We start from the raw sequence: 72089 nt of genomic DNA on the forward strand, positions 1-72089 counted from the left end.
GCTGTGGCTACCTCTGTGTCGGCACACGGCAGGCAGTCCGTCCGACCAGAATTGTATTATTTATTATTATATACCTACCACCTAACCGTGGTTTTTTTTTCATTCTTTATACCGTCATAGTGTCATCCTAATTGTTACGAGTATACTACTATCTCTTTATCAACCAGTGTACAGTGCGGTAGTTCACGGCTGTGGCTACCTCTGTGTCGGCACACGGCAGGCAGTCCGTCCGACCAGAATTGTATTATTTATTATTATATACCTACCACCTAACCGTGGTTTTTTTTTCATTCTTTATACCGTCATAGTGTCATCCTAATTGTTACGAGTATACTACTATCTCTTTATCAACCAGTGTACAGTGCGGTAGTTCACGGCTGTGGCTACCTCTGTGTCGGCACACGGCAGGCAGTCCGTCCGACCAGAATTGTATTATTTATTATTATATACCTACCACCTAACCGTGGTTTTTTTTTCATTCTTTATACCGTCATAGTGTCATCCTAATTGTTACGAGTATACTACTATCTCTTTATCAACCAGTGTACAGTGCGGTAGTTCACGGCTGTGGCTACCTCTGTGTCGGCACACGGCAGGCAGTCCGTCCGACCAGAATTGTATTATTTATTATTATATACCTACCACCTAACCGTGGTTTTTTTTTCATTCTTTATACCGTCATAGTGTCATCCTAATTGTTACGAGTATACTACTATCTCTTTATCAACCAGTGTACAGTGCGGTAGTTCACGGCTGTGGCTACCTCTGTGTCGGCACACGGCAGGCAGTCCGTCCGACCAGAATTGTATTATTTATTATTATATACCTACCACCTAACCGTGGTTTTTTTTTCATTCTTTATACCGTCATAGTGTCATCCTAATTGTTACGAGTATACTACTATCTCTTTATCAACCAGTGTACAGTGCGGTAGTTCACGGCTGTGGCTACCTCTGTGTCGGCACACGGCAGGCAGTCCGTCCGACCAGAATTGTATTATTTATTATTATATACCTACCACCTAACCGTGGTTTTTTTTTCATTCTTTATACCGTCATAGTGTCATCCTAATTGTTACGAGTATACTACTATCTCTTTATCAACCAGTGTACAGTGCGGTAGTTCACGGCTGTGGCTACCTCTGTGTCGGCACACGGCAGGCAGTCCGTCCGACCAGAATTGTATTATTTATTATTATATACCTACCACCTAACCGTGGTTTTTTTTTCATTCTTTATACCGTCATAGTGTCATCCTAATTGTTACGAGTATACTACTATCTCTTTATCAACCAGTGTACAGTGCGGTAGTTCACGGCTGTGGCTACCTCTGTGTCGGCACACGGCAGGCAGTCCGTCCTTCCAGAATTGTATTATTTATTATTATATACCTACCACCTAACCGTGGTTTTTTTTTCATTCTTTATACCGTCATAGTGTCATCCTAATTGTTACGAGTATACTACTATCTCTTTATCAACCAGTGTACAGTGCGGTAGTTCACGGCTGTGGCTACCTCTGTGTCGGCAGTCGGCAGGCAGTCCGTCCATCCATAATTGTATTATTATTATAATATATACCACCTAACCGTGGTTTTTTTTTCATTCTTTATACCGTCATAGTGTCATACTAGTTGTTACGAGTATACTACTATCTCTTTATCAACCAGTGTACAGTGCGGTAGTTCACGGCTGTGGCTACCTCTGTGTCGGCAGTCGGCAGGCAGTCCGTCCATCCATAATTGTATTATTATTATAATATATACCACCTAACCGTGGTTTTTTTATACCACCTAACCGTGGCAGTCCGTCCATAATTGTATACTAGTATCCAATCCATCCATCTCCATTGTTTACCTGAGGTGCCTTTTAGTTCTGCCTATAAAATATGGAGAACAAAAAAGTTGAGGTTCCAAAATTAGGGAAAGATCAAGATCCACTTCCACCTCGTGCTGAAGCTGCTGCCACTAGTCATGGCCGAGACGATGAAATGCCAGCAACGTCGTCTGCCAAGGCCGATGCCCAATGTCATAGTACAGAGCATGTCAAATCCAAAACACCAAATATCAGAAAAAAAAGGACTCCAAAACCTAAAATAAAATTGTCGGAGGAGAAGCGTAAACTTGCCAATATGCCATTTACCACACGGAGTGGCAAGGAACGGCTGAGGCCCTGGCCTATGTTCATGGCTAGTGGTTCAGCTTCACATGAGGATGGAAGCACTCAGCCTCTCGCTAGAAAACTGAAAAGACTCAAGCTGGCAAAAGCACCGCAAAGAACTGTGCGTTCTTTGAAATCCCAAATCCACAAGGAGAGTCCAATTGTGTCGTTTGCGATGCCTGACCTTCCCAACACTGGACGTGAAGAGCATGCGCCTTCCACTATTTGCATGCCCCCTGCAAGTGCTGGAAGGAGCACCCGCAGTCCAGTTCCTGATAGTCAGATTGAAGATGTCAGTGTTGAAGTACACCAGGATGAGGAGGATATGGGTGTTGCTGGCGCTGGGGAGGAAATTGACCAGGAGGATTCTGATGGTGAGGTGGTTTGTTTAAGTCAGGCACCCGGGGAGACACCTGTTGTCCGTGGGAGGAATATGGCCGTTGACATGCCAGGTGAAAATACCAAAAAAATCAGCTCTTCGGTGTGGAGGTATTTCACCAGAAATGCGGACAACAGGTGTCAAGCCGTGTGTTCCCTTTGTCAAGCTGTAATAAGTAGGGGTAAGGACGTTAACCACCTCGGAACATCCTCCCTTATACGTCACCTGCAGCGCATTCATAATAAGTCAGTGACAAGTTCAAAAACTTTGGGTGACAGCGGAAGCAGTCCACTGACCAGTAAATCCCTTCCTCTTGTAACCAAGCTCACGCAAACCACCCCACCAACTCCCTCAGTGTCAATTTCCTCCTTCCCCAGGAATGCCAATAGTCCTGCAGGCCATGTCACTGGCAAGTCTGACGAGTCCTCTCCTGCCTGGGATTCCTCCGATGCATCCTTGCGTGTAACGCCTACTGCTGCTGGCGCTGCTGTTGTTGCCGCTGGGAGTCGATGGTCATCCCAGAGGGGAAGTCGTAAGCCCACTTGTACTACTTCCAGTAAGCAATTGACTGTTCAACAGTCCTTTGCGAGGAAGATGAAATATCACAGCAGTCATCCTACTGCAAAGCGGATAACTGAGGCCTTGGCATCCTGGGTGGTGAGAAACGTGGTTCCGGTATCCATCATTACTGCAGAGCCAACTAGAGACTTGTTGGAGGTACTGTGTCCCCGGTACCAAATACCATCTAGGTTCCATTTCTCTAGGCAGGCGATACCGAAAATGTACACAGACCTCAGAAAAAGAGTCACCAGTGTCCTAAAAAATGCAGCTGTACCCAATGTCCACTTAACCACGGACATGTGGACAAGTGGAGCAGGGCAGGGTCAGGACTATATGACTGTGACAGCCCACTGGGTAGATGTATGGACTCCCGCCGCAAGAACAGCAGCGGCGGCACCAGTAGCAGCATCTCGCAAACGCCAACTCTTTCCTAGGCAGGCTACGCTTTGTATCACCGCTTTCCAGAATACGCACACAGCTGAAAACCTCTTACGGCAACTGAGGAAGATCATCGCGGAATGGCTTACCCCAATTGGACTCTCCTGTGGATTTGTGGCATCGGACAACGCCAGCAATATTGTGTGTGCATTAAATCTGGGCCAATTCCAGCACGTCCCATGTTTTGCACATACCTTGAATTTGGTGGTGCAGAATTTTTTAAAAAACGACAGGGGCGTGCAAGAGATGCTGTCGGTGGCCAGAAGAATTGCGGGACACTTTCGGCGTACAGGCACCACGTACAGAAAACTGGAGCACCACCAAAAACTACTGAACCTGCCCTGCCATCATCTGAAGCAAGAAGTGGTAACGAGGTGGAATTCAACCCTCTATATGCTTCAGAGGTTGGAGGAGCAGCAAAAGGCCATTCAAGCCTATACAATTGAGCACGATATAGTAGGTGGAATGCACCTGTCTCAAGTGCAGTGGAGAATGATTTCAACGTTGTGCAAGGTTCTGATGCCCTTTGAACTTGCCACACGTGAAGTCAGTTCAGACACTGCCAGCCTGAGTCAGGTCATTCCCCTCATCAGGCTTTTGCAGAAGAAGCTGGAGGCATTGAAGGAGGAGCTAACACGGAGCGATTCCGCTAGGCATGTGGGACTTGTGGATGCAGCCCTTAATTCGCTTAACAAGGATTCACGGGTGGTCAATCTGTTGAAATCAGAGCACTACATTTTGGCCACCGTGCTCGATCCTAGATTTAAAGCCTACCTTGGATCTCTCTTTCCGGCAGACACAGGTCTGCTGGGGTTGAAAGACCTGCTGGTGACAAAATTGTCAAGTCAAGCGGAACGCGACCTGTCAACATCTCCTCCTTCACATTCTCCCGCAACTGGGGGTGCGAGGAAAAGGCTCAGAATTCCGAGCCCACCCGCTGGCGGTGATGCAGGGCAGTCTGGAGCGACTGCTGATGCTGACATCTGGTCCGGACTGAAGGACCTGACAACGATTACGGACATGTCGTCTACTGTCACTGCATATGATTCTCTCAACATTGATAGAATGGTGGAGGATTATATGAGTGACCGCATCCAAGTAGGCACGTCACACAGTCCGTACTTATACTGGCAGGAAAAAGAGGCAATTTGGAGGCCCTTGCACAAACTGGCTTTATTCTACCTAAGTTGCCCTCCCACAAGTGTGTACTCCGAAAGAGTGTTTAGTGCCGCCGCTCACCTTGTCAGCAATCGGCGTACGAGGTTACATCCAGAAAATGTGGAGAAGATGATGTTCATTAAAATGAATTATAATCAATTCCTCCGCGGAGACATTGACCAGCAGCAATTGCCTCCACAAAGTACACAGGGAGCTGAGATGGTGGATTCCAGTGGGGACGAATTGATAATCTGTGAGGAGGGGGATGTACACGGTGATATATCGGAGGGTGAAGATGAGGTGGACATCTTGCCTCTGTAGAGCCAGTTTGTGCAAGGAGAGATTAATTGCTTCTTTTTTGGGGGGGGTCCAAACCAACCCGTCATATCAGTCACAGTCGTGTGGCAGACCCTGTCACTGAAATGATGGGTTGGTTAAAGTGTGCATGTCCTGTTTTGTTTATACAACATAAGGGTGGGTGGGAGGGCCCAAGGATAATTCCATCTTGCACCTCTTTTTTCTTTTCTTTTTCTTTGCATCATGTGCTGATTGGGGAGGGTTTTTTGGAAGGGACATCCTGCGTGACACTGCAGTGCCACTCCTAGATGGGCCCGGTGTTTGTGTCGGCCACTAGGGTCGCTAATCTTACTCACACAGCTACCTCATTGCGCCTCTTTTTTTCTTTGCGTCATGTGCTGTTTGGGGAGGGTTTTTTGGAAGGGACATCCTGCGTGACACTGCAGTGCCACTCCTAGATGTGCCCGGTGTTTGTGTCGGCCACTAGGGTCGCTAATCTTACTCACACAGTCAGCTACCTCATTGCGCCTCTTTTTTTCTTTGCGTCATGTGCTGTTTGGGGAGGGTTTTTTGGAAGGGCCATCCTGCGTGACACTGCAGTGCCACTCCTAGATGGGCCCGGTGTTTGTGTCGGCCACTAGGGTCGCTTATCTTACTCACACAGCGACCTCGGTGCAAATTTTAGGACTAAAAATAATATTGTGAGGTGTGATGTGTTCAGAATAGGCTGAAAATGAGTGTAAATTATGTTTTTTGAGGTTAATAATACTTTGGGATCAAAATTACCCCCAAATTCTATGATTTAAGCTGTTTTTTAGGGTTTTTTTAAAAAAAACACCCGAATCCAAAACACACCCGAATCCGACAAAAAAAATTCGGTGAGGTTTTGCCAAAACGCGGTCGAACCCAAAACACGGCCGCGGAACCGAACCCAAAACCAAAACACAAAACCCGAAAAATTTCCGGCGCTCATCTCTAGTACTACTATTTCTATTTCACTATGATGCAAAGATCCAGTATGAGATGCACCCTAAGATAAATGTTGGAAACATGCTCAAGCAATGCATGCTCTGCAGACAAGCACCTGGTATGTGTTGCTGTGGAGGCATTGAGACTGATGGCCATGCTGACATTGGGCAGCCATTTATTTTGCCATTTTTATTCACTGGTGGCTACATACAGTAGGTCCTTTTCAACTGCACATGTATTTTAAGGTCCATTATTAGGGCAATTCTGGATATCTCCGCTAGTATGTGTGTGTATATATGTGTGTACAATTATATATATATATATATATATATATATATATATATAGATAGAATCCTCGTCAGTGGCACACAGGACACGATCACAGGGACATTGAATGATAGTTGACTATCATTCAATGTCTCTGTGATTGTGTCCTGTGTGCCGCTGACGAGGATTCTATATTTACTGCTGCAATGCAGTTATGAGGGCACCGGACCAAGCTCTGTTTGCTTATGGGAGTGCCGAGTCTGTGCTGGACTATATATATATATATATATATATATATATATATATATATATATATATATGTGTGTATATATATATATATATATATATGTGTATATATATATATGTGTATATTGTCAAAGTCAGAAAAATATCACTATGCACACTGCCATATTTGCACCTCATACATGTCCGCTCTGCGCATGCATACACTCTCCCGTGCGTGCGCATACACGCAGTCGCGTGCACCCGCAGGCGCACGATATGCGGATTTACGGTAGAGTTTATGTGTTCGTAGCGAGCGACTCGTTCGTTACATATTTTCACTATATAATGTATTTTGTAGATTATGGTCCCTTTGATAGATTCTGAAAGTTTAGTTAATGTAGCATGCTCATGGACAGAGAGATCCCTCTTTGTTTGATACGAAGGGTCAGACATGGGTCATACAGTGGTGTTTAGTATCCATCGGAAGAGTATTTAATTAGCAATATTCCGGTGTTGGTTTGAAGCGAATTAATCGCTCGTGCGAATAGTTATGGACATAAGAAGTTTATGTCCATTTACTATTATTTGCACTTACTTATCCACGCGGCGGGAAACCTAGTTTCCCACCCACCTGAGCAGTTGGAAATTGTCACAGCCCACCTGTATGAATCAACCTATGACCTTTTGTTGTAGTGCGAAGACGAATTCCTGTGTCCAATGAACAATGAGATTGTAGGGACCATTGAATTGTATTGTGTGTGGGGCATAAATAGACAAGCCGATCACATCCAGCTCACTCTTCAACGGTTCTCATTGCTGATAATCGGGAGCTGGATGTCCAGAGGCGCATGCGATCGTTCCCCTTTGTGCGTAAGTTTTCCTCCGCAATCATATTGTTTTTCTTGTTATTGTGAGCCATATCTCTCTATATCTCTCTCTCTCTCTCTCTCTCTCTCTTCTCCTCTTTCTCTCGTATTCCCTTAAACGTAATAGTATTGTATTTCCTGTGTAGTTATCTGGTTAGTTAGTCTATGTTATATTGTAGTGTATAATTTGTATTGTATTATTCTTTTAACTTGCAAGTATAACATTTATATAAGGCGTTAGACCCTAAGCCCAGTAGTGGTGTATTTCTTATAGTGTTAAGTATTCTCAGAGCGTCGGTGACGCTCGAACAGCTTTAAAGTTAACAAGGTTACACTGTGTTGCATCTACACCCTATCTCTACACTAAGGTTTTACTGCATATTACATTGTTTATGGTTTAGATATAAAGGTTTAACATTGTGAGCGTCTGCACCGCTGGTGATCTCCTCGTGGTCCCGAGCGTCCGCTACGCTATAGCGAACCATTACGTTAGTCAGCAGCCAATAGCGTGCCTGCCTGTGATCTCTTGGCCGTGAGCGAACGTGACGCTTGAGCGTCTCGACCACGGCTAAGCGATTGTTACGCAACGTGCGTACAGTGTTCTTAGACCTCATAAAGGGTTTTAAATAAGATAAATATTTAGCTTTATCAATTGGCGGCTCGTCCTGTCCTTCACATATCTCTGCTAGGTAATTTCAGCAGACATTATCCATCAGCAAAGGGCGGGAGATCATATTCTTCGCAGTGCTGACGGGATAAGCGTCTGCTTCGCTTAGTAAAGAGTGCTGAGGGAATCCGGAACCGGAGGTAAGAACAACACGCTAGTGTCTTTTAAAACTGTTTATTTCTATCTTGCGTACGCACACACGCATATCTGCATTTCTTTTTCGTATATTTTCATATATCACTCTCCTGTTTGCCATTTTATAATTGATGAACGTGCTAAGAGAGATTTGTCGCTATTACATAGTTAAAGTGTAAAAGTAATGCATTAAGGGATAAAGTGTAAAGCACACACGCAGCTCTACCTAAAGGTACAAGGAGAGATTGGTGTGGGGTTCAGTAGAGGATCGAGGATCATCTACATTGATAAAACGTGTACATTGTGTTACGGTGGACATTGGTTTTTGTGTACACGTGTCTCTAACAAAGGGCTGAGACTCGCGTACGCAAAGGCCGACGCACGCAGCGTAAATTACGCAACGGAGCGTCTGGGTACGCCCACGTAACTCAAATCACACGATAGTGTTGATTTTCAACAGGCGATAAATAGCGCAACAGGCGATAAATAGCGCAACAGGCGATAAATAGCGCAAATCTATTTTAATATCCGAAATTTAAATTAACAGATCCTTCTCCAAATTTACAACACATCTGGTCTAAAGAAAAATTTCTGCGCAGAAATAGAAATAGAAACAAAAGTGTACATGTGGTGAGTGAGTGTGTTGTATACAATTTTCAAGGTTGAACCACAAGAAGTCGAGTTCTCGCAGAGGTACATGCATGTAAGTGTCGTACATGGTGGCTAGGGAGGCATCCCTTGTTAAATATAAAATTTGAGCAGTAGAGTATAGCAGACCAGGAGGTCATACTGTAGCACAGACCAGGAGGTCCAGGTACAGCAGACAAAGAAGTCCGCTATAGATAGAGATAAGTAGCACAACCCAGGGGGTTGGTGCAGAACCCATATAGGCCAATAAAGCTCTGGCTGAAGGAATTCGCAGCCAAAATTTTCGATTCCACTGGTCGCTCCGCACATAAGATTAGTTGCTTATGTGCTGAACGATTGTACCGCACGTAATTGTGTGCATTAGTAAACCTGACCAGTACCATTTGTGTACGAACCCGGTCATAAACACTATTTGTACATTCTGACGTGATTTGTGTAATTTTTTATTTTTTGAAGGGAAGTTCGCTGGTCACTCAGGAATTGTCCAACAACCAATAGTTACTGGAAAGAGTAAGTGTTCTGCGGATATCCCTCGCATGTTCCAGTAAATAGAGGTTCATAGGGGCCCTGGGTCGAGTACGCCAGCGCTAAGGCAGTGTGTAGGTCGTATTGGTCGGCGTGGGCGAGTGAGTGGGGTACTCGGTAAACCGCCACCATCAGCCTATCGTGAACATTTTGGTTTTTGTAAGGGTTCGCTGAAGACCCTGATTGAAGGTCAGAGGTGGTGAAAGCAACACCTGCAAGTTATGGGGGCCAATTGTTCAGAAAGGGGGCGATCAACCTCGGTTCAGGTTGATTCAGTGAACCGACCAGTCGGGTCGGCAAGGTACGTAATGTGTGAAAAATATGGTTCACACACAGAGGTTTTATGTGATGAATGGGAAAGAATGACAATGCATGACGGGGAGAAATTCCCAAGAGTAGGTAGCTTCAGCCCAGAAGTGTTAATGAATTTAAGGAGGAGGATATGTCTCATTAAATCAACAAAGAGACGAATCCAACATTATGATTATTTGCAGTTATGGCAACAGGAGGGTGAAATACAGAGAGGATTGGCTCTGGCGGCGGGATCTAATCCTATCAAGAAATTGATAGCCACGGCCCCGCCACCACCATACATATCAGGAGAGAAATTGGTTGCGGAGAATGACGCACTAGGGTGTAACAAACAAACACTTAGCAACTGTGTAAATGTTAATAAGTTAACCAATGCAAGTATTAACCCGTGCAAGTTGTACCCTGTTTTGAACTTTCCCCAGGAGTGTTATCAAGAGGACGAATCGGCAACAATATCAGCGCTCTCTCTAGCAGCCACCATAGCAGAGACAACAGTAGGCACAGCTCCACCCCCGAGATTAGTAACAAAGGCCCCTAGTGGAGGGATAGGTGAGGTCGTATCAACGGGTAAGTACGGCACCATACACTATGCTGAAACTGTTTCACCACAGGCTGTAGAATCTACACAGAATGATGTTGTTAGAATTAATCCTGTTAAGGTAATAGTAGTGCCAAATGGGAAAACGGACACTGCAGGAGTCACTCCTGTTAGGAACATTGCCATGTACAGCCCGTTTTCCCGAATGGAATTAAGGACCATAGTGTCTGAATTCCCTGACCCCAGAAAAGACTTAGTTGCTAGCCAAAAATACATCAGAGACCTAGGGAACACTTTAGAGCCCAATAACAAAGACTGGCAGATATTGCTGAGGGCATGTTTACCCTCCAATGTCGACGCAGCTCAATTTTTAGCTGACTGTGGATTAGATCAGGATGTGCCTCTTACAGACGTGTACAACAAAGACAATGTAAAAAGGATAAGTTTACAGTTAAAGGAGTATTTCCCAGCTGTAGTTAAATGGAACAAGATATTCTCCATTAAACAAAAGGAGTCAGAAACAGCTGCAGAATATTTTCACAGGGCATTATTAGAAATGGCAAAATACACAGGCATAGAGGACATTAAAACAAACATAAACCATCGAGAAGTAGCAGTATCTGTACTAATGGATGGTTTAAAAGAGGCATTAAAGACCAGGGTACAGACCACGCAACCATGTTGGCGAGGTCTGTCGGTGGCTACTTTGAGAGAGGCTGCTATTGATCACGACCGGAATATCACCAGGTGATAAATTAATGGCCGTAAGTATACAGGCCCTGACCACAAGGCAGCCTTTGTATAAATCACCAAACCCTGTGGGTAAGTAAAATGTGGTAACTTGTTTTTCTTGTCATAGACAGGGACACATGGCACGAGATTGTAGAGTGAAAAATTCACAAAACTCATATCAACCCCCTAGACAACGACATGACACACGACATTGGGAGCAGGGTCCGCAGAAACGGAGTTATGAGCCACATGCAGGGGAAACAAAAAGATACCCCCCGAACAGAGACTGGCAAGCCACTGGTAGTTCCCAATTAACTCCGTCACAAATAGTTGCTGCCAGCGGGATTCAGGGAGGTCACCATACCCAATAGGGGTGTGGCCATACCTGTAATCTGCAGCCAGTAAAATTGATTGCAAGTTTTGGAAGTGAACCCGAAATTGCAATTGATGTAGCTGTTAAAACATTAAACTTTCTTGTAGATACGGGGGCGGCAAAATCAGTGATAAATTCGACAGTGGGCATGAGAACCACTGGTAAGACAATTCCAGCCATGGGAGTAACAGGAGTAGTCCAGCACTACCCTGTTAGCAAACCAGCCGAGATTACAATAGGGCCTTTACATACCAAGCATTCCTTTTTGCTGGCTGCATCGGCACCGACTAATCTCCTGGGAAGAGACTTATTGTGTAAAATGGGGTGTGTCATTTATTGTACTCCTGAAGGTGTATTCTTGGACATACCTGAGAATCACGCTCAGGAAGTGCGAGACATGTTAGACTCCCCATCAAAATTAATGTCACATACCATTATGACAAATAGGACTCCATCCCAAGTAGAAGAAATGACATCCCAGATAGCAGAGTCACTTTGGACTAAAGATGGACAGGACACTGGATTAATGGCAAACGTAGCTCCGGTAGTTGTACAAGTAAAAGATGGTAGGATAGCTCCAAAAATCCCACAGTACCCTCTGAAGCCAGAGGTGGAGTTAGGAGTTTACCCAGTAATAGAGCGCTTGCTACAACAGGGCATTCTGGTAAGAACATCCAGCACTGCCAATAGTCCCATCTTCCCTGTGAAAAAGAGTGGGGGGAGGGGTTACCGGCTAGTGCAGGATCTAAGGGGGATTAACAAAATAGTTGAGTCAGTTCCCCGTAGTGCCAAATCCAGCTGTCATCCTTATGCAAATCCCTCCCACTGCGAAATTTTTCACTGTTATTGACCTCTGCTCCGCTTTCTTTTCGGTACCCCTGCACCCTGACAGCCAATATTTGTTTGCATTTACATACAGAGGAGTCCAATACACATGGACTCGATTACCACAAGGTTTCATAGACAGTCCAAGTATATTTTCTCAGGCTTTGCATGATTGTCTACAGTCTTTCCAACCAGGGAGTGGATCAGTATTGATACAGTACGTGGATGATTTACTACTGTGTTCAGATTCATTGGAAGCCTCCCTGAAGGATACGAAACAGCTCCTGTTTCATCTTTCAGACACAGGACACAAGGTTTCCAAAGACAAGTTACAATTATGCCAAACTAAAGTAAAATATTTGGGACACTGTCTAACACAAGGACTGAGACACCTGACCGCTGATAGAATTCAAGCAATTAGAGACATGACTCTGCCACAAACCCAGCAACAGATCAGAACGTTTTTAGGAATGTGTGGGTATTGCCGTAACTGGATCCCAGGATTTTCCATTCTGGCATTACCTTTGCAGGAGATGGTCTCCTCAAACAAGCCTGATCGGATTTCGCATACAGACGAGTCCGAAATGGCATTTGAGAGACTTAAACAGTGCCTAACGCAGGCACCAGCATTAGGTATGCCAGACTATGGGAAACCCTTTGAGCCGTACGGAACAGAAAGTGCTGGTTGCGCGGCAGGCGTCCTAACCCAAAAGCACGGTGATGCCAGCAGGCCAGTAGCATACTACAGCGCTCAGCTAGACACGGTAGCGCGATCCCTCCCCACATGCTTGCGAAGCGTTGCTGCGATAGCATTGCTAGTATCAAAAAGCGAAGATGTAGTGCTAGGTCACAACCTCACAATTCATACACCACATGCAGTGTCAGCCTTGCTAAATTCTGCCCAAACCAGGCACGTATCATCAGCGCGGTTTACAAGATGGGAATTGGCACTAATGGCCCCCGTAAACATCACCATAAGGAGATGCAGTGCATTAAATCCTGCAACATATCTCCCAGGTGTGCCTGGACAGGCACAAAGGGTGGAGGATGAGAGTGGTGGGGAAGGAGGATTTAATACAAAGGAGGACACACATGATTGTATGGAATATTTGACCCAAAATTTTACCGCAAGGCCTGACATCAGTGACAACCCACTGGAAGATGTAGAGCTCACGTTCTACACGGATGGTAGTTGTCATAGACAGTCAGACTCGGGAGACTTGTGTACTGGATACGCAGTCGTAGATGACCAAGGCACCATAGAAGCAGAACCGCTAGGCCCACCTCACTCAGCCCAGGTTGCTGAACTGGTTGCCCTAACCAGAGCATGTGAATTGGCTAAGGGCAAATCAGCCAATATCTACACCGATTCTAGATACGCCTTCGGGGTAGTCCATGATTTCGGAGCCCTATGGCGCCTCAGAAATTTCATGACGGCAGCTGGTACACCGGTAGCGCATGCAGCTCACATTAAAAGGCTTCTAACAGCGATACAGGAACCCGACAGAGTGGCTGTTATCAAGTGTAAAGCACACACATATAGCCAGGACCCAGTATCACTTGGTAACAGCCGAGCAGAGGAAGCAGCTAAGTTAGCAGCTGGTACCCCCAGACAAACAGACACCACACAATTGATGGTATTTAATACCATCAACACACAGAAGTTGTGTGAAATGCAAAATTTGTGTTCCACACAGGAAAAGGCAGCTTGGAAGGCAAAGGGATATGGCCAGGAGTCCTCAGGACTCTGGACGGATGGACAAGGTAAACCAGTGGCCCCCAGAGCATATCTTCCATGTTTAGCTGAGGCAGCTCACGGGCTGACTCATCTGGGCAAGGAGGGAATGTGCAAGTTGGTAAGAGCATATTGGTGCGCCCCAGGATTTTCATCTCATGCGAGTAAAAGAGCAATGTCATGCCTTACCTGTTTGAGAAAGAACATCGGAAAGGCAATACCAACAGAACCATCTCATATCCCACCTGCAGGCGGCCCTTTCCAGGTAATACAGATTGACTTCATTCAATTACCCCCTTGTCGAAATTTGAAATATGTACTTGTTTGTATAGATGTATTCTCAAATTGGGTCGAAGCATTTCCTGCGGCCACAAATACCGCTATGTTTACTGCTAAGAAAATTGTGCAGGAATTTGTATGTAGATATGGTATCCCTAGAATAATCGAAAGTGATGGGGGTACCCATTTTACAGGTGATGTCTTTCAAGGAATGTGTAAGTTGATGGGAATTGATAGCAAGCTGCACACTCCATACCGTCCACAGGCGAGTGCGAAGGTGGAAAGAGTGAACAGCACTATTAAAAATAAACTGAGCAAAGTTATGGCAGAGACAGGATTGACATGGCCAGAAGCTTTACCCATTGTACTGTACAGCATCAGAACCACTCCCAGGTCCCCTCTTAATCTGTCTCCCTTTGAAATCTTGTTTGGTCGACAACCGCATGTTATGATTAACCCTCAGGATGATTTGAAGTGTAACAATGAAGTGACTATAAAGTACCTGGTTAACATGAGTAAACAGCTAAGGAATCAAAATGATAATTTGAAGTTGGTGATTCCTGATTTACCAGATAGTAATTGTCATGACATTGAACCTGGGGATTATGTAATGATACGGAATTTTCTACGCTCAGGTTGCCTTATTGACAGATGGGAAGGACCATACCAAGTCTTATTGACTAGCACTACAGCATTGAAGGTTGCAGAGAGAGAGACTTGGGTTCATTCGTCCCATTGTAAGAAGGTTGCTGATCCAGAGAGGTCCCGTGATAAGGAACAGACGGTAGAGGAAGTGGTATCACTGGAGTGTCTGTTCCAAAAGGACTGAGGCGGCACCTGAGCATTGAAAATCACAAGATCGAAAGCAGTTGTCGATTCCCTGTTCCCTTTTATTGTTTTTCTCCACTTCCCATCCCCTCTCCCTCAATTATTTTTTTCCCCTTCTCATTCTTCTCCGTTTCCTCCTATAAGATGGACTTGCCCCAAGAGACTGTGATCCGGATTTTCCTGTTGACCATGATGTTGACCAGAGCAGTCTGTTCCGGCGAGAGTACCATGGAGGTCGAGAGAGGTTCTGGAATGGGTTCTGATGACAAAGATGAAGGCGTAATTTTCCAAGAACAACTTAACCAACAAGTAAAGGCGAGTATCAGAAAACGATCCGATAGCATTGACAATAGAAGGAATTGTGAAGGATTGTTAGCTGAAGAAAACTGTATCTGTAGGCTTTGTGACAATGTAGTTGAGGATGGGTGCATTAAGAAATGCCAATCCAGTTTTAATATCCACATGGACCGGCATCCATTGAGTGACTATCACTCCTTAGTGGGTAGTGTGTTAAATCAAACAGATTGTTGGGTATGCTCTCAAGTACCTCAAGGTCACAGCAAATCTGGGCTAGTACCATTTCCTTTAACGGTAGGGGAGGTACTTGAGCTAAAGGGAGGGAGACCGGTGGACAGGAGGTTTAATATCTCCAGTCCTCCTAGTTTGAAGCTCCACCAATATCATGTGGATAGATCCCTAATATGTTTTAACATTACCAATCCCCGAAAGCCGGGAAATTGGGAAGTGTCATGGAGCAACCAAACCATGACCTTTTCATATAGAGCAGATAGAATGCCTACAGATACAGAGCTTATACGCCACATAGCCAGTAGAGAAAAATCTTTCCGATATAGGTATACCCTAGGAAGTAGGATTACGAGAGTTGGAGAGGTATCACCAGGATACTGTGCACATATCGTACAAACTGATACGTGTACTAGACAGATGGGAGAATTAGGGGTAGGAGATTTCACATGGAGGATGTGTAATATGGTTATGTCCTACTCCGTCCCATATGTTTTCCCCGATGATGCATATTTCATATGCGGGAGGAAGGCGTATAAGTGGCTTGCCCCAAACTCTGAAGGATTGTGTTATATTGGAAAAGTACTGCCTGAAGTAATGACTGTATCACATGCCAAAATGAAAGATATACACCGTGTTGCCCAAGCTCCTTATACTCATACTCATTACGAGCACGTAGTTAAACGGCACCTGATAGAAAGAACAGAGCATCCGGCCTCTGACATGATCCATGAATCCACCGGGATTCAGTTTCTAATCGCGTTAGATTTCACTCGCACCGCCAGAGGAGTGTTGAATTATAAATACATATCTGCGCTCGCAAATTTGTTAGACAATATCACAGAAATGTATGATGACACGTTTAGGTATACTGGAAGAGAACTTCAAGCTTATAAAACAGAACTGGTACAGCATAGAATGGTTCTCAATTACCTCACAGCAGTGACAGGCGGATATTGTGTCACACTGGCAACGCAGTACGGCGTGAAATGCTGCACATATATAACGAATAGTACCGAGGACCCGGTCGAGGTCATAGACCAAAAGATGGACGATATTCTCCAACTGAAGTGGGAATTTCGCAGGAGACACAATCTCACCCTTGCTGCTGTAGGTAATGAGCTGACTGGTTGGGTGTCATGGTTGAACCCGCGAAATTGGTTCTCTGGTTTAGGAGAATGGGCTCAAGGAGTCATAATGGATGTTGGGAAGTTTCTTCTATGTATCTTAGGTGTTGTCATATCCATTGGCTTGATATTTAGATGCGGACAGGCTTTAATGAAGTGCAAACGTAGTACCAGGGTAATGAGTCTAAGGAGTGAGGAAATTGTAATTCCAAAAGGATTTGATTTATGACCCAACAGTAGAAACAATGATGTGATGAAAATGCGATTATACGGTCCGTTTCTTTCACCTGTTTTTCCGTTTTCTTCAAGGTAAAAAGACCCACTTGGACGAGGAATTTGATGACCCTGTATACAGACAACTGATGGATTAAAGAAGAAGTTTTGACAACCTTATACACAGATATTTGATGAACTATGCCATAGACCCCCAGTTTCCCTAGAAATTTTAAATTTACGCTAGCCCAACACTTTTGTAAGTCTATGGACATTGACAAAGCTTTTGCTCGCACCTTTTGGGCAAAAGCACAAAGAAGACTGCATTCAACAGACACCGAACAAGACTTCAACCGACAAATGTTCATTAACCTGACATAGAATACCACTGCATTTACCATAAGTGTTCTTTTTCTTCATCTCTACAACCTTCAGGTAATGACACACATAGTCGATAGGGAATACAGGCACAGATATCAGCAATCACATATTCCCCCATTCATGTATCATCAACTAAAATGTGCTCCCCCATTTTGTTGCAACCAAAATCCGAAAAGAGCTCGGTAAAGTTTGACAGCCCATCCACAGACCCGTACCGCGGGATAAGAAGGAATTCAAATGTATACTTCGCAATACCTCGAAGCTTGATGTACAACACGTACGGCACGATGATACATGACCCCCCAAACATGGATTCATACACACATGCTTCTACTATCTCACTAGGTCATACCCTCTTCACACCTTCTCCTCTCTCCCCCCTTACCCAACCATGGAAATGTATTAACCCCTGACATATATTTTTCTCGTTTTGAAATGTTTTAGGAAGTGGCAGTTATTGTTGACTGCCAAAGGGTGGACTGTCAAAGTCAGAAAAATATCACTATGCACACTGCCATATTTGCACCTCATACATGTCCGCTCTGCGCATGCGTACACTCTCCCGTGCGTGCGCATACACGCAGTCGCGTGCACCCGCAGGCGCACGATATGCGGATTTACGGTAGAGTTTGTGTTCGTAGCGAGCGACTCAAACGTTACATATTTTCACTATATAATGTATTTTGTAGATCATGGTCCCTTTGATAGATTCTGAAAGTTTAGTTAATGTAGCATGTTCATGGACAGAGAGATCCCTCTTTGTTTGATACGAAGGGTCAGACATGGGTCATACAGTGGTGTTTAGTATCCATCGGAAGAGTATTTAATTAGCAATATTCCGGTGTTGGTTCGAAGCGAATTAATCGCTCGTGCGAATAGTTATGGACATAAGAAGTTTATGTCCATTTACTATTATTTGCACTTACTTATCCACGCGGCGGGAAACCTAGTTTCCCACCCACCTGAGCAGTTGGAAATTGTCACAGCCCACCTGTATGAATCAACCTATGACCTTTTGTTGTAGTGCGAAGACGAATTCCTGTGTCCAATGAACAATGAGATTGTAGGGACCATTGAATTGTATTGTGTGTGGGGCATAAATAGACAAGCCGATCACATCCAGCTCACTCTTCAACGGTTCTCATTGCTGATAATCGGGAGCTGGATGTCCAGAGGCGCATGCGAACGTTCCCCTTTGTGCGTAAGTTTTTCTCCGCAATCATATTGTTTTTCTTGTTATTGTGAGCCATATCTCTCTATATCTCTCTCTCTCTCTCTTCTCCTCTTTCTCTCGTATTCCCTTAAACGTAATAGTATTGTATTGTATTTCCTGTGTAGTTATCTGGTTAGTTAGTCTATGTTATATTGTAGTGTATAATTTGTATTGTATTATTCTTTTAACTTGCAAGTATAACATTTATATAAGGCGTTAGACCCTAAGCCCAGTAGTGGTGTATTTCTTATAGTGTTAAGTATTCTCAGAGCGTCGGTGACGCTCGAACAGCTTTAAAGTTAACAAGGTTACACTGTGTTGCATCTACACCCTATCTCTACACTAAGGTTTTACTGCATATTACATTGTTTATGGTTTAGATATAAAGGTTTAACATTGTGAGCATCTGCACCGCTGGTGATCTCCTCGTGGTCCCGAGCGTCCGCTACGCTATAGCGAACCATTATGTTAGTCAGCAGCCAATAGCGTGCCTGCCTGTGATCTCAGAGCATCGACCGCTCGATCAGAGCGTGCCTGCCTGTGATCTCAGAGCATCGACGTTTCGGTCCTCACTTGGACCTTTGTCATCCTGACAAAGGTCCAAGTGAGGACCGAAACGTCGATGCTCTGTCTGTCATGAATTTCAAATAAATTACTGCTATAATGAAGACTGGTGAGTGCTCCCATTTCTCTTCGTTTATGCAATCCACTGGCGACTCTGTATAAGATCCCCAGTTTTGGAAGGCACCCCAGCAAGAAACTTTGAAAACGTGAGTGTGGACCTAACGTCTGATATATATATATATATATATATATATATATATATATATATATAATACAGGTTGAGTATCCAAATATTCCGAAATACAGACTTTTTTGAGTGAGATAGAGAAACTTTTGTTTTTTGATGGATCAATGTACACAAACTTTGTTTAACACACAAAGTTATTAAAATATTGTATTAAATGACCTTCAGGCTGTGTGTATAAGGTGTATATGAAACATAAATGAATTGTGTGAATGTACACACACTTTGTTTAATGCACAAAGTTATAAAAAATATTGGCTAAAATTGCCTTCAGGCTGTGTGTATAAGGTGTATATGAAACATAAATGCATTCTTTGATTAGATTTAGGTCCCATCACCATGATATCTCATTATGGTATGCAATTATTCCAAAATACGGAAAAATCCGATATCCAAAATACCTCTGGTCCCAAGCATTTTGGATAAGGGATACTCAACCTGTATATAATACTGTGTATATATACAGGTGAAACTCAGAAAGTTAGAATATTGTGCAAAAGTTCATTTATTTCAGTAATTTAACTTAGAAGGTGAAACTAATATATTTTATAGACTCATTACATGCAAAGTGAGATATTTCAAGCCTTTATTTGTTAGAATTTTGATGGTTGTGGCTTACAGCTTAAGAAAACTCCAAATCCTCAGAAAATTAGAATATTGTGAAAAGGTTCAATATTGTAGGCTCAAAGTGTCGCACCTTAATCAGCTAATTAATCCAAACCACCTGCAAAGGGTTCCTGAGCCTTTAAATGGAGGGAAAGCCTCAAAAGGAAATTACAAAAGAAGTTGGATGTTCTCAAGGTACAGTATCAAATCACATTAATAGAAAGTTAAGTGGAAGGGAAAAGTGTGGAAGAGAAAGGTGCACAAGCACCAGGGATAACAGTAGCCTGGAGAGGATTGTCAGGAAAAGGGCATTCAAAAGTGTGTGGGAGCTTCACAAGGAGTGGACTGAGGCTGGAGTTAGTGCATCAAGAGCCAACACACACACAGACAACTTCAGAAGCATCTTACCTGGGCTAAAGAAAAAAAGAACTGGTCTGTTGCTCACTGATCCAAAGTCCTCTTTTCTGATGAGAGCAAATTTTGCATCTCATTTGGAAACCAAGGTCCCAGAGTATGGATGAAGACTGGAGAAGCACACAATCCAAGATGCTTGAAGGCCAGTGTGAAGTTTCTACAGTCTGTGTTGATTTGGGGAGCCGTGTCATCTGCTCGTATTGGTCCACTGTGCTTTAGTCCAGAGTCAACGCAGCCGTCTACCAGGACATTTTAGAGCACTTCATGCTTCCTTCAGCAGACAAGCTTTATCGAGATGCTGACTTTAATTTCCAGCAGGACTTGGCACCTGCCCACACTGCCAAAAGTACAAAAATAATAAAAATGTATAATTGCGCTTACACTGGTAACATGAATACATAGGTGAATTTCCTCTTAACCGGTTCCTCACAGAAAGTGGAACTGCTCTCCTTGTTTTTTTCACGAAAATCAAGGAAATGCAGCAGCTTTCAAGAATATAAATGGAATAAAAGCCCTTATGCCACATCCATAAATTAAACTGAAATGACAGAAGGAGGCACAATAGTGCAGACAACCAAGATAAACAGATGGTGTTTTTATTTGTGGTTAAATTTTGCACTCACAAACTTCTCAAATTTGTCAAGCATGTAGTATAATCCAGATCTGCGTAGATGTACAACATCTGGTCCATCTGGTCTGGGATCCCACCAGGACACAGTCCTTGCTATGTGAGATAAACTTCAGCTGTCTTTAATGGAGTTGGGAAGAGCTCACCCCATAGGAACTATCGAGTATCCGGAACTCCATGGGACCTTTTGAAAACTGTTGGATGAGTATATGAGTGCCTTCCTTCATCAGCAAATCTGTTACATCTTTGTTATATGTGAAGTGTTTTACCCTGTTGAAGTATTCCTATGTTATCATCAAGAAACTCATTGGACCAGATGTTGTACATCTACGCAGATCTGGATTATACTACATGCTTGACAAATTTGAGAAGTTTGTGAGTGCAAAATTTAACCACAAATAAAAACACCATCTGTTTATCTTGGTTGTCTGCACTATTGTGCCTCCTTCTGTCATTTCAGTTTAATTTATAGATGTGGCATAAGGGCTTTCCTTCCATTTGTATTCTTGAAAGCCGCTGCATTTCCTTGATTCTCATGAAAAAACAAGGAGAGCAGTTCCACTTTCTGGGAGGAACCAGTTAAGAGGAAATTCACCAGTGTATTCATGTTACCAGTGTAAGCGCAATTATACATTTTTATTATTTCTGTGCATTGCTATCTATGGGGATATAGTGAAAATCCCTTTAAAGTGTATTTGCTGCTTTTAAACCACTGGTAGATCAGCGCAGAAAGCACAGAAAACTATATATAACACACTACCAAAAGTACCAAAACCTGGTTCAATGACCGTGGGATTACTGTGGTGGATTGGCCAGCAAACTCGCCTGACCTGAACCCCATAGAGCACAGGTTCTCAAACTCGGTCCTCAGGACCCCACACGGTGCATGTTTTGCAGGTCTCCTTACAGAATCACAAGTGACATAATTAGCTCCACCTGTGGACCTTGTAAAATGTGTCAGTGAGTAATTAATACACCTGTGCACTTGCTGGGTTACCTGCAAAACATGCACCGTGTGGGGTCCTGAGGACCGAGTTTGAGAACCACTGCCATAGAGAGTCTATGGGGCATTGCCAAGAGAAAGATGAGAAACATGAGACCAAACAATGCAGAAGAGCTGAAGGCCGCTATTGAAGCATCCTGGTCTTCCATAACACCTCAGCAGTGCCACCGGCTGATAGAATCCATGCCACGCCGCATTGAGGCAGTATTTCATGCAAAAGAGACCCAAACCAAGTACTGAGTACATATGCATGATTATACTTTTCAGAGGGTTGACATTTCTGTATTTAAAATCGCTTTTTTTATTGATTTTATGTAATCTAATTTTCTGAGATTTTGGATTTGGGGTTTTCTTAAACTGTAAGCCACAATTATCAAAATTATAACAAATAAAGGCTTGAAATATCTCACTTTGCATGTAATGAGTCTATATAATATATTAGTTTCACCTTTAAAATTGAATTACAAAAATAAATGAACTTCTGCATGATATTCTAACTTTCTGAGTTTCACCTGTAACTGTATTGTTTCAAATAATGTCAGCATCTGCCCAGTGTTCATAAGGGATGTGTCTCAGGAACTTGTGGTCATGGTCATTATTGCTGTGTTTATGATAGTAAAGAAATGCTGAAGAAGCTGTAGTCTTATTTAAAAAATATCCTTTTCCTTGGTGGAGGATGGTTTATAGTCGGCAAATTATTAAATAAGTCGGCTTTAATGGCAATAGTGTATATACAGTGGCATGCAGTATTTAATATTTCCAGTACCAATACTGGATTAAATAGCCGGTGTTGAGATATGTCCGATGGACAATTAGCAGCCCTGATATTGCTTAATGTTAGGTGATGTGGGCCGTGATATGTCCAAGAATAGGGAGCAGTGATGAAATCTCCAGGCATCCTCAAATGATAGAAGCTACCTGGCTGCACCTGGAGAAAGAGGCTGAGCAGGGGCTGCTCAAACCTCTTATGGAAAGCCTTGCTGTATTGATAGCGCTGATGCAAGTAGCTGGAAAAGTACACAGCTCTGCTCCGTTGTATACTGCCATTTAGGCTGAATTGATCGGACAGTGCAGCACTTTACTATTCCCATGTGTAGGTTAAAAAAGTGGGTGGAGTTCTAACACTTTTCATCTCAAACCCATGACTTTCTCAAAGGTATTCAGATGTGTTTTAGAATAGAGTATTATTACTAATAACAGAATGGTACCTGTAACAAAGGTTGGAGAATATGAGTACAAAGCAGGAGCAGACCCTAGCCCACATTTTATTGCATTGGATTTAAATAGAACTTAAAAAAAAAATTGTGACACACTTCCAATGAAAGTATCATATTCCAATGGTGACACCTGAGCAGTGATTTGTGTCGGCAACTGTCTTTCAGTTCTGTTTTTGAAGTTAAATTTTGTCCTCCTCTGTGTTCTTAGTTTTTAATAACAATTTGAGTACGAGTGCATTGGGGGTTCCATTTTATGTCAGAAAGTTTGTTTCCAAAGTCATGTACCACCCCAAAGGCATAAATTAGAATTAGGGTAAACACTCACCAACTTTCCTTGTATTAATGTGCATGCTTGTGTCAAAGCAATAAGCTCAGCAACATATTTAACATTTGTGTACATAGAAGAGAATCTGCTTTCTGAACTTTATGATCAGCATAACCAGATATCAGAGTGCCATCCTCCGTATGGGGTACATTTACTAAAGCTTCTAAAACAGAGAATTGGTGATGTTGCCCATAGCAACCAATCAGTTGCTGTCTATCATTTCTTTATTGCCTTTTATAAAATGATAGACTGCATCTAATTGGTTGCTATAGGCAACATCACTAATTCTCTGTTTTAGAAGCTTTAGTAAAATGTACACCTATATCTCTGGCAAGCATAATCTACATCCAATGTGAGATAAAGCAATTGGGAAATAAATTTCTGAGACTCTAGACAGAGTGACAAACAATAATGTAGTGTAGAGGTTCCCAAACACGGTCCTCAAGGCACCCAACAGTCCAGGAATTAGGTATATCCATGGCTCAGCACAGATGGTTAAATCATATTGACTGAGGTGCTGATTAAGTCACCTGTGGCCAAGCATGGATACATAAACCTGGACCGTTGGGGTGCCTTGAGGACTGCATTTGGGTACCTCTGATGTAGTCGATCATGTAGTTTAGCCAATATATTTCACTGTAACGATTCTGACAATGTCTGGTGTCATTAATAGGTATGAGTTTGTCAGAATTAAATGTTATGCTTCAGCATGATGAGGGTGTTGAGGACCAGGAGGACAAATTCCCTATTGGTGAGGTTAGAGGAGTGATGTGACATGACAAGTGAAGCCATCTGTGTGGATGAGAGGTTCTAGAACATCTTTATTACTGTAGTTAAGGCATAGGATTGTTCAGCTATATGTTGATAAATAGGAATCCACTGTCTGCAGAATCCTGACATGCCTATTACGACACACATTTGTTTCTGGTTATCCGATAATGTCATTTCAAGCACTTCCTTTATACAACCCCATTTTTAAATGACAGTAGACAGAGGATATGCTGGATCCAATGTATGTGCCCATAAAAGTGCACAACTGATTGTGTCTGAGATTGTAGAAGTAAAATAATATTAAATGTGCACATTGTGTATGCACTGTATTAAAGGCAAAATCTCTGCATAAAAGTTGCTGTCACAATTTGTTCAGTGCTCTGAATAAATATCGTTAGATGTGATAAATTCACAAATCCACCCAAACAATAGTAGTGCCAATGGTCAGCAAGGTAGCTGCAATTGTGCACTTGTGACCTACAGTATTAGCACACAATAACACGTCTATTATTGCACTGGATCCCTATAGTTAAAGCATGCTGTGTTTTGTAATATTTCTAAAATTTGTTTCACTGAGGCCAACTAACTCACTAAGGTTTAGTGGCAAAGGAGAAAAGAGGGGCCTCAGGGTCAGATCGAGGGTCCACACAGAACCCATGTCAGACATGTTTTCTAGAGTTTTATGGGACCTGTACTTCATCGGAAGGTTATGCAAATGTTTTGGCTCACCTGCACAAACCTCCAGAATCTTTATGAGCAGGTCTGGGATTGTGCAATTTATTGTGCACTCTACACTTTATGGTCATGAGCTCAGTTCAGTTTGTGAAAACAAATGTCTTGGGTATTGCACAAGCAACTTTTTTATGCTATTTGACACATGGGTACAATGTACTAAGCTTGTGTTACTCACATGTATCTTCTCATCAGCGAGTATAAGAGGTGCTACTAGTGCGGATTTTATTAACATTGGATGAACATGTGGACTCACTTTGGACCATGATTTTTGCCTTCTGTATGATCATCACAAGACACTCATTCTTATTTTAGTTTGCATAAGATCTTAGATTATTTTTATAGTTGCCAAATAACCAGATATGGTATGCTCATGAAATATCACTGAGGAACAACTTGGGTGATACAGATACAATTTACTAAGCACTAAAGATCAATTTCATAAAGCATATGGCAGATGAACAGATTACATTATAATTTGTTCTGACTTCCTAAAATATAGGCACAAAGTATCAGGTATTTGTATTTTTTTATAGTATCTACAATTGCTTTATCTTTTCTTACTATCTGATGAACAAGACTGTGCTTATGACACTATATGAATTGTACTGAATAAATATCTTGTCAAAGTCAGAAAAATATCACGATGCACACTGCCATATTTGCACCTCATATGTGTCCCTGCTGCGCATGCGTGCGCTCTCCCGTGCGTGCGCATACTCGCTGTTGTGGGCACCCGCAGGCGCACGGTATGCGCATTTACGGTAGAGATTGTATGCGTCTAGCGGGCGACTCTTTCGTTACATATTTCTACTATATAATGTATTTTGTAGATCATGGTCCCTTTGATAGAATCTGAAAGTTTAGTTAATGTAGCATGTTCATGGACAGAGAAATCCCTCTTTGTTTGATACAAAGGGTCAGACAGGAGTAATACAGTGGTGTTTAGTATCCATCGGAAGAGTATTTAGTTAGCAATATTCCGGTGTTGGTTTGAAGCGGATTAATCGCTTGTGCGAATAGTTATGGACATAAGAAGTTTATGTCCATTTACTATTATTTGCACTTACTTATTCATGCGGCGGGAAAACCAGTTTCCCACCCACCTGAGCAGTTGGAAATCGTCACAGCCCACCTGTATGAATCAACCTATGACCTTTTGTTATAATGCGAGGAGGAATTCCTGTGTCCAATGAACAATGAGATTGTAGGGACTATTGAATTGTATTGTGTGTGGGGCATAAATAGACAAGCCGATCACATCCAGCTCACTCTTCAACGGTTATCATTGCTGAAAATCGGGAGCTGGATTTCCAGAGGCGTATGCGATCGTTTCCTTTGTGCGTAAGTTTTCTCCGCAATCATATTGTCTTTCTTGTTATTATGGGCCATATCTCTCTCTCTCTTTTCTCTTTCTCTAGTATTCTCTTAAACGTAATAGTATTGTATTGTATTGTATTTACTGTGTAGTTATCTGGTTAGTTAGTCTATGTTATATTGTAGTGTATGACTTGTAATTGTATTATTCTTTTTCAAGTATAACATTCATATTAGGCGTTAGACCCTAAGCACGGTATTTGTGTATTTCTTATAGTGTTAAGTATTCTCAGAGCGTCGGTGACGCTCGAACAGCTTTTAAGTTAATAAGGTTACACAGTGTTGCATCTACACTCAATCTCTGCACCAAGGTTTACTGCATAATACACTGTTTTATGGTATAGTTACAAAGGTTTAACATTGTGAGCGTCTGCGCTGCTGGTGATCTCCTCGTGGTCTCGAGCGTTCGCATCACTATAGCAAATCATTACGTTAGTCGGCAGCCAATAGTGTGCCTGCCTGTGATCTCTTGGCCGTGAGCGAACGTGACGCTTGAGCGTCTCGACCTCGGCTAAGCGATTGCTACGCAACGTGCGTACCCTTACGGTACTCCATACGTCAATAGCGTACAGTGTTCTTAGACCTCTTAAAGGGTTTTAAATAAGATAAATATTTAGCTTTATCAATTGGCGGCTCGTCCTGTCCTTCACATATCTCTGCTAGGTAATTTCAGCAGACATTATCCATCAGCAAAGGGCGGGAGATCATATTCTTCGCAGTGCTGACGGGATAAGCGTCTGCTTCGCTTAGTAAAGGGTGCTGAAGGAATCCGGGAACCGGAGGTAAGAACAACACGCTAGTATCTTTTAAAACAGTTTTATTTCTGTTTTGCGTACACACGCATATAGCTGCATTTCTTTTTCGTATATTTTCATGTCACTCTCCTGTTTGCCATTTCACAATTGATAACGTGCTGAGAAAGATTTGTGCTATTGGTAGTAAAAGAGTAAAAACGATACATTAAGGGGTAATTTGTAAAACACACGCACAGCTTCGCCTGAGATACAAGGAAAGACCTGTGTGGTGCTTGGTAGATGATTACAGTTAAAGATCATCTACATTGATAAACGTGCTAATTGTATTTTTGTATGGCCAGCGTACACGTGTCTCTAACAAAAGGCTGAGACTCGCGAACGCAACACAAAGGCCAACGCACGCAGCGTATATTACGCAACGGAGCGTCTGGGTACGCCCACCGAAACTCAAATCGTACAATAGCATTGTTTTAGGGGGGGCGGTATAGCATAGCCACGTGATAATAGCACAAATTGATTTCAGTTTTTCCAAAACTTAGTTTAAATACCTTACTTTACTGTAATGCCTCTGGGGACAGCTATCAGACTACGGGAAATGATTTTTCTGATCAGAAAACTATAAGAATGATAGTGGGTTGAAAACGGTATGAGTGTATTGAACTCCTCTTGGTGAAGTCTTTGTGAAATCTTGGTGAAGTAAGTCTTGGTGAATCACGGTCAAGGTGAATACGTGATGAGCACGGTCTGAGTGAAAACGTGCAACAGAGTGTGATAAAGTTTTCGTTGTATTACGCTCTGGCTGTTTTGGAGCACAGTAGGGAGACTCCAATGATCCTACCATTTATGGGCAACAAGTGTCTATAAGTGGTACGATTGGACCGCACGGTTGTATGTGTGACCAATAACGCAACGTGATATGAGGTAGTATATCCATACGTAAATCTTGCCCTCATACGTGTTGTAGGGAGCACATGCAAGCGTGATTTGTGTAAAGAAAAAGGAAGGGAATTTTCTCAGGAAAATCTCTAGAGATAGGGCCTGTAACGGTTACACGTGTCTGCTAAAAGGGGCGGATTCGTTGTACTCGGAGCAGAAGAAGTTCAGTGGAAGAGCTTTAAGGATTTCCAACGTAGACTGTGTTTGGTGCATTTTAGGAAGTTTTTCTGTGTAAGGTCCACAATGGAAGCCAAGTGCACAACACAGGGACGTTCAGCAGTCAGGGTTCAGACTGCAGAGGCTTGCAGACCCCGAGGGTCTGCTCGGTTAGTAATGTGGGGGAGATATGGTCCCCACACTGAGACCTTTTGTGATGAATGGACACGAATGACTGCGGGGGATAAAGCACCATTTCCGGGGATAGGTAGTTTTGACTTAGAGGTATTGCATAATTTAAGGCGGAGGATCTGTCTAATAAAATCCTGGAAGCAACGGATCAGACATTATGATTGTTTACAGTTATGGCAACAGGAAAGTGAAATGCAAAGAAATGTAACTTACACACCTAACTTTCATCTTGAGAGGAGAGACATGGCAATGGAGAGGATTATGGTTGCGGAGAAAGGCACAATGTTGTACGATAAAAAGGCACTTAGTAACTGTATTAAAAATGAAAGTGTAAAATGTAATAAGGTTTATAAAAATAAAAGTGTTAAATGTACAACTATTAACCCATGCAAGTCGCACCCCATGTTAAACTTTCCTCAGGAACACCAACAAGAAAGTGAGCCCAGCACAATGTCGGAGCCTTTTCCAGCAGCCATCACACAAGACATCCAGGTGGACGCGACCAAATCGGTAAAGACTGTAATCAAACCCCCTAACGGAGGGTCAGGTGAGGTCGTGTCCACAGGTACGTATGGTATTATACATCACGCACAAACAAATGTACCTCATATCGTGGAATCAATTCAGAATGACGTTACTGGACTTAATCCTGTCAGGGTAATTGCAGTACCAAATGGGAAAACTGACTCTTCAGGAGTCACTCCTGTCAGGAACATCGCCATGTACTGCCCCTTTTCCCGAACAGAATTAAGAACAATTCTGTCTGAATTTCCTGATCCCAGGAAAGACTTAGTTGCTTGTCAAAAATACATAAGAGTGCTAGGAAACACTGCAGAGCCAAATAACAAAGATTGGAGGACAGTTTTGAGGGCATGCTTACCCCCCGATGTTGATTCATTGAAATTTATCGCTGACTGTAAGCTAGATGAGGAAGTACCACTAACAGACAAGTATAACCAAGATAATGTAAAAAGAATCAATCTACAGTTAGGAGTATATTTTCCTACAGTAGTAAAGTGGAATAAAATCTTTACAATAAAACAAAAAGAAGGTGAATCCGCATCAGAGTATTTTCACCGGGCTCTGCAAGATATGGCTAGGTACACTGGTATAGATGACATTGAAACTAACGTACACCACAGAGAGGTAGCTGTGTCTGTATTAATGGACAGCTTAAAAGACACACTAAAAATCAGGGTACAAACCTCCATACCTCACTGGAGAGGCATCTCGGTGGCTGCATTAAGAGAGTCCGCTATCGAGCATGACCGCAATATCCAAAGAACCAGGGAAGCGCAGGGAGAACGGTTGATGGCAATGAGCATCCAAGCACTAGAGGAGACATCAAGTCGACCAAAACCCCAGGCCCCTAGCACATGGAGGAAGCCAAGGATTTTTTATCATTGTAGAAGAGAAGGGCATTATGCCAGCAACTGTAATAACCCACATAAAGTCAGACCCCCTAGACCAAGAAATGAGCAAAATTATAACACACACAATTATAAACAGGGATCATATAGGAAGAATTTTGAGCCACACCCATAATGTGCAATCAGGAAAGGTGATCATTAGGACTGATGGTAAGCCTGAGGTTATAGTTAATAAATTGGGAGGTCATTCCCTGAAGGCACAGGAATGACCGGGTGAAACGTTGTAAATGTATCTGTGAAATGTTTCTTTTTCTCTCTCCCCATCTCTGACGATTATTGGTAGGATTCAAACATTGCATATATACTTGGTCTTTGCAGAAGTCTACCAAACCCCAGCATGACCTATCCGCATCAATGTATTCTGGCCAGATACAGACAGTGGAATATGGAAGTGCTGGGGGGAGGGACTGCGCAAGGAAACCATTGGACATGTAGATATGACAGCCTGATGATCTGACAATGTTTTAGAAAACGTTTATGTTTGAAAAAAATGTTTTTTTTCCCTGTTGTTGTTCTCTGTTGATTTATGTGATATATACATATATGAATTGTTCTCTCTCTTTTGTTTTTTTTTTGTTTTCTCTCTTCTTTCTCATGTTTTCATGTTTTAAAGATGGTATGTCACACCTCAGTTAGGCAAATGGTAATGCAAGATTTTTTGCTCCTTACAGAAAGTTCGCTGGTTTGGAAGGAATATTGCATCACCGGAATGTTCGTTTGGAAGACTGAGAGACAGCACCTTTGAGATGACAGCAGAACAAGAAGAACAACAAGACTAGAGAACTTAATTATCGTAACAAGTTTCTCTCCCCCTCAAACTGTTTTCCTGTACCCCCATTACAAATTTCTTCTTTTCTCCTCCTGTAAGATGGACTTGCCCCAAGAGACTGTGATCTGGATTTTCCTGTTGACCATGATGTTGACCAGAGCAGTCTGTTCCGGCGAGAGTACCAGAGAGGTCGAGAAAGGAGCCAGAAAGGTTCCGATGACTGAGACGGAGGTGTAAATTTCCAATAGCAACACAACCACCAAGCAAAAGGCGAGTACCGGAAACGATCTAGCAGCCATGTTATTTGTAAACATTTGTTAGCTGAAAAGAAAACTGTATCTGTAGGCTCTGTGACAATGTAGTTGAGGATGGGTGCATCAAGAAATGCCAATCCAGTTTTAATATCCACATGGACCGGCATCCCTTGAGTGACTATCACTCCTTAGTGGGTAGTGTGCTAAATCAAACAGATTGTTGGGTATGCTCTCAAGTACCTCAAGGTGATAGCAAATCAGGACTAGTACCATTTCCTTTAACGATAGGGGAGGTACTTGAGCTAAAGGGTGGGAGACCGGTGGACAGGAGGTTTAATATCTCCAGTCCTCCTAGTTTGAAGCTCCACCAATATCATGTGGATAGATCCCTCATATGTTTTAACATTTTCAATCCCCGAAAGCCGGGAAATTGGGAAGTGTCATGGAGTAACCAAACCATGACCTTTTCATATAGAGCAGATAGAATGCTGACAGATACAGAGCTTATACGCCACATAGCCAGTAGAGGAAAATCTTTCCGATATAGGTATACCCTAGGAAATAGGATTACGAGAGTTGGAGAGGTATCACCAGGATACTGTGCACATATCGTACAAGCTGATACGTGTACTAGACAGATGGGAGAATTAGGGTTAGGAGATTTCACATGGAAGATGTGTAATATGGTTATGTCCTACTCCGTCCCATATGTTCTCCCCGATGATGCATATTTCATATGCGGGAGGAAGGCGTATAAGTGGCTTGCCCCAAACTCTGAAGGATTGTGTTATATTGGAAAAGTACTGCCTGAAGTAATGACTGTATCACATGCCAAAATGAAAGATATACACCGTGTTGCCCAAGCTCCTTATACTCACACCCATTACGAGCACGTAGTTAAACGGCACCTGATAGAAAGAACAGAGCATCCGGCCTCTGACATGATCCATGAATCCACCGGGATTCAGTTTCTAATCGCGTTAGACATCACTCGCACCGCCAGAGGAGTGTTGAATTATAAATACATATCTGCGCTCGCAAATTTGTTAGACAATATCACAGAAATGTATGATGACACGTTTAGGTATACTGGAAGAGAACTTCAAGCTTATAAAACAGAACTGGTTCAGCATAGAATGATTCTCAATTATCTCACGGCAGTGACAGGTGGATATTGTGTCACACTGGCAACGCAGTACGGCGTGAAATGTTGCACATATATTACAAATAGTACCGAGGACCCGGTCGAGGTCATAGACCAAAAGATGGACGATATTCTCCAACTGAAGTGGGAATTTCGCAGGAGACACAATCTCACCCTTGCTGCTGTGAGTAATGAGCTGACTGGTTGGGTGTCATGGTTGAACCCGCGAAATTGGTTCTCCGGTTTAGGAGAATGGGCTCAAGGAGTCATAATGGATGTAGGGAAGTTTCTCCTATGTATCTTAGGTGTTATCATAACGATTGGCTTGATATTTAGATGCGGTCAGGCTTTAACGAAGTGTAAACGAAGTACCAGGGTGATGAGTTTAAGGAGTGAGGAAATTGTAATTCCAATGGATTTGATTTATGACCCAAATGTAGAAACAATGATGTGATGAAAATGCGATTTCTACGGTCCGTTTCTTTCACCTGTTTTTCCGTTTTCTCCAAGGTAAAAAGACCCACTTGAACGAGGAATTTGATGATCCTGTATACAGACAACTGATGGATTAAAGAAGAAGTTTTGACAACCTTATACACAGATATTTGATGAACTTTGCCATAGATCCCCAGTTTCCCTAGAAATTTTAAAATTACGCTAGCCCAACACTTTTGTAAATCTATGGACATTGACAAAGCTTTTTGCCCACACGCCTTTTGGCAAAAGCACAAAGAAGACTGCATTCAACAGACACCGAACAAGACTTCAACCGACAAATGTTCATTTACCTGACATAGAATACCACTACATTTACCGTAATTATGTCTTTTCTTAATCTCTACAACCTTCAGGTAATTACACACATAGTCGATAGGGAATACAGGCACAGATATCAGCAATCACATATTCCCCCATTCATGTATCATCAACTAAAATGTGCTCCCCATTTGTTACAACCACAGCCGAAAAGAGCTCGGTAAAGTTTGACAGCCCATCCACAGACCCGTACCACGGGATAAGAAGGAATTCAAATGTATACTTCGCAATGCCTCGAAGCTTGATTTAAAACACGTACGGCACGATGATACATGACCCCCAAACACGGATTCATACACACATGCTTCTGCTATCTCACTAGGTCATACCCTTTTCCTACCTTCTCCTCTCCTCCCCTACCCAACCATGGAAATGTATTAACCCCTGACATATATTTTTCTCGTTTTGAAATGTTTTAGGAAGTGGCAGTTATTGTTGACTGCCAAAGGGTGGACTGTCAAAGTCAGAAAAATATCACGATGCACACTGCCATATTTGCACCTCATATGTGTCCCTGCTGCGCATGCGTGCACTCTCCCGTGCGTGCGCATACTCGCTGTTGCGGGCACCCGCAGGCGCACGGTATGCGCATTTACGGTAGAGATTGTATGCGTCTAGCGGGCGACTCTTTCGTTACATATTTCTACTATATAATGTATTTTGTAGATCATGGTCCCTTTGATAGAATCTGAAAGTTTAGTTAATGTAGCATGTTCATGGACAGAGAAATCCCTCTTTGTTTGATACAAAGGGTCAGACAGGAGTAATACAGTGGTGTTTAGTATCCATCGGAAGAGTATTTAATTAGCAATATTCCGGTGTTGGTTTGAAGCGGATTAATCGCTCGTGCGAATAGTTATGGACATAAGAAGTTTATGTCCATTTACTATTATTTGCACTTACTTATTCATGCGGCGGGAAACCCAGTTTCCCACCCACCTGAGCAGTTGGAAATCGTCACAGCCCACCTGTATGAATCAACCTATGACCTTTTGTTATAATGCGAGGAGGAATTCCTGTGTCCAATGAACAATGAGATTGTAGGGACTATTGAATTGTATTGTGTGTGGGGCATAAATAGACAAGCCGATCACATCCAGCTCACTCTTCAACGGTTATCATTGCTGAAAATCGGGAGCTGGATGTCCAGAGGCGCATGCGATCGTTTCCTTTGTGCGTAAGTTTTCTCCGCAATCATATTGTCTTTCTTGTTATTATGGGCCATATCTCTCTCTCTCTCTTTTCTCTTTCTCTAGTATTCTCTTAAACGTAATAGTATTGTATTGTATTGTATTTACTGTGTAGTTATCTGGTTAGTTAGTCTATGTTATATTGTAGTGTATGACTTGTAATTGTATTATTCTTTTTCAAGTATAACATTCATATTAGGCGTTAGACCCTAAGCACGGTATTTGTGTATTTCTTATAGTGTTAAGTATTCTCAGAGCGTCGGTGACGCTCGAACAGCTTTTAAGTTAATAAGGTTACACGGTGTTGCATCTACACTCAATCTCTGCACCAAGGTTTACTGCATAATACACTGATTTATGGTATAGTTACAAAGGTTTAACATTGTGAGCGTCTGCGCCGCTGGTGATCTCCTCGTGGTCTCGAGCGTTCGCATCGCTATAGCAAATCATTACTTTAGTCGGCAGCCAATAGTGTGCCTGCCTGTGATCTCTTGGCCGTGAGCGAACGTGACGCTTGAGCGTCTCGACCTCGGCTAAGCGATTGCTACGCAACGTGCGTACCCTTACGGTACTCCATACGTCAATAGCGTACAGTGTTCTTAGACCTCTTAAAGGGTTTTAAATAAGATAAATATTTAGCTTTATCAATCTCTTTTACACTACGTTAGAGATGGGGGTTTATTTGTATATTGTTTCCTATTACCCTAGAGCAGAGGTGTAGCGTGAAGACATGACACCTGGAGCAGGGTCATGTCACAGCGCCCCCACCCACCACCTACATACATACATACATACATACATACATACATACACATTTAGGCACATACACATTTAGGCACATACATACATAAACACACACATATACACAGATCTATGCACATATACATACACACATACACACAAATATACACGCAGACATACATAAACATGCACACACAGATATATGTACATATACACACACACACAGACATATACACATAGACATATATAAACACACACACACACACACACACACACACACACACACATACATAAAAACACACATATACTGTATAAAAAAGATATACTGTATACAAACATACATAAGCACACACATATACATGTATACACATAAACACATACATGTGCACACAGACATACACACAAGCACTCACATTTACACACAGACATACACATAAACACACAGTCTACACAGACATAAACACATATACACACATTAATTCTCACCAAGAGGGCAGCAGCAGAGCAGCTACTCATTCTAGCCTGGAGGTGCAGAGCTTCTATGTGATTGACAGGCTGGGCCTCTGTGGTTAGCAGGAAAGGACTGAGGAAAGGTAAGGGGTGGCCATCACACTGCCTGCATGTTTCATATCACTCAGTGCAGATACCTGACAGCCAGGAAGGTTCTCTTCTGACAAGCCTCCAAACCTCCACTCTTCCCTTACAACACACAACACTGCATTGGACTCTCTGCACTGCAATCAGTGACATGGAATATGCAGGCAGTGTGGTGGCCACCCCTTCCCTCTCTTCCAGTAATTTCCTCCTACCCCGAGATCCAGGCTCTCCGCTCTATTACAGAGAGCCGGCGTCTTCTGTCCCCAGCGGCACCTGGAGCTCAAGCACCACTCATTCCACCCTCGCTATGCCCCTGCCCTAGAGGGTTAGTATTTTCCTCTAGCAAACTATTGTAGCTCCACTTTACACACTAATATCAAGGCGCAGGTATCATTCTCCTTTCTGTTACCTGAGGTGTCTACTATTTACATACCTCCCAACTTTTGATGGTTGTGGGTTGAGACGAGCCATGCCAGAGGTGCGGCTGTGGCCGGAAAGGGTGCGGAGCCTCAAGTGGTGGGGGCAGGATCTCAAGTGAAGGGGTGAGTCCTAGCGCAGCAAACCCTGTTTTCATCATTTTGGGGGGGGGGGGGGGGGGGGGCGCATGTCCAGCACTCCCTGAGTGGCTGAGCAGTTCCCTGCTCCACTTCCTGCACTTATAGATGCCATGCGCATGGCACCTATTAAGTGATCACTGGCTGCTTTGCAGAGCAGCGGTGATCACTGGCTCTCCCAACTGTCCTCACCCTGCCCGCGGGACACTGCAGCCTGTGGGTAGGACAGATGGACAGTGTCCAACTGGCGGGCCTGTCCCGCTGTATTCGGGACAGCTGGGAGGTATGTGTTTATAAGGAAGTGTGAGGTGCAGAGTTGAGTTTTCCCTAGGTGACAAAAAGCCTAGCTTCACAACTGCCACCAGTGAACAGTAGCTTTCCATTGAGACTAAACTTTAAGTACTCAATGGGTCAGACACCAGCCCAAATATCACATTGAAGGTTCATCCAGCCATGGCTGAAGAACCAATTTACCGTCCCAATAAATGGAACTGTAACACTGCATCCAATGAATGATATTATAATTATTCCTCTCTCATTGTACACATCACCTGTGTCCACACATAATTTGGGTCTGAGAGTGATTTTGACAATTTGTGACAAAGCTCCTAGACTGTCATGTGACCAAACCAGCCACAAGCAGTCAGGTATCAGAACTACACCCATACAAGCGTCACTCAGGACATGCATTGTCCCCCATGGAGTGGGAGACAATGATCATTTTGTCTAACCATACACACACTCCTTTATTATCTAGCACATGGCCGTCATTTAGCAATGCAAGCTTAAGACAACAACTAATCAGGTAAGTAAACAAAGTGTAGACACAAACCGTATCTCAAAAAGGAATGCAATACAAAAAGTCATATTGATATCATCAGTCCCTTAATAATTGAAGGAAACATTTGGCTCTCCCCTAGTGAAAGTTCATGTCGATCACCAGCATAATAATTGGCATTATCAGCAAAACTTTATCTCAAAAGACAGGAATTGGTTTAACAGCAATGATGCTTACCTTTTGGTGACAACTAAGTTTCTGTAAAGTCAGTAGAGCTTCCCCTCTCTGTTGGCAAAGATGTTGCTGTGGTAACCAGGCCGAATCGCCAAATGACGGATGTAGAAATCTACTTTTCAGGTGATAACACATAAATTGAGAAATCTAAAACTTTAATTGTTTATATAAAATAAAACAGGATTACATACATATAAAGTATAGTGAATACTGTACCCCAATCACCACCACCCATCCTTGAGGGAAAACTATCAATATACTGTATATGTTCTCTATTTCTCTGTAAGTGGGATGAACTGAAGATCATTCACTCTAAATTTTGGTGCCTCATGTCTGTGTCCTAGGCATGATTTACCTCAGACCGTTCAGACTGTCTGAGACATAGATAACCCTAAGCCTGCAAAACTTCTGTTCCCATCACATTCCCAGATAAGCAGGGCTGAGAATACCCAAATCAAGAAAGTCCGGATTCTTCTCAAATGAAAGTTATTGGTCCTCAGCTACTTGTGGAACTTACAAACTAATAAGGTTCACTTATCTCATTAAGCATTTAATATAGGCTTACGGTACATAGTGAGCATTCAAAGCATATAAAGAATATGCATAATTGTCAATATATGTATTTATTATATCTGAACCAGCTGAGAGCATACAAGTTCCAAAAACTGAATCTCCAAAAAACTTTGTTTCATACTTTCATATCTTCATGCAATGTGCCTTCATTACAAAAGAAGAAGAAGAAGGAGGAGGAGGAGAATCTAGGTGCACAATTTAAAATTTTAGGTATCTTTTCAAGATGTTGTCCATGGCTCTCAAAACCTGTTTGTTTCTCAGAGTATAAACTAGAGGGTTTAGCATCGGGACCACCGCTGTGTACAACAAGGAGAGAAATTTGTCTTGTTCTGGAGAGTACTGTGACTCTGGGACCATGTAGGAACTGAGTGATGTACCATAGAATAATATTACAACAGTGAGATGGGACGAGCAGCTGGAGAAAGCCTTTACTCTACCCGCCGAGCTACGGATCTTTATGACAGTAGCAATAATACATGTATAAGAGACTAATATCAACACAAAGGGCGTAAGCCCCAAAAATATACTTTCCACATATACCAACATCTTAATATATGTGATGTCATCACTAGATAGCGCTATCATGGTTTTTAAATCACAGTAGAAATTACTTATGTCTTGGGAATTGCAGAATGATAAAGTAGAAACTAACACAGCATAGGATAAAGAATTTAAAAAACCAACAAACCAGGAGATAGAAAATAATATAATACACAAACTTTTGTTCATAATGGTTATATAGTGCAGAGGGATACAGATGGCGACATAGCGGTCATAGGCCATAGAACTTAAGAGTGTGAACTCTGACACAGCGCAAAATGCAAAGAAGAACATCTGTGTGATGCATGCTGGGAAGGTAATTCTGGCATCACCTGTTACCAGGATAGAGAGGAATTTGGGAAGGACGCTGGAGACGTAGATGATGTCCTGCACTGAGAGGTTACACAGGAAATAGTACATAGGAGTGTGGAGCTGTGGGGTCAGATATATAAGACCAGTGATAATCAGGTTCCCCAGCACTGTCAGTAAATACATTACCAGGATCCCAATGAAGAGCACAAGCTGAAGGTCTGCAGAGATGGAGAATGCCAGAAGGTGAAATTCTCGCTGTACGGTGCAGTTTATGAGATATTCCTTCATCCCTCCTGCAGGCTCAGGTTAAGCCACAGCAAAAGCATCAGAGAGACCAAATGGGATCAGTAAGAAAAGAAGCACAACCAATGTCCTGTCCAGGCCACACCTTCTATAAGCAATGGAATTTAGATAATGTCACAGAGGAGACAAAAACATAATCTTCACCCATAATGTTATATGTCTTGCCCTTATTTTCCTTCCTCCATTGTTTCCATAACATATGAATGCTCAGTTTTTAGTATACTGGTGTGTTATTCTTGTAAAGTTTTTTCCTAATTTGGGAGGTCTTGGCCACAATAAAGGCAACAGTGGATCCATTCAATTATGGCCATCCTGTCTTATTACATATTTTTATATATTAACCTAAATGGAGGTTCCTCTACTGTAAATCCCAAGCCTTGACACCAATATGTTATAGTTTTTAAATTCTTAAATCAGTATTAATTCACAGCTCTAGAGTAAGTGAGGGGATACTGCAGCCTTTTGTCTCTGCTAATGTTTAAGGGTGTCTATGAAAAATTATGAATAAAAAACAGTGGTGAGTTTAGGGGGTTGTCAATGGACCTTGGTCCTAAAACAGGGGCACATATTTGTATCAGACTTCATCGTGACCTCAGAACTTTGATATTGACAGACCCATCTGTGACATAGATAATCTCCCTAATCTATGCTTCTGCTGGGGGAGATGTATCAAGTCTTGGAGGGATAAAGTTGAGACATTGCCCTAAGCTACAAAAAAGCTTCTAGATTTAATTTATCTAGCACAGTCTTTGAAATGACAGAAGGTGATTGGTTGATTTGGTCAACTACTCAACTTTAACTCTCTCCAAGGTTTAATACATCTGCCTCTCTTTGACATTGGAATGGTCAGTTAGAGGACCACAAAGGAAATTACTCATTGGACAATTAAAAGAGCCAAAAATTCATATATAGTTAAAATTAGATGCTATGGGATTAATTCAGATCTGATTGCAGCAGCAAATTTGTTAGCTAATGGGCAAAACCATGTGCACTGCAGGGGGAGGGGGGCAGATGTAACATGTGCAGAGAGAGTTAGATTTGGGTGGGATGTGTTTAAACTGAAATCTAAATTACAGTGTAAAAGTAAAGCAGCCAGTATTTACCCTGCACAAAAACAAAATAACCCACCCAAATCTAACTCTCTCTGCACATGTTACATCTGCCCCACCTGCAGTGCACATGATTTTGCCCATTAGCCAACAAATTTTCTGTTGCGATCTGATCTGAATTAGGCCCAATGTTACTTTCCAATAATACACATAATGCTATACATTTCATCTCAGCAGATAATAAAATCATTAATATAATTAATTTGTGAAGCATCAGTGTATAATATGTTAGACACACAAGTAAGACTCATTTGGGACAAAGAAGATTATTTAAAATTAAAATATGTAAAATGTACATGGATAAATATAGGAATTATATATTACTATCCAAAAATAACTGGATAATTCACCACTTATAGGTAGAGAAGCGGGGAAAGATGTGTAATATGATATATGATTGAGGGATAATAACATACTTACATGTAAACAATAGATCAGCAGAACATCTAGCAGGGAGTTTATTAATGTCTAAACTAGGCCCTGTGCTATGGTGCCACAACATTTCACAAAATATTTAATAAAAATTGTTCGCACTTTTTTTTACCAGAAGAATCTTAGCTGATGATGTTTGCATGGTTTGTGTGACTGTGTACAGAAAACAGTTGTCGACAACCTCTTATAAGAAAAAAGTTAATAACATATATACAGTAGTTGTGTCATTTAATATCAAAACTGATTCATTTCTAACCGGCGGGTCTTGCAAAAGGAGAGAAAAAAAATCACAAAATAATAAATACATCAAAATAATAAATTAAACTGTAGCTGGCAAAAATACTATACTTCGTTTTTGCCAAGACAACATAATGTAACAAATAATAATTCACAATTTATATTTGAAAGCTAAAATGTAAAGTTTACCTAGACAACATGTCCTAAATACAGTGAAAATTCTATTGTGGTATCAAGACTCATATATACGTGGATCGTTCCCATTTCCTAAGTGCAAGGAGTGAAAGAAATATATAAAGCTGCATTTATGCCTCAGGGATTGCCCTTTGTGAATACATTTATTACAGTTTTCCCACAACAATTAATGGTTATTATTTTGTTTTTATTTTGTGTGTTATTGTGTTTACTATAATAATTATTTATAAATAGCATAGCATTTTCTTTATCCTGTGTTTACTGCAATACTCAAGCCATTGTTTGTTGTATTTCAAATAGTTTACATAATTTTTGTAAATAGAGAAAATGAATGATACAACTCAATTATAATAAATCTTTACTTGATTAATGAATACGTTTTAACTACTACAAGTACTAAAAAGGTATTTAAAAGAGATGTTATTCTGTAAGTATCTCAATGACACAGACATGACATAAAAGTATTAATAAAGTTATATTATTTCATAATTATCATCAGAGTTTTAACAGTAAATTATATGGAACCAGTAACTGAATAACCGTACTTCGTGACAGAATTTCAAGTATTTCCATGCATATAACTTTAATTTTGAAGGACTTCCTGATAAACTAAGTAGACTTACAACAGGACATGCTCCGCCCACCACTGTCAGTCTTTGTCAGGGCACACCTCCGGGCGCGCCTTCTCCGGATTGATGCTGTCAAAAGGCTGGCTCTAAGGAGAAAAATCCACTGCTTCCTCTGCCCCATCCCACCTCTGATGCTGCCCTGCTCAGTGCTGTAAATGCTGGGATGACAGGCCAAGCTCCGCCCGCTGTATGTTAAATATGTAATGTTTGCAGGGATAGGCTGACTCTTTTCCAAAGGGCCCTAGGTCTTCTTGCTCTCCTTAGGGCTCCTCCTTTGAGGTAAAAAGATAAAGATTTACACACAACACTTAAGGTCACTGGGAGAGCAGTCAGTACCCTTTGCACAGCAGATGAACTGTTGCTGACTATCAATTTTCCTTTAATGCATTTAAGAGTAAAAATATCTATCTATCCTTTCTTTTTATTGCTCTCTGAGAGGTTTGGCAATGTTTAGTTACACAATCTCCTGAACCATTAGGCTGGATTTCCTTGCCAGTGGCAGTTGAAGAGCAGTCCATTATTCAAGTAGGGGAGCCACACCCAGCAATGTTTGACAGTTTTTAGGGGTGGCAGTTGATGTGGCTCCCCTATTTGAATAATGAACTTCTCTGAAACTACCACTGGCAAAGAAGTCCAGGAACTGAGCATTGTATCCTCCCCCCTCCACAACTTGGTATCGCCGGCACCATGTATTCTTTATAGCCCCAGATGGGTGGGCTGTCTTAACTCTCCTCTGTTAGGGAGGAATTCCCAAAAAATTATCTTTCCCCTTTTAACCCATTTGTGGGTGGAATTTTGAAAAATCCCTTCTTAGTGGGTGCCTACATCACAAAAGCAAGCTACTGTCCAGATTTCCAGTTCCTAGTCCTTATGGTTCAGGAGATTTTGTGATGAGTCAGTGGTGTTTGCCATATATATATATATATATATATATATATATATAGAACCTTGGAAAGGGCGGCACTCAGAGACTTGATAAAACAGTTTTAAGTGAAAAAACCCCGCAGGCCAACCTTTAATGTGACGTTTTGGGGACTAGCCCCTTCCTCAGACAACCTGAGGAAGGGGCTAGTCCCCGAAACGTCACATTAAAGGTTGCCCTGCGGGGTTTTTTCACTTAAAACTGTTTTATCAAGTCTCTGAGTGCCGCCCTTTCCAAGGTTCCATATGCTAACGGAGGTGACAAGCTCTGAAGGGAAGGCAACGTAGCAGTACTGGCGTCAGTCCGGAGTGCCGGGGTCCAATTGTTGACTATATATATATATATATATATATATATAATATTAGTATTATCATTATTTTGTATAGTGCCAACATGTTGCTTAGCATCGTAGAATCAGTGAAAGTTTTTAGAATTTGTTTAATCGGCCAGATTATTTTTGAACTGTGGTGGGAGCTGGAATAAACACAGACAAAGTTGGGGAAAACACACAAACTGAACTGATTGGAGCATAACTGAAGTTTCCGTAGCTCCAAATGGTCAAATTTTAAATCTGTCTTTTTTGAAATGCAAATTAATAAATAAAACAGCTAAATAAAAATTTGCATAATATCACCCTACCCAGATTATGCTAACAAGTTTCAATTACTTTGTACATGTGCTTCTCTAATATATAAAAAATAATGTTTTCATTTCTTGGTCTATTGTAAAAAAAAAAAGACAAGAACAGAGTCATTTGAAACTAAAGAGAAATGACTTGTTGTAGTGACATCAACGGTTAGTTAGGACTGAAACAGTTTGCGTTTGAATCAGTGGGAGTGTCTGCACAGAAGACACTTGCTGAGACATTGGTATAGCTTCTGAGCTCTGCTACATACAAATTGCAGGTTAATGGGATTTGAATTAGGTCCTTTGTGAGGTTGTTTTACAACGTGCAAACCATGTTGATGTCTGGTGTCTACAGTTCCAGAAATGCAGATGTTTTTGAACTGATACTTTTATTGAGGTTTCTTTTACATAATTTTACAGAACAGAAGAAAAAAATAGAATGGGCGAAGAGGGTTTGCCAGTTCTGGTACCAATAGAAAAATATTCAGGGCAAACCGTTGGAGCAATTAAAAAGCATAACTGGAATCTGTTGTGAGAGTTGTGAAGATGGATGTCAGTACAGAGTGGCGGGTTGAGGGGGGAGCGGAAACTGCGGTTAGTATGAGATGGATGATGGGGGAAGGGAATAGAGGGAGAGAGGGGAGTGATAAAGAGAAACCACTGATTCAAACTGTAGTCTACTGTAGTGGACACAATAAAAGTGAAGTGTCATGTCTCAAAATGGCAACCTATGGATTGCAAAGAACTTGGAAAAGGAGAGAGAAATCATGTAGGAAGCAGATTATGGGTGTAATTCAGAGGTGGAGGCAGAAGCGCTCGCAGCTGCATCTATTGGCAGTCACCCATTTGCAACTTTATACAAATGCTGCTGTAAAGTTCTTGCACTGTGTACATCCATACTTATGAATGTGGGCCAATCATACTTGCAGTAATACCAATTTGTGCACCGCCATCAGTCGCTCCACTGAAACTTGCAACAGCTGATGTGAGCAATCAAGCCTCTGTGCACATATCTACAGTACTTTCCTAGAAAAGGACTCAGAATGCACACTAGTATCCCTTTTGCACTGACCTGAAACCCCACTGGTTATTGCCCAGCAACCTGGGGTTTAGATCAGTGGATATGGCTCCAACCAGATCCAGTCACCTGGGATTTCTTCCCAGGTATCTAGCAGGGTTCCAAGTGCTGGCCTGTGTGCAGTGTGAACGGTGCCGATCTGAGCGCCTGAAATTTTTCGGGTTTTGTGTTTTGGTTTTGGGTTCGGTTCCGCGGCCGTGTTTTGGGTTCGAACGCGTTTTGGCAAAACCTCACCGAATTTTTTTTGTCGGATTCGGGTGTGTTTTGGATTCGGGTGTTTTTTTCAAAAAACACTAAAAAACAGCTTAAATCATAGAATTTGGGGGTCATTTTGATCCCAAAGTATTATTAACCTCAAAAACCATAATTTACACTCATTTTCAGTCTATTCTGAATACCTCACACCTCACAATATTATTTTTAGTCCTAAAATTTGCACCGAGGTCGCTGTGTGAGTAAGATAAGCGACCCTAGAGGCCGACACAAACACCGGGCCCATCTAGGAGTGGCACTGCAGTGTCACGCAGGATGTCCCTTCCAAAAAACCCTCCCCAAACAGCACATGACGCAAAGAAAAAAAGAGGCGCAATGAGGTAGCTGTGTGAGTAAGATTAGCGACCCTAGTGGCCGACACAAACACCGGGCCCATCTAGGAGTGGCACTGCAGTGTCACGCAGGATGTCCCTTCCAAAAAACCCTCCCCAAACAGCACATGACGCAAAGAAAAAAAGAGGCGCAATGAGGTAGCTGACTGTGTGAGTAAGATTAGCGACCCTAGTGGCCGACACAAACACCGGGCCCATCTAGGAGTGGCACTGCAGTGTCACGCAGGATGTCCCTTCCAAAAAACCCTCCCCAATCAGCACATGATGCAAAGAAAAAGAAAAGAAAAAAGAGGTGCAAGATGGAATTGTCCTTGGGCCCTCCCACCCACCCTTATGTTGTATAAACAAAACAGGACATGCACACTTTAACCAACCCATCATTTCAGTGACAGGGTCTGCCACACGACTGTGACTGATATGACGGGTTGGTTTGGACCCCCCCCAAAAAAGAAGCAATTAATCTCTCCTTGCACAAACTGGCTCTACAGAGGCAAGATGTCCACCTCATCTTCACCCTCCGATATATCACCGTGTACATCCCCCTCCTCACAGATTATCAATTCGTCCCCACTGGAATCCACCATCTCAGCTCCCTGTGTACTTTGTGGAGGCAATTGCTGCTGGTCAATGTCTCCGCGGAGGAATTGATTATAATTCATTTTAATGAACATCATCTTCTCCACATTTTCTGGATGTAACCTCGTACGCCGATTGCTGACAAGGTGAGCGGCGGCACTAAACACTCTTTCGGAGTACACACTTGTGGGAGGGCAACTTAGGTAGAATAAAGCCAGTTTGTGCAAGGGCCTCCAAATTGCCTCTTTTTCCTGCCAGTATAAGTACGGACTGTGTGACGTGCCTACTTGGATGCGGTCACTCATATAATCCTCCACCATTCTATCAATGTTGAGAGAATCATATGCAGTGACAGTAGACGACATGTCCGTAATCGTTGTCAGGTCCTTCAGTCCGGACCAGATGTCAGCATCAGCAGTCGCTCCAGACTGCCCTGCATCACCGCCAGCGGGTGGGCTCGGAATTCTGAGCCTTTTCCTCGCACCCCCAGTTGCGGGAGAATGTGAAGGAGGAGATGTTGACAGGTCGCGTTCCGCTTGACTTGACAATTTTGTCACCAGCAGGTCTTTCAACCCCAGCAGACCTGTGTCTGCCGGAAAGAGAGATCCAAGGTAGGCTTTAAATCTAGGATCGAGCACGGTGGCCAAAATGTAGTGCTCTGATTTCAACAGATTGACCACCCGTGAATCCTTGTTAAGCGAATTAAGGGCTGCATCCACAAGTCCCACATGCCTAGCGGAATCGCTCCGTGTTAGCTCCTTCTTCAATGCCTCCAGCTTCTTCTGCAAAAGCCTGATGAGGGGAATGACCTGACTCAGGCTGGCAGTGTCAGAACTGACTTCACGTGTGGCAAGTTCAAAGGGCATCAGAACCTTGCACAACGTTGAAATCATTCTCCACTGCACTTGAGACAGGTGCATTCCACCTACTATATCGTGCTCAATTGTATAGGCTTGAATGGCCTTTTGCTGCTCCTCCAACCTCTGAAGCATATAGAGGGTTGAATTCCACCTCGTTACCACTTCTTGCTTCAGATGATGGCAGGGCAGGTTCAGTAGTTTTTGGTGGTGCTCCAGTCTTCTGTACGTGGTGCCTGTACGCCGAAAGTGTCCCGCAATTTTTCTGGCCACCGACAGCATCTCTTGCACGCCCCTGTCGTTTTTAAAAAAATTCTGCACCACCAAATTCAAGGTATGTGCAAAACATGGGACGTGCTGGAATTTGCCCATATTTAATGCACACACAATATTGCTGGCGTTGTCCGATGCCACAAATCCACAGGAGAGTCCAATTGGGGTAAGCCATTCCGCGATGATCTTCCTCAGTTGCCGTAAGAGGTTTTCAGCTGTGTGCGTATTCTGGAAAGCGGTGATACAAAGCGTAGCCTGCCTAGGAAAGAGTTGGCGTTTGCGAGATGCTGCTACTGGTGCCGCCGCTGCTGTTCTTGCGGCGGGAGTCCATACATCTACCCAGTGGGCTGTCACAGTCATATAGTCCTGACCCTGCCCTGCTCCACTTGTCCACATGTCCGTGGTTAAGTGGACATTGGGTACAACTGCATTTTTTAGGACACTGGTGAGTCTTTTTCTGACGTCCGTGTACATTCTCGGTATCGCCTGCCTAGAGAAGTGGAACCTAGATGGTATTTGGTAACGGGGGCACACTGCCTCAATACATTGTCTAGTTCCCTGTGAACTAACGGCGGATACCGGATGCACGTCTAACACCAACATAGTTGTCAAGGACTCAGTTATCCGCTTTGCAGTAGGATGACTGCTGTGATATTTCATCTTCCTCGCAAAGGACTGTTGAACAGTCAATTGCTTACTGGAAGTAGTACAAGTGGGCTTACGACTTCCCCTCTGGGATGACCATCGACTCCCAGCGGCAACAACAGCAGCGCCAGCAGCAGTAGGCGTTACACGCAAGGATGCATCGGAGGAATCCCAGGCAGGAGAGGACTCGTCAGAATTGCCAGTGACATGGCCTGCAGGACTATTGGCATTCCTGGGGAAGGAGGAAATTGACACTGAGGGAGTTGGTGGGGTGGTTTGCGTGAGCTTGGTTACAAGAGGAAGGGATTTACTGGTCAGTGGACTGCTTCCGCTGTCACCCAAAGTTTTTGAACTTGTCACTGACTTATTATGAATGCGCTGCAGGTGACGTATAAGGGAGGATGTTCCGAGGTGGTTAACGTCCTTACCCCTACTTATTACAGCTTGACAAAGGGAACACACGGCTTGACACCTGTTGTCCGCATTTCTGGTGAAATACCTCCACACCGAAGAGCTGATTTTTTTGGTATTTTCACCTGGCATGTCAACGGCCATATTCCTCCCACGGACAACAGGTGTCTCCCCGGGTGCCTGACTTAAACAAACCACCTCACCATCAGAATCCTCCTGGTCAATTTCCTCCCCAGCGCCAGCAACACCCATATCCTCCTCATCCTGGTGTACTTCAACACTGACATCTTCAATCTGACTATCAGGAACTGGACTGCGGGTGCTCCTTCCAGCACTTGCAGGGGGCGTGCAAATGGTGGAAGGCGCATGCTCTTCACGTCCAGTGTTGGGAAGGTCAGGCATCGCAACCGACACAATTGGACTCTCCTTGTGGATTTGGGATTTCGAAGAATGCACAGTTCTTTGCTGTGCTGCTTTTGCCAGCTTGAGTCTTTTAATTTTTCTAGCGAGAGGCTGAGTGCTTCCATCCTCATGTGAAGCTGAACCACTAGCCATGAACATAGGCCAGGGCCTCAGCCGTTCCTTGCCACTCCGTGTGGTAAATGGCATATTGGCAAGTTTACGCTTCTCCTCCGACAATTTTATTTTAGGTTTTGGAGTCCTTTTTTTACTGATATTTGGTGTTTTGGATTTGACATGCTCTGTACTATGACATTGGGCATTGGCCTTGGCAGACGACGTTGCTGGCATTTCATCGTCTCGGCCATGACTAGTGGCAGCAGCTTCAGCACGAGGTGGAAGTGGATCTTGATCTTTCCCTAATTTTGGAACCTCAACATTTTTGTTCTCCATATTTTAATAGGCACAACTAAAAGGCACCTCAGGTAAACAATGGAGATGGATGGATTGGATACTAGTATACAATTATGGACGGGCTGCCGAGTGCCGACACAGAGGTAGCCACAGCCGTGAACTACCGCACTGTACTGTGTCTGCTGCTAATATATAGACTGGTTGATAAAGAGATAGTATACTCGTAACTAGTATGTATGTATAAAGAAAGAAAAAAAAACCACGGTTAGGTGGTATATACAATTATGGACGGGCTGCCGAGTGCCGACACAGAGGTAGCCACAGCCGTGAACTACCGCACTGTACTGTGTCTGCTGCTAATATATAGACTGGTTGATAAAGAGATAGTATACTCGTAACTAGTATGTATGTATAAAGAAAGAAAAAAAAACCACGGTTAGGTGGTATATACAATTATGGACGGGCTGCCGAGTGCCGACACAGAGGTAGCCACAGCCGTGAACTACCGCACTGTACTGTGTCTGCTGCTAATATAGACTGGTTGATAAAGAGATAGTATACTCGTAACTAGTATGTATGTATAAAGAAAGAAAAAAAAACCACGGTTAGGAGGTATATACAATTATGGACGGGCTGCCGAGTGCCGACACAGAGGTAGCCACAGCCGTGAACTACCGCACTGTACTGTGTCTGCTGCTAATATATAGACTGGTTGATAAAGAGATAGTATACTCGTAACTAGTATGTATGTATAAAGAAAGAAAAAAAAACCACGGTTAGGGGGTATATACAATTATGGACGGGCTGCCGAGTGCCGACACAGAGGTAGCCACAGCCGTGAACTACCGCACTGTACTGTGTCTGCTGCTAATATATAGACTGGTTGATAAAGAGATAGTATACTCGTAACTAGTATGTATGTATAAAGAAAGAAAAAAAAACCACGGTTAGGTGGTATATACAATTATGGACGGGCTGCCGAGTGCCGACACAGAGGTAGCCACAGCCGTGAACTACCGCACTGTACTGTGTCTGCTGCTAATATATAGACTGGTTGATAAAGAGATAGTATACTCGTAACTAGTATGTATGTATAAAGAAAGAAAAAAAAACCACGGTTAGGTGGTATATACAATTATGGACGGGCTGCCGAGTGCCGACACAGAGGTAGCCACAGCCGTGAACTACCGCACTGTACTGTGTCTGCTGCTAATATATAGACTGGTTGATAAAGAGATAGTATACTCGTAACTAGTATGTATGTATAAAGAAAGAAAAAAAAACCACGGTTAGGTGGTATATACAATTATGGACGGGCTGCCGAGTGCCGACACAGAGGTAGCCACAGCCGTGAACTACCGCACTGTACTGTGTCTGCTGCTAATATATAGACTGGTTGATAAAGAGATAGTATACTCGTAACTAGTATGTATGTATAAAGAAAGAAAAAAAAACCACGGTTAGGTGGTATATACAATTATGGACGGGCTGCCGAGTGCCGACACAGAGGTAGCCACAGCCGTGAACTACCGCACTGTACTGTGTCTGCTGCTAATATAGACTGGTTGATAAAGAGATAGTATACTCGTAACTAGTATGTATGTATAAAGAAAGAAAAAAAAACCACGGTTAGGTGGTATATACAATTATGGACGGGCTGCCGAGTGCCGACACAGAGGTAGCCACAGCCGTGAACTACCGCACTGTACTGTGTCTGCTGCTAATATAGACTGGTTGATAAAGAGATAGTATACTACTAATATTATATATACTGGTGGTCAGGTCACTGGTCACTAGTCACACTGGCAGTGGCACTCCTGCAGCAAAAGTGTGCACTGTTTAATTTTAATATAATATTATGTACTCCTGGCTCCTGCTATAACCTATAACTGGCACTGCAGTAGTGCTCCCCAGTCTCCCCCACAATTATAAGCTGTGTGAGCTGAGCAGTCAGACAGATATATAATATATATAGATGATGCAGCACACTGGCCTGAGCCTGAGCAGTGCACACAGATATGGTATGTGACTGACTGAGTCACTGTGTGTATCGCTTTTTTCAGGCAGAGAACGGATATATTAAATAAACTGCACTGTGTGTCTGGTGGTCACTCACTATATAATATATTATGTACTCCTGGCTCCTGCTATAACCTATAACTGGCACTGCAGTAGTGCTCCCCAGTCTCCCCCACAATTATAAGCTGTGTGAGCTGAGCAGTCAGACAGATATATATAATATTATATATAGATAATAGATGATGCAGCACACTGGCCTGAGCCTGAGCAGTGCACACAGATATGGTATGTGACTGAGTCACTGTGTGCTGTGTATCGCTTTTTTCAGGCAGAGAACGGATTATAAATAAAACTGGTGGTCACTATCAGCAAAACTCTGCACTGTACTGAGTACTCCTAATGCTCCCCAAAATTAGTAGATCAAGTGTCTCTCTAATCTATTCTAAACGGAGAGGACGCCTGCCACGTCCTCTCCCTATCAATCTCAATGCACGTGTGAAAATGGCGGCGACGCGCGGCTCCTTATATAGAATCCGAGTCTCGCGATAGAATCCGAGCCTCGCGAGAATCCGACAGCGTCATGATGACGTTCGGGCGCGCTCGGGTTAACCGAGCAAGGCGGGAAGATCCGAGTCGCTCGGACCCGTGAAAAAAAACATGAAGTTCTGGCGGGTTCGGATTCAGAGAAACCGAACCCGCTCATCTCTAGAAATAACTCATATCGGCACTGTAGATGAAATAGAGTTGTTCCAAATCTCAGATCAGACCTGGGATTTAAGTGGAAAAGAGATATAAGGGTTATGAATAACCATTGGTGCTTAGTTATACAAATAGTAGCAGCATTTGAACCAGTATACTATCTTGCAAAAACTCAATTATTTCTAAACCTCAAAAAGTGTCTCAGTCACAGAAAATAAACATGCAAAAAAAGACTTAATGCTCATCAATCATCATCTAATAGTAGCAGTCTGTAAGCAGCCCAATAGACGTTTAGGTATTCTCAAGCCCCTTCATCATGCCTTGCCACCAGCTTGTTAGAATGTTGGCTACTACTGTGAATGCTGCCCTGATTGTCGAACAGTAATTAGCCCTACTGTCTTGAAACTTTTATGTGGTTACTCTAACATAAAAAAAACCACAAGAACAAGTGAGATATAAATAAAAAATGTATACATATGTTATTTTCTGATTTTACATTTTTGCCCACTAAGTTGGTACATAAACTCCTTGCATGCCCACAGGCTGTGGCAAGTGGTGTAACTAATGCAATTAAAGCAACCAGTCCTTCTGGAGTGTGGTTCACATCAATAGTTTTTTTGAAGCCCTTCTGTATGACTTCAGTGGTAATTTAGAGTTAGTCCATAAAATGGGCAATGTTTATGTATTTATTTCACCTGTCTTGGAGCCCTTGTAGACTACGTTGTTTTATTATTAATCACTTATGAAATATGATGGCCCTGATTATATTTCCTTGGTAGTTGATAGTTGTTAGAAAACAGTGCTCTCCAGTACTGTCTCCTGTATACTGTATAACTGGGCAAAAGACCCATAGCCAGAAGGGTGGTCCAACCTCTGACCTGATGAGCTAGTGAGCCTGTGCAGTCAGCACCATCTTTAATGAGTAGAGTGTTACAGTACTGCGAGGATGCACATTGCTTAGCTTAAGGTGAGATACCCTGATACCTGCAATTGCCACTATTGAGACCACTAGTGTGTTATCAGTATTTACCTCTGCATTATTGATGATACTGCTTTGCTAACCACAGTAGCCTGTTACCCTGCTGTTATCAATAAACCAAGCTGTTGCCTTTACATTCTGCCTTATACCTATCTTGACCAACACCCCAATAGGCTATATCAATAGGTGATGGACCCAGGCACTAAAGTGGGAAGTAAACAGAAAGTTCCTGTATTTTAATCAGCATATACAGAAATATGCACAGTGCAGATGCAAGTTTGACGTTCACAGAACTGAGAGGTCCAGAGAACTATGACACATGGAAGTTCACTACTGAGATGCAGCTGAAGCTGGAAAAGCTGTGGATGATCAGAAGTAATCCAGGTGACAATCCAAATTCAGATGAATTTTATAGAGCCATTGGGGAATTTAGTCCTAGCATTAGAGCAGCATGTATATTCCATAATTCACGAGAAAGTTTCAGTACATGCAAACAGTGTATAAAGAGAAGGGTCTTATGAGAATAATAAACCTGGTACTTAACTGAGTGATGCAGAGACATGAATGAATACATTGATAAGATGTTATCCATATCTCAGCAATTGACATCTGGACTCCAGTTGGAAAAGGAGGAGGTTGCGATGGCAATGTTGTAGAATCTAACACCTAAATTCAACTTCTTAGTGGTAGCTTTAGAATCCAGTGAGATTAAATTATCAGTGGACATCATAAGGGCTAAACTGCTGCAATTCCAAAAATGCATACCAGTTGACACCAATGCTGAGAGTTCTGCATTACTCACAAGGAACACTATGGGGTACATTTACATTGGTAAATTTTCTGCATTTGTCATCAATGGAAATTTATCTACAATAAATCAACATATTGTTTCCAGGGTTAAAACACATGATTTTTAAATATTCATTTTTAAATATTAGGTAATGTGTGATTTAGCCCTGGAAACACAACATTGATTTAGATCGATTTTCCCCAATTTGAAATTAGTGAATATTGATGAGAACCACAATCAATATTAATTTTTAAAAATAATGATAATATTTATCTAAAGAAAATATACATTTTTAAATATTAGTTAATGTGTGTTTTAGCCATGGAAACACAACATTGATTTAGATCAATTTCCCCGATTTGAAATTGATGAGAACAATAATTAATATAATTTTTTTAAATGAATAACTATTTTTATCTAATGAAAAGATAAATTTTTAAATATTAGTTAATGTGTGTTTTAGCACTGAAAACACAATATTGATTTAGATTGATTTTCCTTGATTTGAAGTTGATGAAAATTGATGAGAACCATAATTTTATTTTAAGTTTTAAAATGAATAATACATTTTATCTAAACTAAATAATTTTAAATATTAGTTCATGTGTGTTTTAGTCATGGAAATACAACATTGATTTAGATTGATTTTCATAGATTTGAAATTTATGAAAAATGATGAGAACCATACTTTTTTAAATTAAAACGAAGTATAAATAGTAATTTGTACAGTATGTCATATAGTATGTAGGACATAAATCCTCTAAATGCAGGCTGGGAAATGCAAGTGGTGTCCAGCAGAAGAAGCAAAAAAAGAGAGTCCGCTTTAATTGTCACAAAGTTGCAGAAAGAAATGCTGGTACATGGACTCAGCAGCCATAAGTCAATTCAGTTGCAATCAGGAGTGGTTTACATCACTGAACATGTGTGACCTTCTAACAATCAAGGTGTGCCTTAGAACCATAGTCACAGACATCCAAGATGTTTTATTTGTACAAGATTTCGGGTCAATCCTCATTGTCATAAGTGTACTAGAAGACAAAAGCATTCCAAGTTAATTTAGTAGAGTGAAACTGTGTTGTGCAAAATAAAAGAGGGACTGCGCAACTTTAAGTCCTAGACAAAGAAGAGTGTTGTGCAATGATGGTCTCTAAGACAAGTCAATATTTGGAACTGTGGCACAGATGGCAAACCAGCTTGCAAATGATAATATTCAAAGACTAATTGATGCAATGCTGACAGGAACATCCATAGTGATAGAGACTGACATGTGAGATATGTCTAATAGGTGTGAGAACTGTATAATAGTCCATTCCTAAAATCAGCAACCAGAGCTGAGGCACCCTTAGAGTTGGTGTGGCCTGATGGAACTAAAATTGATAAGTGGATACCAGTACTTCCTCACATTTTTCAATGACTAGCTGTTCTACCCGTTCTTTGCATGGGAGTTTCTGATTTTCATGGTTGTACATATAAATGAGTGTTAAAAATTTGGTAAACCGATAGAGATGTAAATCTAAGATGTTTTAATGTAAGTAAACATTAATCCATGGTTCTTGGCGTTACCCGAGGAGCACCCATAGCAGATATGGTAAAAAGTGACAGGACTATTGTTGTAGTTTATTAAATTCTACACACTGGAGGTGCAATCCAAATTTTGATCCAGTTGTCAATTTGGGCGTTATCATTCACGCAATGCAATCCATGCATTGGTACTTATGTCATTATGTCAACCCCCTTTTCATTCCCTTAGGAGAGGTTTATTAAAATTCTAAGTACATAGTCCTTCTATTTCCCTCCTGAAGAATAGCTATGTTAAATTTCAGCTTTCTAACGTATCGGGAAGTAAGAGAATTAGTGAGGAGTTAGTGAGTGAGTGATAGATACAGTAAAAAGTGACAGGACCATTTTTGTAGTTTATTAAATAATACACACCGAAGGTGCAATCCAAATTTTGATCCAATTGTCCATTTTGTCGTTATCTTTCACGCAACACAAGTCACGCATTGGTAACAGCGTCATTATGTCATCCCCCTTTTCATTCCCTTAGGGGAGGTTAAGTAAAATTCTAATTATGTAATTTTCCTATTTCCCACCTGAAGAATACCTATGTTACTTTTCAGCTTCCTACATATTAGGAAGTAAGAGAATTACAGTAGTGATGAGTGAGTGATTGAATGAATGAGGGTTTTCACATTTATGTATATAAATTTCACAAGAATAACAGATGTATTCTTTATCAAAGCAAAGAATGAAGTAATGAGCAAAAAATCTCGAGATCTGACAATGGTGGAAAATATGTAACTTAAAATATAGCCATATTATTATTTATTTATTTATTTATTTATTAACAGTTTCTTATATAGCGCAGCAAATTCCGTTGCGCTTTAAAAATTTGAAATAACAATAACAATAACAAACTGGGTGATGACAGTCATAGAGGTAGGAAGGCCCTGCTCGCAAGCTTACAATCTATAGGGAAATAGCACCTTTCCTTGTGTACATATGCCTATCTATTGCATAGAATGAGAAGACATGTGAGAATATGTGTGGACTGTACAGAGTGGATGCAATTTGATAGGAAGATTTATGAAAGTTATCTGGGCAGTTCTGGAATTTGATACGCTTGCCTAAAGAGGTGAGTTTTCAGGGAACGCTTGAAGGTTTGGAGACTAGAGGAGAGTCTTATTGTGCGTGGTAGGGCATTCCACAGAGTGGGTGCAGCCCGATGAAAGTCCTGCAGTGGTGAGTGGGAGCGAGTAATGAGTGTGGATGAGAGACGCAGGTCTTGTGAAGAGCGAAGAGGTCGGGTTGGGAGATATTTTGTGATAAGCGAAGTGATGTACGTTGGTGTAGTTTGGTTAATGGCCTTGTGTGTGAGTAAAAGTATTTTATATTGAATGCGGTAGAGTACAGGTAACCAATAGAGATGAGCGGGTTCGGTTTCTCTGAATCCGAACCCGCCCGAACTTCATGGTTTTTTTCACGGGTCCGAGCAGACTCGGATCCTCCCGCCTTGCTCGGTTAACCCGAGCGCGCCCGAACGTCATCATGACGCTGTCGGATTCTCGCGAGACTCGGATTCTATATAAGGAGCCGCGCGTCGCCGCCATTTTCACACGTGCATTGAGATTGATAGGGAGAGGACGTGGCTGGCGTCCTCTCCATTTAGATTATAAGAGAGAGAGATTTACTGGAGCTTAGGACTAGGAGGAGTACTGTAGAAGTGTAGAGAGTGCAGAGAGTTTACTAGTGAGTGACCACCAGACAGTGCAGTTTATTTAATATATCCGTTCTCTGCCTGAAAAAAGCGATACACACAGTGACTCAGTCACATACCATATCTGTGTGCACTGCTCAGGCTCAGCCCAGTGTGCTGCATCATCTATATATTAGAGATGAGCGCCGGAAATTTTTTGGGTTTTGTGTTTTGGTTTTGGGTTCGGTTCCGCGGCCGTGTTTTGGGTTCGACCGCGTTTTGGCAAAACCTCACCGAATTTTTTTTGTCGGATTCGGGTGTGTTTTGGATTCGGGTGTTTTTTTCAAAAAACCCTAAAAAACAGCTTAAATCATAGAATTTGGGGGTAATTTTGATCCCAAAGTATTATTAACCTCAAAAAACATAATTTACACTCATTTTCAGCCTATTCTGAACACATCACACCTCACAATATTATTTTTAGTCCTAAAATTTGCACCGAGGTCGCTGTGTGAGTAAGATAAGCGACCCTAGTGGCCGACACAAACACCGGGCCCATCTAGGAGTGGCACTGCAGTGTCACGCAGGATGTCCCTTCCAAAAAACCCTCCCCAAACAGCACATGACGCAAAGAAAAAAAGAGGCGCAATGAGGTAGCTGTGTGAGTAAGATTAGCGACCCTAGTGGCCGACACAAACACCGGGCCCATCTAGGAGTGGCACTGCAGTGTCACGCAGGATGTCCCTTCCAAAAAACCCTCCCCAAACAGCACATGACGCAAAGAAAAAAAGAGGCGCAATGAGGTAGCTGACTGTGTGAGAAAGATAAGCGACCCTAGTGGCCGACACAAACACCGGGCCCATCTAGGAGTGGCACTGCAGTGTCACGCAGGATGTCCCTTCCAAAAAACCCTCCCCAAACAGCACATGACGCAAAGAAAAAAAGAGGCGCAATGAGGTAGCTGACTGTGTGAGAAAGATAAGCGACCCTAGTGGCCGACACAAACACCGGGCCCATCTAGGAGTGGCACTGCAGTGTCACGCAGGATGTCCCTTCCAAAAAACCCTCCCCAAACAGCACATGACGCAAAGAAAAAAAGAGGCGCAATGAGGTAGCTGACTGTGTGAGAAAGATAAGCGACCCTAGTGGCCGACACAAACACCGGGCCCATCTAGGAGTGGCACTGCAGTGTCACGCAGGATGTCCCTTCCAAAAAACCCTCCCCAAACAGCACATGACGCAAAGAAAAAAAGAGGCGCAATGAGGTAGCTGTGTGAGAAAGATAAGCGACCCTAGTGGCCGACACAAACACCGGGCCCATCTAGGAGTGGCACTGCAGTGTCACGCAGGATGTCCCTTCCAAAAAACCCTCCCCAAACAGCACATGACGCAAAGAAAAAAAGAGGCGCAATGAGGTAGCTGTGTGAGTAAGATTAGCGACCCTAGTGGCCGACACAAACACCGGGCCCATCTAGGAGTGGCACTGCAGTGTCACGCAGGATGGCCCTTCCAAAAAACCCTCCCCAAACAGCACATGACGCAAAGAAAAAAAGAGGCGCAATGAGGTAGCTGACTGTGTGAGTAAGATTAGCGACCCTAGTGGCCGACACAAACACCGGGCACATCTAGGAGTGGCACTGCAGTGTCACGCAGGATGTCCCTTCCAAAAAACCCTCCCCAAACAGCACATGACGCAAAGAAAAAAAGAGGCGCAATGAGGTAGCTGTGTGAGTAAGATTAGCGACCCTAGTGGCCGACACAAACACCGGGCCCATCTAGGAGTGGCACTGCAGTGTCACGCAGGATGTCCCTTCCAAAAAACCCTCCCCAATCAGCACATGATGCAAAGAAAAAGAAAAGAAAAAAGAGGTGCAAGATGGAATTATCCTTGGGCCCTCCCACCCACCCTTATGTTGTATAAACAAAACAGGACATGCACACTTTAACCAACCCATCATTTCAGTGACAGGGTCTGCCACACGACTGTGACTGATATGACGGGTTGGTTTGGACCCCCCCCCAAAAAAGAAGCAATTAATCTCTCCTTGCACAAACTGGCTCTACAGAGGCAAGATGTCCACCTCATCTTCACCCTCCGATATATCACCGTGTACATCCCCCTCCTCACAGATTATCAATTCGTCCCCACTGGAATCCACCATCTCAGCTCCCTGTGTACTTTGTGGAGGCAATTGCTGCTGGTCAATGTCTCCGCGGAGGAATTGATTATAATTCATTTTAATGAACATCATCTTCTCCACATTTTCTGGATGTAACCTCGTACGCCGATTGCTGACAAGGTGAGCGGCGGCACTAAACACTCTTTCGGAGTACACACTTGTGGGAGGGCAACTTAGGTAGAATAAAGCCAGTTTGTGCAAGGGCCTCCAAATTGCCTCTTTTTCCTGCCAGTATAAGTACGGACTGTGTGACGTGCCTACTTGGATGCGGTCACTCATATAATCCTCCACCATTCTATCAATGTTGAGAGAATCATATGCAGTGACAGTAGACGACATGTCCGTAATCGTTGTCAGGTCCTTCAGTCCGGACCAGATGTCAGCATCAGCAGTCGCTCCAGACTGCCCTGCATCACCGCCAGCGGGTGGGCTCGGAATTCTGAGCCTTTTCCTCGCACCCCCAGTTGCGGGAGAATGTGAAGGAGGAGATGTTGACAGGTCGCGTTCCGCTTGACTTGACAATTTTGTCACCAGCAGGTCTTTCAACCCCAGCAGACCTGTGTCTGCCGGAAAGAGAGATCCAAGGTAGGCTTTAAATCTAGGATCGAGCACGGTGGCCAAAATGTAGTGCTCTGATTTCAACAGATTGACCACCCGTGAATCCTTGTTAAGCGAATTAAGGGCTGCATCCACAAGTCCCACATGCCTAGCGGAATCGCTCCGTGTTAGCTCCTTCTTCAATGCCTCCAGCTTCTTCTGCAAAAGCCTGATGAGGGGAATGACCTGACTCAGGCTGGCAGTGTCTGAACTGACTTCACGTGTGGCAAGTTCAAAGGGCATCAGAACCTTGCACAACGTTGAAATCATTCTCCACTGCACTTGAGACAGGTGCATTCCATCTCCTATATCGTGCTCAATTGTATAGGCTTGAATGGCCTTTTGCTGCTCCTCCAACCTCTGAAGCATATAGAGGGTTGAATTCCACCTCGTTACCACTTCTTGCTTCAGATGATGGCAGGGCAGGTTCAGTAGTTTTTGGTGGTGCTCCAGTTTTCTGTACGTGGTGCCTGTACGCCGAAAGTGTCCCGCAATTCTTCTGGCCACCGACAGCATCTCTTGCACGCCCCTGTCGTTTTTTAAAAAATTCTGCACCACCAAATTCAAGGTATGTGCAAAACATGGGACGTGCTGGAATTTGCCCATATTTAATGCACACACAATATTGCTGGCGTTGTCCGATGCCACAAATCCACAGGAGAGTCCAATTGGGGTAAGCCATTCCGCGATGATCTTCCTCAGTTGCCGTAAGAGGTTTTCAGCTGTGTGCGTATTCTGGAAAGCGGTGATACAAAGCGTAGCCTGCCTAGGAAAGAGTTGGCGTTTGCGAGATGCTGCTACTGGTGCCGCCGCTGCTGTTCTTGCGGCGGGAGTCCATACATCTACCCAGTGGGCTGTCACAGTCATATAGTCCTGACCCTGCCCTGCTCCACTTGTCCACATGTCCGTGGTTAAGTGGACATTGGGTACAACTGCATTTTTTAGGACACTGGTGAGTCTTTTTCTGACGTCCGTGTACATTCTCGGTATCGCCTGCCTAGAGAAGTGGAACCTAGATGGTATTTGGTAACGGGGGCACACTGCCTCAATAAATTGTCTAGTTCCCTGTGAACTAACGGCGGATACCGGACGCACGTCTAACACCAACATAGTTGTCAAGGACTCAGTTATCCGCTTTGCAGTAGGATGACTGCTGTGATATTTCATCTTCCTCGCAAAGGACTGTTGAACAGTCAATTGCTTACTGGAAGTAGTACAAGTGGGCTTACGACTTCCCCTCTGGGATGACCATCGACTCCCAGCGGCAACAACAGCAGCGCCAGCAGCAGTAGGCGTTACACGCAAGGATGCATCGGAGGAATCCCAGGCAGGAGAGGACTCGTCAGACTTGCCAGTGACATGGCCTGCAGGACTATTGGCATTCCTGGGGAAGGAGGAAATTGACACTGAGGGAGTTGGTGGGGTGGTTTGCGTGAGCTTGGTTACAAGAGGAAGGGATTTACTGGTCAGTGGACTGCTTCCGCTGTCACCCAAAGTTTTTGAACTTGTCACTGACTTATTATGAATGCGCTGCAGGTGACGTATAATGGAGGATGTTCCGAGGTGGTTAACGTCCTTACCCCTACTTATTACAGCTTGACAAAGGGAACACACGGCTTGACACCTGTTGTCCGCATTTCTGGTGAAATACCTCCACACCGAAGAGCTGATTTTTTTGGTATTTTCACCTGGCATGTCAACGGCCATATTCCTCCCACGGACAACAGGTGTCTCCCCGGGTGCCTGACTTAAACAAACCACCTCACCATCAGAATCCTCCTGGTCAATTTCCTCCCCAGCGCCAGCAACACCCATATCCTCCTCATCCTGGTGTACTTCAACACTGACATCTTCAATCTGACTATCAGGAACTGGACTGCGGGTGCTCCTTCCAGCACTTGCAGGGGGCATGCAAATAGTGGAAGGCGCATGCTCTTCACGTCCAGTGTTGGGAAGGTCAGGCATTGCAAACGACACAATTGGACTCTCCTTGTGGATTTGGGATTTCAAAGAACGCACAGTTCTTTGCGGTGCTTTTGCCAGCTTGAGTCTTTTCAGTTTTCTAGCGAGAGGCTGAGTGCTTCCATCCTCATGTGAAGCTGAACCACTAGCCATGAACATAGGCCAGGGCCTCAGCCGTTCCTTGCCACTCCGTGTGGTAAATGGCATATTGGCAAGTTTACGCTTCTCCTCCGACAATTTTATTTTAGGTTTTGGAGTCCTTTTTTTTCTGATATTTGGTGTTTTGGATTTGACATGCTCTGTACTATGACATTGGGCATCGGCCTTGGCAGACGACGTTGCTGGCATTTCATCGTCTCGGCCATGACTAGTGGCAGCAGCTTCAGCACGAGGTGGAAGTGGATCTTGATCTTTCCCTAATTTTGGAACCTCAACTTTTTTGTTCTCCATATTTTATAGGCAGAACTAAAAGGCACCTCAGGTAAACAATGGAGATGGATGGATTGGATACTAGTATACAATTATGGACGGACTGCCACGGTTAGGTGGTATAAAAAAACCACGGTTAGGTGGTATATATTATAATAATAATACAATTATGGATGGACGGACTGCCTGCCGACTGCCGACACAGAGGTAGCCACAGCCGTGAACTACCGCACTGTACACTGGTTGATAAAGAGATAGTAGTATACTCGTAACAACTAGTATGACACTATGACGACGGTATAAAGAATGAAAAAAAAACCACGGTTAGGTGGTATATATTATAATAATAATACAATTATGGATGGACGGACTGCCTGCCGACTGCCGACACAGAGGTAGCCACAGCCGTGAACTACCGCACTGTACACTGGTTGATAAAGAGATAGTAGTATACTCGTAACAACTAGTATGACACTATGACGACGGTATAAAGAATGAAAAAAAAACCACGGTTAGGTGGTATATATTATAATAATAATACAATTATGGATGGACGGACTGCCTGCCGACTGCCGACACAGAGGTAGCCACAGCCGTGAACTACCGCACTGTACACTGGTTGATAAAGAGATAGTAGTATACTCGTAACAACTAGTATGACACTATGACGACGGTATAAAGAATGAAAAAAAAACCACGGTTAGGTGGTATATATTATAATAATAATACAATTATGGATGGACGGACTGCCTGCCGACTGCCGACACAGAGGTAGCCACAGCCGTGAACTACCGCACTGTACACTGGTTGATAAAGAGATAGTAGTATACTCGTAACAACTAGTATGACACTATGACGACGGTATAAAGAATGAAAAAAAAACCACGGTTAGGTGGTATATATTATAATAATAATACAATTATGGATGGACGGACTGCCTGCCGACTGCCGACACAGAGGTAGCCACAGCCGTGAACTACCGCACTGTACACTGGTTGATAAAGAGATAGTAGTATACTCGTAACAACTAGTATGACACTATGACGACGGTATAAAGAAAGAAAAAAAAATACCACAGTTAGGTGGTATATATTATAATAATAATACAATTATGGATGGACGGACTGCCTGCCGACTGCCGACACAGAGGTAGCCACAGCCGTGAACTACCGCACTGTACACTGGTTGATAAAGAGATAGTAGTATACTCGTAACAACTAGTATGACACTATGACGACGGTATAAAGAATGAAAAAAAAACCACGGTTAGGTGGTATATATTATAATAATAATACAATTATGGATGGACGGACTGCCTGCCGACTGCCGACACAGAGGTAGCCACAGCCGTGAACTACCGCACTGTACACTGGTTGATAAAGAGATAGTAGTATACTCGTAACAACTAGTATGACACTATGACGACGGTATAAAGAATGAAAAAAAAACCACGGTTAGGTGGTATATATTATAATAATAATACAATTATGGATGGACGGACTGCCTGCCGACTGCCGACACAGAGGTAGCCACAGCCGTGAACTACCGCACTGTACACTGGTTGATAAAGAGATAGTAGTATACTCGTAACAACTAGTATGACACTATGACGACGGTATAAAGAATGAAAAAAAAACCACGGTTAGGTGGTATATATTATAATAATAATACAATTATGGATGGACGGACTGCCTGCCGACTGCCGACACAGAGGTAGCCACAGCCGTGAACTACCGCACTGTACACTGGTTGATAAAGAGATAGTAGTATACTCGTAACAACTAGTATGACACTATGACGGTATAAAGAATGAAAAAAAAAACCACGGTTAGGTGGTATATATTATAATAATAATACAATTATGGATGGACGGACTGCCTGCCGACTGCCGACACAGAGGTAGCCACAGCCGTGAACTACCGCACTGTACACTGGTTGATAAAGAGATAGTAGTATACTCGTAACAACTAGTATGACACTATGACGACGGTATAAAGAAAGAAAAAAAAATACCACGGTTAGGTGGTATATATTGTAATACAATTATGGATGGACGGACTGCCTGCCGAGTTCCGACTGCCGACACAGAGGTAGCCACAGCCGTGAACTACCGCACTGTACTGTGTCTGCTGCTAATATAGACTGGTTGATAAAGAGATAGTATACAATACATACAACAATATACTACTATACTGGTGGTCAGGCACTGGTCACCACTAGTCACACTGGCAGTGGCACTCCTGCAGCAAAAGTGTGCACTGTTTAATTTTAAATTAATATAATATTATGTACTCCTGGGGGCTCCTGCTATAACAACCTGCAGTGCTCCCCAGTCTCCCCCACAATTATTATAAGCTTTGCCTTTTATACATTGATGTGCAGCACACTGGGCTGAGCTGAGTGCACACAGACTGAGTCACACTGTGTGACTGGCTGCTGCTGTGTATCGTTTTTTTTCAGGCAGAGAACGGATATAGCAGAGAACGGATATATTATATTAAAATAAATAAAAGTTAACTAACAACAACTGCACTGGTCACTGTGGTAAACTCTGTCTGACTCTGCACAATCTCTCTCTCTCTTCTAATCTAATTTCTAATGGAGAGGACGCCAGCCACGTCCTCTCCCTATCAATCTCAATGCACGTGTGAAAATGGCGGCGACGCGCGGCTCCTTATATAGAATCCGAGTCTCGCGAGAATCCGACAGCGTCATGATGACGTTCGGGCGCGCTCGGGTTAACCGAGCAAGGCGGGAGGATCCGAGTCTGCTCGGACCCGTGAAAAAAACATGAAGTTCGTGCGGGTTCGGTTTCAGAGAAACCGAACCCGCTCATCTCTACTATATATATTATATATCTGTCTGACTGCTCAGCTCACACAGCTTATAATTGTGGGGGAGACTGGGGAGCACTGCAGTGCCAGTTATAGGTTATAGCAGGAGCCAGGAGTACATAATATTATATAGTGAGTGACCACCAGACAGTGCAGTTTATTTAATATATCCGTTCTCTGCCTGAAAAAAGTGATACACACAGTGACTCAGTCACATACCATATCTGTGTGCACTGCTCAGGCTCAGCCCAGTGTGCTGCATCATCTATATATATTATATATCTGTCTGACTGCTCAGCTCACACAGCTTATAATTGTGGGGGAGACTGGGGAGCACTGCAGTGCCAGTTATAGGTTATAGCAGGAGCCAGGAGTACATAATATTATATTAAAATTAAACAGTGCACACTTTTGCTGCAGGAGTGCCACTGCCAGTGTGACTGACCAGTGACCTGACCACACTGACCACCAGTATAGTTAGTAGTATACTTATATTGTGATTGCCTGAAAAAGTTAAACACTCGTCGTGTGACTTCACTTGTGTGTTGTTGTTTTTTTTATTCTATAAAAATAAAACTCATTCTGCTGACAGACAGTGTCCAGCAGGTCCGTCATTATATAATATATAATATATACCTGTCCGGCTGCAGTAGTGATATATATATATTTTTTATATCATTTATCATCCAGTCGCACCAGACACAGTACGGTAGTTCACGGCTGTGGCTACCTCTGTGTCTGCACTCGGCAGGCAGTCCGTCCATAATTGTATACCACCTAACCGTGGTTTTTTTTTCTTCTTTATACATACATACTACTACGACATCTCTTTATCAACCAGTCTATATTAGCAGCAGACACAGTACAGTACGGTAGTTCACGGCTGTGGCTACCTCTGTGTCTGCACTCGGCAGGCAGTCCGTCCATAATTGTATACCACCTAACCGTGGTTTTTTTTTCTTTCTTCTTTATACATACATAGTTACATAGACATCTCTTTATCAACCAGTCTATATTAGCAGCAGACACAGTACAGTACGGTAGTTCACGGCTGTGGCTACCTCTGTGTCTGCACTCGGCAGGCAGTCCGTCCATAATTGTATACCACCTAACCGTGGTTTTTTTTTCTTTCTTCTTTATACATACATACTACTACGACATCTCTTTATCAACCAGTCTATATTATTAGCAGCAGACACAGTACAGTACGGTAGTTCACGGCTGTGGCTACCTCTGTGTCTGCACTCGGCAGGCAGTCCGTCCATAATTGTATACCACCTAACCGTGGTTTTTTTTTCTTTCTTCTTTATACATACATAGTTACATAGACATCTCTTTATCAACCAGTCTATATTAGCAGCAGACACAGTACAGTACGGTAGTTCACGGCTGTGGCTACCTCTGTGTCTGCACTCGGCAGGCAGTCCATAATTGTATACTAGTATCCATCTCCATTGTTTACCTGAGGTGCCTTTTAGTTGTGCCTATTAAAATATGGAGAACAAAAATGTTGAGGTTCCAAAATTAGGGAAAGATCAAGATCCACTTCCACCTCGTGCTGAAGCTGCTGCCACTAGTCATGGCCGAGACGATGAAATGCCAGCAACGTCGTCTGCCAAGGCCGATGCCCAATGTCATAGTACAGAGCATGTCAAATCCAAAACACCAAATATCAGAAAAAAAAGGACTCCAAAACCTAAAATAAAATTGTCGGAGGAGAAGCGTAAACTTGCCAATATGCCATTTACGACACGGAGTGGCAAGGAACGGCTGAGGCCCTGGCCTATGTTCATGGCTAGTGGTTCAGCTTCACATGAGGATGGAAGCACTCAGCCTCTCGCTAGAAAAATGAAAAGACTCAAGCTGGCAAAAGCAGCACAGCAAAGAACTGTGCATTCTTCGAAATCCCAAATCCACAAGGAGAGTCCAATTGTGTCGGTTGCGATGCCTGACCTTCCCAACACTGGACGTGAAGATAATCTGTGAGGAGGGGGATGTACACGGTGATATATCGGAGGGTGATGATGAGGTGGACATCTTGCCTCTGTAGAGCCAGTTTGTGCAAGGAGAGATTAATTGCTTCTTTTTTGGGGGGGGTCCAAACCAACCCGTCATATCAGTCACAGTCGTGTGGCAGACCCTGTCACTGAAATGATGGGTTGGTTAAAGTGTGCATGTCCTGTTTTGTTTATACAACATAAGGGTGGGTGGGAGGGCCCAAGGACAATTCCATCTTGCACCTCTTTTTTCTTTTCTTTTTCTTTGCATCATGTGCTGATTGGGGAGGGTTTTTTGGAAGGGACATCCTGCGTGACACTGCAGTGCCACTCCTAAATGGGCCCGGTGTTTGTGTCGGCCACTAGGGTCGCTAATCTTACTCACACAGTCAGCTACCTCATTGCGCCTCTTTTTTTCTTTGCGTCATGTGCTGTTTGGGGAGGGTTTTTTGGAAGGGACATCCTGCGTGACACTGCAGTGCCACTCCTAGATGGGCCCGGTGTTTGTGTCGGCCACTAGGGTCGCTAATCTTACTCACACAGCTACCTCATTGCGCCTCTTTTTTTCTTTGCGTCATGTGCTGTTTGGGGAGGGTTTTTTGGAAGGGACATCCTGCGTGACACTGCAGTGCCACTCCTAGATGGGCCCGGTGTTTGTGTCGGCCACTAGGGTCGCTAATCTTACTCACACAGCTACCTCATTGCGCCTCTTTTTTTCTTTGCGTCATGTGCTGTTTGGGGAGGGTTTTTTGGAAGGGCCATCCTGCGTGACACTGCAGTGCCACTCCTAGATGGGCCCGGTGTTTGTGTCGGCCACTAGGGTCGCTAATCTTACTCACACAGCTACCTCATTGCGCCTCTTTTTTTCTTTGCGTCATGTGCTGTTTGGGGAGGGTTTTTTGGAAGGGACATCCTGCGTGACACTGCAGTGCCACTCCTAGATGGGCCCGGTGTTTGTGTCGGCCACTAGGGTCGCTTATCTTACTCACACAGCGACCTCGGTGCAAATTTTAGGACTAAAAATAATATTGTGAGGTGTGAGGTATTCAGAATAGACTGAAAATGAGTGTAAATTATGGTTTTTGAGGTTAATAATACTTTGGGATCAAAATGACCCCCAAATTCTATGATTTAAGCTGTTTTTTAGTGTTTTTTGAAAAAAACACCCGAATCCAAAACACACCCGAATCCGACAAAAAAAATTCGGTGAGGTTTTGCCAAAACGCGTTCGAACCCAAAACACGGTCGCGGAACCGAACCCAAAACCAAAACACAAAACCCGAAAAATTTCAGGCGCTCATCTCTAGTAACCAATGGAGGTACTGACAGAGTGGATCTGCAGACGATGAACGTCTAGCGAGGAAGATAAGCCTCGCCGCTGCATTCAGAATGGATTGTAGTGGTGAGAGTCTCGTTTTGGGAAGACCAGTTAGGAGACTATTGCAATAATCAATGCAGGAGATAATGAGAGCATGGATTAGGGTTTTAGCAGTGTCTTGTGTAAGGTATGATAGTATTTTGGATATTACTACAGAAACATGGCATTGAGCAACAGTTAAAAATTAGTTCACATACCAAAACACAATTGTGTCAGCGAGCATGCAAATCACACAATTATGGAGAGAGTGCAGACTATGTTGAGTGGCGTTGGCCTGTAACTGTGTTTTTGAGCAGAAGTAGTGTCTATGACAGTGTATTTAAAGCTATGTGCACCCACTGTTGCTGTAAAAGGCAAAATACCAATAAAGGCATGATCTGTAATCAAGCCAAATGTCAATCATCTGTGTTTGTATGAAGAGCATACCAGACATTCCAAAAGAAAAGAGCATAAACTGGGTCCCAAGTTTGTGAGCATTTTGTTTTGTTACTACCAAGAGAGCAGGGGATACAGACTATGGGACATTAAGTTCAGAGATGTAGTGTCCTGTGAAACAGCGCCACCCATTGTGATGCTGGAACAAGAATTGCAGCATACGTTTGTTTCATTGGATATGCCTACAGCTGGAAGATTGTCTGAATTAGAGATTGCCAGTGTGGATACACAATTGTAGAATAGGCGTTTCATAACAAGGGAAATCTACCCAAGAGCCATAAGGTATTATGAGGTGTTTGCAAATATCACTTTCTGTTAACCCCCACCAAAAAAGCAAAGTCAAGCCATGACTGGGAAAAATGCAAATCAGCAATAGACAAGCAAAATACCTTTTAACATAACAATAACATGTGGACTCTTGTAAACAGGCCAAGTCACTTTAAGACAGTCAAGAACATAAACTGTTGCACATTACAAAGCCTACTTTGTCAAAAAAGGAGACATACAAAAATTTTACTACAATTAAATCTTCTCGCCTGCGGCAAGGTACAGTACACTGAGTTTAGTAATTTCCACATCTGCCATTCACGATTTGTTGGAGTACCAGTTTTATTTAATTCATCTTTCCAGAAACTGCTTATCATCATTGTGTACGTGGATGACTTGTTACTAGCAGATCAAAAAAAGCACAAACAGATGTGACCCTCATGTCATTGCTGCAGTCATGCCAAACACCACCTCTTGGTGTGCCAGGTCCCGTGAGACTCTTCTAGTGTTGAGTTTCTTCTTGCCGAAAATGCATCTAGGTCACAAAGCGCACCAGTAGTTTGATATGCAACACTTGTATATTTGTGTGCGACCGACTCTCTGATTCTGCAGTATTTTTCCAATACAAGTTCCATTGTGTCCCTTATACAAACTCAGTCACACAATATAAAAGTGTTGCATATCAAATTAATCAGCACAGTCTCCTGATATGTCCTATTTGCATTGCATTGCAACAAAGATGCATTTTGGGGGGGAAACATTCCTTACTCTAGCCAAGTTGCATGGGATCTGGCAGCTCAATTGCACCAGGCATCTCACGCTGCATGGCATATTGAGGCAAGATGTGTGAGGATGCATCTGTAATTAGTATCAAACATCTGTTAGAGCAGAAGTTAAAGTTGCAAGACGTATGACCTGCACATCACCTGTTATGGTTAAGAAGCTTGCAAAACCTGACACAGTTGTTTAAGAGGGATATATAGATGCAGTCATTAACAAGTAAGCAATGTCAGATGCAGAGCCAGTAAATATACTCCCTTTGACAAAGGCACACAGTGTATTCAGGGTGGTCACTCAGGTGTGAGTAGACACAGGCAGAGATCAAAAAACATAATTACCTGGTCAGTCAATCAGCAGAGACATGGGTGATATCATTCTAGGTGTGATGCCCTGCAGATATGATGAAGAAAAACTTTAAGATGATATGTATCCGCGCAAGAAATACAGGCAGCCTTATAATGCAGACAACAAATAAAAAGTGTCTCCCCAGTACACGTAAAAATTCTAGAGCAAGTATATAGTATGAAATCTGCTTAACTAGGCGCCACCCTAGGTTTGTAAGGCAATATATAGTATCCTTTTCCTCTGTCCCCTTATAAATACACTATATGCAATCAGATCATAGCACAATGACGTCAATTTCCCACTCTTATTGCCCTATCATGGGCGTCTGTGATCACTTCCTTCCCCGACCTCCGTTCTATGACCGGCGGTCCCTCCTCGATCAGCTTCCCCCTGGTATCATGTGATCGGCGCGGCCGCATGTTCTTCCCAGCGGTCCTCCCTTGATCATTCTCCCCAGGAAGTGAGTCATCAGACGAAGCCGCCAGTCCTGCCCGGAAGTTGCCGGAAGCGCGTCATCAGACGAACCTGCCCGGAAGTCACCAGAAATTCTCCCAGAGGGGCATTTAATAGAAATGTATGATACCCAATGAAACAAAATGTCACTTCCCCTTCATACTGGGTTTATCAAAAGTCCAAAACATAAATACAGATTCTAAAATAAAATAAAAAATAGTGAATAAAAGAACATCGATAAAAGCAATAAAAACCATGATCAAGCGGATTTCATACTATATACTTGCTCTAGAATTTTTAAGTGTACTGGGGAGACACTTTTTATTTGTTGTCTGCATTATAAGGCTGCCTGTATTTCTTGCACGGATACATATCATCTTAAATTTTTTCTGGTTCACATAAAGTTTTCTCTCTCCTGTTTTTGGTAATTGGTAACTGCTGCATAACATGTTTAGATATAGGGATCAAAGAAAAACAATATTGGAAAATCTCTTTAAGGATGAAGGAGAGCGTATCGAGCTCCTAGATGTAAGTTTAGAAAACATCGTGAAGAAGCTAGAGAATACCCTATTGAAAGAGAATAGGATATGGTGGGAAATGGTTACTTTAGAGAAGTGTGTAGCGCACAAAATAATCCCACGAGGTCTTAAAATAAACAAAAAATACCTTCATTTGATACAGCATCTGATTCTTTCAAAGATGAATGGGAAAGGATCATCAATCAGTGTTCTTTCTCACTGATGAATCTCATCATCAATGAAAGAAGGCGTGAATTATCGCAATTAGACGAGATAAAAAAATATAAGCACCTCATTGTTCCATTTGCAGATTTGGCAGATTACAAAAATATGGAAGACAGAATTGAGACTAGTATCAAAAAGAATGAGAAAGTTCTAGTTGATAGAAAAATAAGAAAGTTTATACGGGATAAAAAAGAATTAGAGGAAGATAATAACTAGCTTAAAAATTCCCCAAAAAGAACGGAATATCCAGTAACTGATATATATATATATATATAAAGTCAAGAATAAAGGAAGGATATCAAATTGGAGGAAAGAAAGTCTAGAGGAGTCTAGGGGTTTAAGATACCAGAGGTATAATCTGAATAGGAACAGGATGTCCCCTCCAACACAAAGAAGAGAAGAGCAAAGATATAGGGTCGGTTCACAAGAACTAAATACCTATGAGTATAGAGGAGATAGAGATTGGGATTGGAAGACCGAGAGAAATAATAGAAGGGATGGAGGGGATAATGATCGAGAATGGAAACAAGTTAAAAGGAATAGGTATCGTTCACACTTACGAACTAATAATAGATTCATGGTTCTGGAGGATTGAAAAGAGACCCCACGTTTTTTAGGGAGGGGGAGGCAAGATCTAAGATGGAGATAAGGAAACCAACACATAGGGGCAAGAGAGGAGGTGTGATCAAAAAGAGAAAGAGGAGAGGCCCCACAAAAAGAAAGAGAAAAGTGGGTGTGAATCATCAGAAACGTAATGCCATTGAAACGGAACCTTTAAACCAAATTGAGATAAATATGGAAAGGGGGGTTAAGATTTTTAACATCAGTTCACATGTTCTAACACAACATGAGAGGAAGGTTTTGGAAAAGGGATTAAAATATGCCCCGGCCACCTCTATAAATAAGTTTGACACATTCATTGATATTTCCAAATTTGAACGGAAACTCTGTATAAATTTTTTTTTCTTGAGTAAGGAAATATCAGAGAAAGGGGATAATGTGATACATGAAAAAAAAACCTTTAAACAAAAAACTATCTTTTTTCCTTCTCATGTAAGGGGGAATTTTATTAGGACATTCTGTGAACTAATTAAGGAAGACCTAAGGAGTATAAAACCCACTGGTTTAAAATTTAATTTAACATTTAAAGAATGGCACTCAAAGACCTGAAAAACTCATATTTGGTTATCAAACCCGCCGACAAAGGCGGCGGGGTGGTTATTATGAACAAAGATTGGTATATCAAAGAGGTAGAGTAACACGTGGGTGATAAAAACACCTACCTCAGGCTGAAATCTGATCCAACAGGGAGGATTACCACCGAATTACAGTGCTTGATTGAAAAATATCAGGAGTTGGGGGTTTTAGAAGAAAGAGAAGTGAAATTTCTCCATACCCAAAACCCTGTTACACCAGCACTTTATTTGCTACCCAAAGTGCACAAAAATGCTACCCATCTCCCAGGAAGCCCTATATTGTCTGGGATTCATTCGGCTACAGCCAATCTCTCTGAGTATATAGATTTCTTCCTTCACCCTTTGGTCTTACAGAATGCATCTCATCTGAAAGACACTAAAGATTTTTTAAATTTCCTCAGTGCAGTACAGTCGGAGGAAAATATGATACTAGTTACGTCAGATGTTAAATCTTTGTATTCTATTATTGATCATAAAGCTGGGCTACAAGCCGTTACCACCTATTTGAGGAAAAGTACATTGGAAGAACAGGTACAGAATTTTATTACGGAGGGCATTCTGTTTATTCTAACTAACAATTATTTTATGTTCAATGGTAACTATTACTTACAGAAGGTCGGTATGGCCATGGGCACCAGGTTCGCTCCAAGTTATGCCAACATTTTTATTGGTCAATGGGAGGATGATTTCATTTGGCATAATAACCCATTTGGAGCGAGCCTGGTGTCCTGGCGTAGGTACATCGATGACGTCTTTTTTGTATGTAGAGGTGATCGAGAAAATCTTGACCTTTTTTGTTCTTATCTTAATTCAAATGTTTTAAACCTAGAATTTACTTTTAATGTCGATTCGTTTAGCGTTGACTATTTAGA

The 72089-nt window shown here is 42.6% G+C and overlaps 1 protein-coding gene across 1 annotated transcript; it reads right to left on the reverse strand.

Annotated features, from left to right (window-relative positions):
• Positions 1 to 37572: 37572 nt before the first annotated feature.
• On the reverse strand, positions 37573 to 38611 carry LOC134958862 (olfactory receptor 1C1-like). Its single transcript, XM_063941567.1, has one exon. The coding sequence runs from the start codon at positions 38512 to 38514 to the stop codon at positions 37573 to 37575; it is 942 nt and encodes a 313-aa protein (XP_063797637.1). The 5' UTR covers positions 38515 to 38611.
• Positions 38612 to 72089: the final 33478 nt, after the last annotated feature.

The sequence above is a fragment of the Pseudophryne corroboree genome, chromosome 9 (assembly GCF_028390025.1).
Source record: "Pseudophryne corroboree isolate aPseCor3 chromosome 9, aPseCor3.hap2, whole genome shotgun sequence".
In the NCBI taxonomy this organism is placed as follows: domain Eukaryota; kingdom Metazoa; phylum Chordata; class Amphibia; order Anura; family Myobatrachidae; genus Pseudophryne; species Pseudophryne corroboree.

Excerpts from the sequence above, each read along its gene's own strand:
- LOC134958862 (XM_063941567.1), bottom strand. The coding sequence starts at position 38,514 with ATGAAGGAATATCTCATAAACTGCACCGTACAGCGAGAATTTCACCTT.